Source organism: Macadamia integrifolia, unplaced genomic scaffold (assembly GCF_013358625.1).
Source record: "Macadamia integrifolia cultivar HAES 741 unplaced genomic scaffold, SCU_Mint_v3 scaffold960, whole genome shotgun sequence".
In the NCBI taxonomy this organism is placed as follows: Eukaryota; Viridiplantae; Streptophyta; class Magnoliopsida; order Proteales; family Proteaceae; genus Macadamia; species Macadamia integrifolia.
In genome coordinates, this window is record NW_024870602.1 from 140,013 (window position 1) to 212,101 (window position 72,089).

Below are 72,089 nucleotides of genomic sequence, written 5' to 3' on the forward strand. Positions count from 1 at the left end.
AAAGGGCCTTCCCTCGGTTGGGGGCTCAAGTCGGCACACCTGACCGAAGGCCTTCCCTCAATTGAGGACTTAGGCTAAGGCCAAGCAGACCTGACCAAAGGGCCTACCCTCAGTCGGGAGCATAAGCCAAGGCCAAGTACACTTGGCCAAAGGGCTTACCCTCGGTTGGGAATTTAGGCCAAAGCCGAGCACACGTGACCGAAGGGCCTACCCTTAGTTCGGAGCTTAGGCCAAACCCGAGCATATCTGATTGAAGGGCCTTCCCTTGATTGGGGCTCAGGCCAAGGCCTAGCACATCTGACCGTTGTTTGGGGGGCTCAGGCCAATGCCAAACACCTCAGATCGGGTCTACCCTCAGTTGGGAGCTCAAGTCAAATCCAAGCACACCTAACCAAATGGCCTACCCTTGGTTGAGAGTTCAGGAGAACGGAAAGCACACCAGACGGATGAACCTTCCCTTTGTTGGGAGCTCATGTCAAAGCCGAGCATATATGATCGAAAGGCTTTCGGTTGGGGGCTCAGGCCAAGGCCGAACACCTTAGATCGAAGGGCATACCCTCAGTTTGGATCTCAGACCAAATCTGAGCACACCTAATCGAAGGGCGTCCCCTCTGTTGGCAACTCATGTCAAACCCGAGCATATATGATCGGAAGGCCTTCCTTTGGTAGGGGGCTCAGGCTAAGGGTGAACACCTTAGATCGAAGGGCTTACCCTCGGTTGGGAGTTCAGGCTAAAGCCGAGCACACCGGATCGAAGGGCCTACCCTTGGGAGTTCAGGCCAATGACAAGCACACTAGACCGAAGGGCCTACCCTCTGTTAGGAGCTCAGGTCAAAGCTGAGCATACCTGATCGGATGGCCTTCCCTCGGTTAGGGGATTAGGCTAAGGTCGAGCAAAACTGATCGAAGGGCCTACCTCGGTTGAGGGCTTTGACCAAAGCTGACCACACCTTCCCGAAGGGCCTTCCCTCAGTTGAAACTTAGGCTAAGGCTGAGCAGAAGTGACCAAAGTGCCTACCCTTAGTTAGAGTTTAAGCTAAGGCCGAGCACACCTAACCGAAGGGCCTACCCTCAGTTAGGAGCTCCGGCTAAGGCCGTGCAAACCTGACCGAAGGGTCTATTCTTAGTTTAAAGTCAGGCCACGGCCGAGCACACCTGTCCGAAGGGCCTACCCTCGGTTGGGAGCTCTTGCCACGACTGAGTACACCTGACTAAAGGGCCTACTCTCGGTTGGGAGCCCAGGCAAAGGCTTAGCACACCTGATCGAAGGGCTTTCCTTTGGTTAAGGGCTCAGACTAAAGTTGAGCACACCTGAGTACCTGACCTTAGGCATACCCTCGATTGAGAGCTCAGGCTAAAGTCGAGCACACCAGACTGACGATCCTACCACGGTTGGGAGATCAGGCCCAAGCTGAGCACATCTGACCGAAAGGCCTTCCTTTGGTTAAGGTTTTAGGCCAAAGCCGAGCAGACCTGATCGAAGTGGCAACCTTCGGTTGGGAGTTAAAGCCAAGGCCAAACACACCTCATGGAAGGTATTACCCTTATTTGGGAGCTCAGGCTAAGACTGAGCAGACCTGACCATAGTTAGCAAATTCGGATTCGGGAATTATTCGGACGGAGAATTATTCGGAATAATTCGATTGATTAATTTAAGGATTCGGTCAAAAAAGCGGTCAAAAAAGCTTATTGGGTTTTTTTTTTGTTTTTGTTTTTGTTTTTTTAAAATACTGTTTAAGTGGACCGAATAATTCGGTTTAATTCGGATTCGGTCCGAATTATTCGCGTTTTATATTCACTTTCGAAAAAATCACGAATTTTACCGAATTTTATTTTTAATTCGGATTCGGTCAGAATTTTTGATAAAATTCAGAAAAATTCGGTTCGGCCGAATAATTCACGAATTATTCGGCCGAATTGATAACACTGGACCTGACCAAAGGGCTTACCCTTGGTTAGCGGCTCAAGCCAATGCCGAGCACACCTGACCAGAGGGCCGACCCTTGGTTGGGAACTCAGGCCAAAGCCGAGCATAGCTGACTGAAGGGCCTTACCTCGATTGGGAGATGAGGCTAAAGCCAAACACCCTGATTGAAGGGTCTAGCCTTGGTTGGGGCTGGGGCTGGGGCTGGGGCTGGGGCTGGGGCTAAAGCTTAAGCCGAGCACACCTGGCCAAAGTGCCTACCCTTAATTGGGAGTTCAAGCTAAAGCCGAGCCAAAGGACCTACCCTCGGTTGGGAGCTTAGGCCACGGTCGAGTACAGCCGACTGAAGGGCCTAATCTCCATTGGGAGCTCAGGCCACGATTGAGTACACTGGACTGAAGGGCATACTGTCGATTGGGAGCTCAGGCCAAGGCTGAGCACACTTGATCAAAGGGCTTTCCATTAGTTGAGGGCTCAGGATAAAGCTAAGCAAACTTGACCTGAGGGCCTACCCTCGGTTGAGAGCTCTAGCCAAAGCCAAGCACACCAGATTGAAAGTCCTATTGCAGTTGGAAGCTCAGGCCCAAGCAGAGCACACCTGACTGAAAGGCCTTCCCTTAGTTAAGGTCTCATACAAAGCCATGCAGACCTAATTGAGGTGCCAACCTTCGGTTCGGTTGGGAGTTAGAGCCAAGGCCAATCACACCTGACGGAACGTATTACCTTTGTTTGGGAGCTGAGACTAAGGCCAAGAAGATTAGACCAAAGGGCTTGCCCTCGGTTTGAGCACACCTGAACAAAGGGCCTAACCTCGGATGGGAGCTCAAGCCAAGGCTGAGCATAGCTGACCGAAGGGACTTGCCACTATTGGGGGATGAGGCTAAAGTCGAACACCTTGATTGAAGGTTCTAGCTTCTGTTGGGGGCTTAGGCCTAGGCCGAGCACACTTGACCAAAGTGCCTACCCTTAATTGGGAGTTCAAGCTATAAAGATGAGCACACCTGGCCAAAGGGCCTACCCTCGGTTAGGAGCTGAGGCCAAGGCCGTGAAAACCTAACCGAAGGGTCTACTCTCAGTTTGGGGTCAGGATAAGGCCGAGCACATATGATCGAAGGGCCAACCCTCGATTAGAGGCTCTGGTTAAGGCCAAACACACAAGACCAAGGGGCCTACCCTCGATTGGGGGCTCAGGCCAAGGCCAAACAGACTTTATCGAGGGGCCTACACTTGGTTGGGTGCACAGGCCAAGGTTGAGCACACCTGACGAAAGGGCTTACCCTCAGTTGGGAGCTCAGGCTAAAGCTGAGAATAGATGACCAAAGGGCTATGCCTCTGTTGGAGCCTTAGGCCAAAGCTGAGCACACCTGATCGAAGTGCCTACCCTCAGTTAGGAGTTCAGGCCAAAGCCGAGCAAACCTGACCGAAGGGCCTTCCCTCGTTTGGGAGCTCATGCCTATGCTGAGCACCCTGCTTGCTCAGAGAACCTTCTCCCATAAAATAGTCAAATGTGCCTGAGCATAGTTTACTTTGGAGAGTCAAATATGTTTTTCCCAAAAAAAAGGTGGGAATGATGGAATTTAAAAAATATATATATAAAAAAACTATAAAAAAGTATGTGATCACCCACTACGTGTTCACTGTCTAATTTTGACAGTAGGGCTTCTAATCTTAAAAAGAGTACCAAAGAAAAAAAGGGGGGACCAAGGGGGATACAAAATGTTGGGCAACATTCACTTTTGTTTGATTATTAGCACTCAGCCTGTAGCGCAAGCTTAGTTTTATTCACTGGTTTGATTTACAAGAACCAAGTTCTTGGTATCAGAAAATTTATTAATAATTTTTTTCTAATTATGCAAGAACTTGACTTGGGTAAGGACAAGGTAAGATTTATGTAATAGATTTATTTCCTAGAAACGAAATTATCTTGTTTATACCTATTCTCCAAATATGCAGTGCAACATGAACTTGGTTTTAGATGAGCGTTGCTTATATCAAAGATTCTAGAACTACAGATAAGTTTTTCCTTTGTCTTCTATTTTGTTTCTGAATATCATTCATGTTAATGAATTTAGAAATCAATATTTATTTGTAGGAGAAAGAGAAAAGGAGAACCTGTCAAAATACTAGCACCAAGGTATCCTAGCAATTCCAGTTGCTGTGTTATATGCTGCACATTTTCAGAACCGACACTTTGTTTTGTGGTCTTACTCTTGGAGGGAACCTCTAGGTGTGGGAAGGCGTCAGGGAACTCCTCACTGTTTAATCTTGACAATAGTACTTCTTATCTAAAAGGAGCACCAGAAGAAGGGGGGGGGGACTAATAAAGATACAAAGTCAGTGACAATATTCACCTTTTATTACTACCAATCATCTTGTAACATAAGTCTGGTTAAATTCACTGTATTGTTTTACGAGAACCAATTTTTTTGTTTCAGAAAATTTATTGATATTTTTTTTTTTCTAATTGTGCAGGAACTTGACTTGGATAACGATAAGGTAAGATTTATGTAGTAGATTTCTTTCCTAGAAACGATGTTATCTTGTTTATACATATTCTCCAAATATGTAGTTTTTTATTATTCCACAACCCCCTTCCAAAAAAAAAATATATATATATATATAAATTATGTACGTAGTCGGGATTTCTTTGTTTGCCACTAAAAGCTGTGTAGCATGAACTTGGTTGAAGATGATCCTTGCTTACATCAAAGGTTGTAGAACTACAGATAAGTTTTGCCTATGTTTTCTATTTGTTTCCGAATATCATTCATGTTGATGAATTTAGAAATCAATCTTTATTTGCAGGAGAAAGAGAAAAGGAGAATCTGTTAAAATACTAGCGCCAAGGTATCTTAGTAATTCCAGTTGCTATTTTATTTGCTGCACATTTTCAGAACTGATCTATCTCCTCCCTTCTTTATAACTTACACCTTGGTGTGGGAAGGCGTTAGGGGACTTCGCACTAATTAATCTTGACAGTAGTATGTCTTATCTAAAAAGGACTACGAAAGAGAAGGGGGGAGTAATGAGGATATAAAGTGAAGGACAATATTCACTTTTGTTTGATTACTACCACTCAGTCTGTAATGCATGTTTAGTTAAATTCACTATATTGTTTTACAAGAACTAATTTTTTGTTTTCAGAAAATTTATTGATAGTTTTTCACCAATTGTGCAGGAACTTGACTTGGGTATCGACGAGGTAGGATTTACGTAAAAGATTTCTCTCCTAGAAACGAAGTTATCTTATTTATTCTAGTTCTCTAAATATGTAGTTTTGTAATTATTCCACCCCCTATTATATATATATATATATAGTTTGGTTTTGTTTGTTTGCAGCTAAAAACACTCCTACATGAACGTGGATGTAGATGAGCCTTGCTTACAACAAAGATTGTATAATTGCAGATAAGTTATGCATATGTCATCTATTTGTTTCCTAGTATCATTCACAGTGATGCCTTAAAAAATAAATCATTCTTTGCAGGTGAAAGCACTACTGTATGAACTTGGAGCTCAGACCGAAAGGCTTTCCCTCGGTTGGGAGTTAAAGCCAAGGCCAAGTATGCCTCATGGATGATATTACCCTCATTTGGGAGCTCAGGCCAAGGCGGAGCAGACCTGATCAAAGGGCCTACCTTAGTTGGGTGCTTAGGCCAATGTCGAGCTCCACTGACCAAAGGGCCGACCCTCGGTTAGGAGCTTAGGCAAAAGCCGGGCATAGCTAACCAAAGGGTTTTGCCTCGATGTGGGGATGAGGCTAACGCCGAACACCCTGATTGAAGGGTCAAGCCTCAGTTAGGGCTTAAGCTTAGGCCGAGCACACCTGACCAAAGTGCACCTGACCAAAGTGCTAACCCTTAATGGGGAGTTCAAGCTAAAGCTGAGCACACCTAACCGAAGGGCCTTCCCTCGGTTAGGAGCCCAAGGCATGGCTGTGCAAACCTGACTGAAGGGTCTACTCTCGGTTTGGGGTCAAACTAAGGCCGGGCATACCTGACCGAAGGGCCTACCCTCGGTTTGGGGCTCTGGACAAGGCTAGACACACTGGACCGAAGGGCCTACCCTCGGTTGGGTGCTAAGGTCATGGCCAAGTACACTTGATCAAAGGGCCTATTCTTGATTGGGAGTTCAGGCTAAGGCTGAGTAGACTGAACAGAGGGGCCTACACTCGTTTGGGGGCTCAGGCCAAGGTTGAGCACACCTGACCAAAGGGCCTGCCCTCGATTGGGAGCTGAGGACAAAGTCGAGCATAGATGACCGAAAGGCCTTGCCTTTTTTTTAGGGCTTAGGCTAAAGCCGAGAAAGCCAAATTAAAGGGCCTAACCTTGGATAGGGTCTTAGGCCTAGGCCAAGCTCACCTAACCAAAGTGCCTACCCTCAGTTGGGAGTTCAAGCCTAGACCGAGCACAACTGACCGAAGGGCCTACCCTCGGTTAGGAGCTCAGGCCAAGGTCGAGCAAACTTGACTGATGGGCCTACCCTCGGTTTGGGGTCGCGCCAAAGCCGAGCACACCTGACCAAAGAGCCTAACTTCAGTAGGGGCTCAGGCAAAGGCTAAACACACCAGATCGAAGGGCTTACACGAGTTTGGGGGCTCAGGCCGAGGTCGAGTACACCTGACCAAAGGGCTTATCCTTAGTTGGGAGCTCAGGCTAAAGGCGAGCATAGATGACCGAAGGGCCTTGCCTCTGTTTAGGGCTTAGGCTAAAGCCAAACAAGCCAAATTGAAGGACCTAACCTCGGATGGGGGCTTAGGCCTAGGCTGAGCAGACCTAACCAAAGTTCCTACCCTCAGTTTGGAGTTCATGCCTAGGCAGAGCAAAATTGACTAAGGGGCCTACCCTCAGTTTGGGTCAGGCCAAATTCTAGAACACCTGATCGAAGGGCCTACCTTCGGTAAGGGATCAAGCTAAGGCCAAACATACCAAACCGAAGGGACTACCCTCGGTTGGGAGCTCAGCCACGACTGAGTACACCTGATTGAAGGGTGTACTCTAGGTTAGGAGATCAGGCTAAGGCAAAGCACACCTGACCGAAGGGTCTACCCTCGGTTGGGAGCTCAAACCAAATTCCAGCATACGATCGAAGGGCCTTACCTTTGTTAGGGGCTCAAGCTAAGGCTGTGAAACTTGACTGAAGGACATACCCTCTGTTGGGAGCTTAGGCCATGACCAAGTACAGTTGACTGAAGGGCCTACTCTCTATTAGGAGCTCTGGCCAAAGCCGAATATACCTGACTGAGGGGCCTATACTCGTTTGGGGGCTTAGGATAAGGTCGAGCACACCTGACCAAAGGGCTTACCCTTGGTTGGGAAATGGGAACTCAAGAGAAGGTCGAGTATAGATGACCCAAGGGCCTTACCTCTATTTGGGGCTCAAGCTAAAGCCGTGCAAGCCAAACCAAAGGACCTAACCTCGGACGGGGGCTTAGGCCTAGGCCAAGCACGCCTGACCAAAGTGCTTACCTTCAGTGGGGAGTTCAAGCTTAAGCCGAGCACAACTGACCGAAGGGCCTACCCTCGGTTGAGAGCTCTAGCCAAGAACCACAGACCGAAGGTAGGCCTAGAGAAGGGCCTACCTTAGGTTGGGAGCTCAACCATGGCTGAGTACACCTGACCGAAGGGCGTATTCTCTGTTAGGAGCTCAGGCCAAAGCCGAGCACACCTGACCGAAGGGTCTACCCCGGTTTGGAGCTTAAACCAGAGTCGAGGATACGTGCTAGAAGGGCCTTCCCTCGGTTGCGGGCTTAAGCCAAAGCTGAGCAAACCTGATTGAAGGGCCTACCCTTGATTGGGGGCTCAGGCCAAAGCCTAGAACACCTAACGGAAGGACTTACTCTCGATTGGGAGCTTAGGTCATAATCTAGTGCACTTGATCGAAGGGCCTACTCTCAGTTGGGAGCTTAGCTTAAGGTTGAGCACACTTGATCGAAGGGCATACCCTCAGTTGGGGGCTCTGGCCAAGGCCAAACACACCACACTGAAGGGTCTACCCTAGGTTGGAAGCTCAAGCTCGGGCCACGACCGAGTACACCGGACTGAAGGGCATACTGTCGGTTGGGAGCTCAGGCCAAGGCCGAGCACACTTGATCAAAGGGCTTTCTATTGGTTGAGGGCTCAGGATAAAGCTAAGCACACTTGACCTTAGGGCCTACCCTCGGTTGAGAGCTCAAGCCAAAGCCGAGCACATCAGACTAAAGGTCCTATCGCAGTTGGAAGCTCAGGCCCAAGTAGAGCACACCTGACTGAAAGGCCTTCCCTTGGTTAAGGTCTCAGGCAAAGCCGAGTAGACCGCAAAGCCTTGTAGACCTAATTGAGATGCCAACCTTCGGTTTGGTTGGGAGTTAGAGCCAAGGCCAAGCACACCTGACGGAAGGTATTCCCCTCATTGGGAGCTGAGGCCAAGGCCGAGATCCTCGGTTGGGGGCTCGAACCATGGTCGAGCACACCTAACCAAAGAGCCTAACCTCGGTTGGGAGCTCAAGCAAGGCCAAGCATAGCTGACCGAAGGGCCTTGCCTCGATTGGGGGATGAGGCTAAAGTCGAACACCTTGATTGAAGGTTTTAGCTTCTGTTGGGGGCTTAGGCCTAGGCCGAGCACACTTGACCAAAGTGCCAACTCTCAATTGGGAGTTTAAGCTAAGGCCGAGCGCACTTAGCCAAAGGGCCTACCCTCAGTTAGGAGCTCAGGCCAAGGCCGTGCAAACCTATCCGAAGGGCCTACTCTCAGTTTGGGGTTAGGACAAAGCCGAGCTCACATGATCGAAGGGTCTACCCTCGGTTAAGGGCTCTGGTTAAGGCCAAACACACAAGACCGAGGGGCCTACCCTCGATTGGGGGCTCAGGCCATGGCCGAGAAGACCTGACTGAGGGGCCTACACTCGGTTGGGTGCTTAGGCCAAGGTCGGGCACACCTGACGAAAGGGCTTACCCTTAGTTGGGAGCTCAAGCTAAAGCCGAGCATAGATGACCAAAGGTCTATGCCTCTGTTGGAGGCTCAAGCCAAAGCCGAGCACACCTGACTGAAGTGCCTACCTTCAGTTGGGAGTTCAGGCCCAAGCTGAGCAAACCTGACCGAAGGGCCTTCCCTCGATTGGGAGCTCACGCCAATGCCGAGCACCCTGCTTGCTCAGAGAACCTTCTCCCATAAAATAGTCAAATGTGCCTGAGCATAGTTTACTTTGGAGACTCAAATATGTTTTTCCCAAAAAAAAGGTGGGAATGATGGAATTTAAAAAATATATATATAAAAAAACTATAAAAAAGTTTGTGATCACCCACTCCGTGTTCACTGTCTAATTTTAACAATAGGGCTTCTAATCTTAAAAAGAGTACCAAAGAAAAAAAGGGGGGACCAAGGGGGATACAAAGTGAAAGACAACATTCACTTTTGTTTGATTACTAGCACTTAGCTTGTAGCGTAAGCTTAGTTTTATTCACTAGTTTGATTTACAAGAACCAAGTTCTTGCTATCATAAAATTTATTAATAATTTTTTTCTAATTATGCAAGAACTTGACTTGGGTAAGGACAAGGTAAGATTTATGTAATAGATTTATTTCCTAGAAACGAAATTATCTTGTTTATACCTATTCTCCAAATATGCAGTGCAACATGAACTTGGTTTTAGATGAGCGTTGCTTATATCAAAGATTCTAGAACTACAGATAAGTTTTTCCTTTGTCTTCTATTTTGTTTCTGAATATCATTCATGTTAATGAATTTAGAAATCAATATTTATTTGTAGGAGAAAGAGAAAAGGAGAACCTGTCAAAATACTAGCACCAAGGTATCCTAGCAATTCCAGTTGCTGTGTTATATGCTGCACATTTTCAGAACCGACACTTTGTTTTGTGGTCTTACTCTTGGAGGGAACCTCTAGGTGGGAAGGCGTCAGGGAACTCCTCACTGTTTAATCTTGACAATAGTACTTCTTATCTAAAAGGAGCACCAGAAGAAGGGGGGGGGACTAATAAAGATACAAAGTCAATGACAATATTCACCTTTTATTACTACCAATCATCTTGTGACATAAGTCTGGTTAAATTCACTGTATTGTTTTACGAGAACCAATTTTTTTGTTTCAGAAAATTTATTGATATTTTTTTTTTTCTAATTGTGCAGGAACTTGACTTGGATAACGATAAGGTAAGATTTATGTAGTAGATTTCTTTCCTAGAAACGATGTTATCTTGTTTATACATATTCTCCAAATATGTAGTTTTTTATTATTCCACAACCCCCTTCCAAAAAAAAATATATATATATATATATAAATTATGTACGTAGTCGGGATTTCTTTGTTTGCCACTAAAAGCTGTGTAGCATGAACTTGGTTGAAGATGAGCCTTGCTTACATCAAAGGTTGTAGAACTGCAGATAAGTTTTGCCTATGTTTTCTATTTGTTTCCGAATATCATTCATGTTGATGAATTTAGAAATCAATCTTTATTTGCAGGAGAAAGAGAAAAGGAGAATCTGTTAAAATACTAGCGCCAAGGTATCTTAGTAATTCCAGTTGCTATTTTATTTGCTGCACATTTTCAGAACTGATCTATCTCCTCCCTTCTTTATCACTTACACCTTGGTGTGGGAAGGCGTTAGGGGACTTCGCACTAATTAATCTTGACAGTAGTATGTCTTATCTAAAAAGGACTACGAAAGAGAAGGGGGGAGTAATGAGGATATAAAGTGAGGGACAATATTCACTTTTGTTTGATTACTACCACTCAGTCTGTAATGCATGTTTAGTTAAATTCACTATATTGTTTTACAAGAACTAATTTTTTGTTTTCATAAAATTTATTGATAGTTTTTCACCAATTGTGCAGGAACTTGACTTGGGTATCGTCGAGGTAGGATTTACGTAAAAGATTTCTCTCCTAGAAACGAAGTTATCTTATTTATTCTAGTTCTCTAAATATGTAGTTTTGTAATTATTCCACCCCCTATTATATATATATATAGTTTGGTTTTGTTTGTTTGCAGCTAAAAGCACTCCTACATGAACGTGGATGTAGATGAGCCTTGCTTACAACAAAGATTGTATAATTGCAGATAAGTTATGCATATGTCATCTATTTGTTTCCTAGTATCATTCACAGTGATGCCTTGAAAAATAAATCATTCTTTGCAGGTGAAAGCACTACTGTATGAACTTGGAGCTCAGACCGAAAGGCTTTCCCTCGGTTGGGAGTTAAAGCCAAGGCCAAGTATGCCTCATGGATGATATTACCCTCATTTGGGAGCTCAGGCCAAGGCGGAGCAGACCTGATCAAAGGGCCTACCTTAGTTGGGTGCTTAGGCCAATGTCGAGCTCCACTGACCAAAGGGCCGACCCTCGGTTAGGAGCTTAGGCAAAAGCCGGGCATAGCTAACCAAAGGGTTTTGCCTCGATGTGGGGATGAGGCTAACGCCGAACACCCTGATTGAAGGGTCAAGCCTCAGTTAGGGCTTAAGCCTAGGCCGAGCACACCTGACCAAAGTGCACCTGACCAAAGTGCTAACCCTTAATTGGGAGTTCAAGCTAAAGCTGAGCACACCTAACCGAAGGGCCTTCCCTCGGTTAGGAGCCCAAGGCAAGGCTGTGCAAACCTGACTGAAGGGTCTACTCTCGGTTTGGGGTCAAACTAAGGCCGGGCATACCTGACCGAAGGGCCTACCCTCGGTGTTGGCAGGCTACCTGACCGAAGGGCCTACCCTCGGTTGGGTGCTAAGGTCATGGCCAAGTACACCTGATCAAAGGGCCTATTCTTGATTGGGAGTTCAGGCTAAGGCTGAGTAGACTGAACAGAGGGGCCTACACTCGTTTGGGGGCTCAGGCCAAGGTTGAGCACACCTGACCAAAGGGCCTGCCCTCGATTGGGAGCTGAGGACAAAGTCGAGCATAGATGACCGAAAGGCCTTGCCTTTGGTTAGGGCTTAGGCTAAAGCCGAGAAAGCCAAATTAAAGGGCCTAACCTTGGATAGGGTCTTAGGCCTAGGCCAAGCTCACCTAACCAAAGTGCCTACCCTCAGTTGGGAGTTCAAGCCTAGACCGAGCACAACTGACCGAAGGGCCTACCCTCGGTTAGGAGCTCAGGCCAAGGTCGAGCAAACTTGACTGATGGGCCTACCCTCGGTTTGGGGTCGCGCCAAAGCCGAGCACACCTGACCAAAGAGCCTAACTTCAGTAGGGGCTCAGGCAAAGGCTAAACACACCAGATCGAAGGGCTTACACTCGTTTGGGGGCTCAGGTTGAGGTCGAGTACACCTGACCAAAGGGCTTATCCTTAGTTGGGAGCTCAGGCTAAAGGCGAGCATAGATGACCGAAGGGCCTTGCCTCTGTTTAGGGCTTAGGCTAAAGCCAAACAAGCCAAACTGAAGGACCTAACCTCGGATGGGGGCTTAGGCCTAGGCTGAGCAGACCTAACCAAAGTTCCTACCCTCAGTTTGGAGTTCATGCCTAGGCAGAGCAAAATTGACTAAGGGGCCTACCCTCAGTTTGGGTCAGGCCAAATTCTAGAACACCTGATCGAAGGGCCTACCTTCGGTAAGGGATCAAGCTAAGGCCAAACATACCAAACCGAAGGGACTACCCTCGGTTGGGAGCTCAGCCACGACTGAGTACACCTGATTGAAGGGTGTACTCTAGGTTAGGAGATCAGGCTAAGGCAAAGCACACCTGACCGAAGGGTCTACCCTCGGTTGGGAGCTCAAACCAAATTCCAGCATACGATCGAAGGGCCTTACCTTTGTTGGGGGCTCAAGCTAAGGCTGTCAAACTTGACTGAAGGACCTACCCTCTGTTGGGAGCTTAGGCCATGACCAAGTACAGTTGACTGAAGGGCCTACTCTCTATTGGGAGCTCAGGCCAAAGCCGAATATACCTGACTGAGGGGCCTATACTCGTTTGGGGGCTTAGGATAAGGTCGAGCACACCTGACCAAAGGGCTTACCCTTGGTTGGGAAATGGGAACTCAAGAGAAGGTCGAGTATAGATGACCCAAGGGCCTTACCTCTATTTGGGGCTCAAGCTAAAGCCGTGCAAGCCAAACCAAAGGACCTAACCTCGGACGGGGGCTTAGGCCTAGGCCAAGCACGCCTGACCAAAGTGCTTACCTTCAGTGGGGAGTTCAAGCTTAAGCCGAGCACAACTGACCGAAGGGCCTACCCTCGGTTGAGAGCTCTAGCCAAAAACCACAGACCGAAGGTAGGCCTAGAGAAGGGCCTACCTTAGGTTGGGAGCTCAACCATGGCTGAGTACACCTGACCGAAGGGCGTATTCTCTGTTAGGAGCTCAGGCCAAAGCTGAGCACACCTGACCGAAGGGTCTACCCCGGTTTGGAGCTTAAACCAGAGTCGAGGATACGTGATAGAAGGGCCTTCCCTCGGTTGCGGGCTTAAGCCAAAGCTGAGCAAACCTGATTGAAGGGCCTACCCTCGATTGGGGGCTCAGGCCAAAGCCGAGAACACCTAACGGAAGGACTTACTCTCGATTGGGAGCTTCGGTCATAATCTAGTGCACTTGATCGAAGGGCCTACTCTCAGTTGGGAGCTTAACTTAAGGTTGAGCACACTTGATCGAAGGGCATACCCTCAGTTGGGGGCTCTGGCCAAGGCCAAGTACACCTGACCGAAGGGCCTAGTTTTTATTGGGAGTTCAGGTTAAGGCTGAGTGGACCTGACCGGGGGGCTTGCACTCGTTTGGGGGCTCAAGCCAAGGTCGAGCAGACCTAACCGAAGGGCCTACCCTCGGTTGGGAGCTTAGCCACAGCTGAGTACACTTGATGGAAGGGCGTACTCTCGGTTAGGAGCTCAGGCCAAGGCCGAGCACATCTGACCGAAGGGTCTACCTTCTGTTGGGAGCTCAGATCAAAGTCGAGCATACGTGATCGATGGGCTTTCCCTCGGTTAAGGGCTTAAGTAAAGGTTGAGCAATCCTGACTGAAGGGCTTACCCTCGATTAGGGATTCTGGCCAAATCGGAGCACACCTAACCGAGGGGCCTACCCTTGGTTGGGAGCGTAGGCCATGACCGAGTACACCTGACTGATGGCCCTACTCTCGGTTGGGAGCTTAGCCTGAGGCCACGCAGACCTTATAGAAGGGCTTGCCCTCATTTGGGAGCTCAGGGCAAGGCCAAGCAGACTTGATCGAAGGGCCTTCCCTTGGTTGTGGACTCAAGCCAAGGCTGAGCAAACTTGATTGAAGGGCCTACACTTGATTAGGGGCTTTGGCCAAAGCCGAGCACACCAAACCGAAGGGCCTACCTTTGATTGGGGGCGTAGGCCATGGTTGAGTATACCTGACTGAAGGGCCTACTCTCAGTTGGGAGCTCAGTCTATGGCCGAACACACCTAATCAAAGGGCCAACCCTCGTTTAGGAGCTCAGGGCAACGTCGGGTAGACCTGATCGTAGGGCCTTCCCTCAGTTGGGGGCTCAAGCCAAGGCCGAGTAGACCTGACTGAAGCGCCTACCCTCGATGGGGGGCTCAGGCCAAAGCTAAACACACTTTTACAAATGCCTACCCTCGGGTGTGAGCTCAGGCCAAAGCTGAGCATATCTGACCGTAGGGCCTTCCCTCGATTGGTGGCTCTAGCCAGATCTGAGAAAATCAGACTGAAGGGCCTACCTTCGGTTGGGGCTTAACCCAATGCCGAGCACACCTGATCGAAGTGTCTACCCTAAATTGGGAGTCTAGGCCAAAGCCAAGCATGCCTGACCGAAGGACCTACCCTAGGTTTGGAGCTCAGGCTAAAATCAAGCAAAGCTGGTCGAAGGCCTACCCTCGATTGGGGGCTTAGGCTAAAGTCGAGCAGACCTGATAGAACGACTTACTCTCGGTTGGGAGTTCCGGCCAATAGCAAATACACCATACCAAAGGGCTTACTCTCTATTAGGTGGTCAAGTCAAAGCTGGGCATATCTGATCTAATAGCCTTCCCTTGGTTAGGAGATCAGGCTAAGGCCGAGCAGAGCTTACCAGATTGAAGGGCCTACCCTCGGTTTGAGGGCTTAGGCCAAAGCCAATCACACCTTCCCGGTGGGCCTTCCCTCAGTTGAAACATAGGCTAAGGCTGAGCAGACCTGACCAAATTGCCTACATTTAATTGGAAGTTTAAGCCAAGCCCGAGCACACCTAACCGAAGGGCCTACCATCGGTTAGGAGCTATGGCCATGGCCGTGCAAACCTGACCAAAGGGTTTACTCCCAGTTTAGGGTCAGACCAAAACCAAGCACACTTGACCGAATGGCCTACTCTCGGTTAGGAGCTCAGGCCATGACCGAGTACACCTAACCGAAGGGCCTACTCTCGATTGAGAGCTTAGGCTAAAGCTGAATAGACCTGATCGAGGGGCCTACACTCGTTTGGGGGCTCAGGCCAAGGTCGAGCACACCTGACCAAAGAGCCTACCCTAAGTAGGGAGCTCAGGCCAAAGGCGAGCATAGACGACCAAAGGGCCTTGCCTCTGTTTGGGGCTCAGGCCAAAGCCTAGCAAGCTAAACCAAAGGGCCTAACCTTGGATGGGGCTTAGGCCTAGGCTGAGTAGACCTGACCAAAGTGTCTACCCTCAGTTGGGAGTTCAAGCCTAGGTCGAGCACAACTGACTGAAGGGCCTACCCTTGGTTTGGGGTCAGGCCAAATTCAAGCACACCTGACCGAAGGGTCTACCTTCGGTAGGGGATCAGGCCAAGGCCCAACACACCAACCGAAGGGACTACCCTCTATTGGGAGCTCAGCCACAGCTGAGTACACCTGATTGAAGGGTGTACTCTCGCTTAAGAGATCAGGCCAAGGAAGAGCACAATTGACCGAAGGGTCTACCCTCGGTTGGGTGCTCAAATAAAAGTCGAGCATATATGCTCGACGGGTCCTACCTTTGTTGGGGGCTCAAACCAAGGTTATGCAAACCTGACTGAAGGGTTTACCCTCAATTGGGGGCTCAAGCCAAAACCGAGCATACATAACCGAAAGGCCTACCCTCGGTTGGGAACTTAGGCTATGGCCGAGTACACCTGACCAAAGGGCCTAGTCTCAGTTGGGAGCTTATTGTAAGGCCATGCACACCTGATCGAAGGGCATATTATCGGTTGGGGGCTCTGGCTAATGCCAAACACACTACTCTGAAGGGCCTACCCTCTATTGGGATCTCAGGCCATGGCCGAGTACTCTGACTGATGGGACTACTCTTGGTTGGGAGCTCAGGCCAAGGCCGAGCACACCTGATCGAAGGGCTTTCCTTTGGTTTAGGGCTCACAATAAAGCTAAGCACACTTAATCTTAGGGCCTACCCTCGGTTGAGAGCTTAGGCCAAAGCCGAGCAGACCTAATTGAGGTGCCAACCTTCGGTTCAGTTGGGAGTTAAAGCCAATGCCAAGCACACCAGATGGAAGGTATTAACCCTCGTATAGGAGCTGAGGCCAATGCTGAGAAGACTTAACCAAAGGGCCTACCCTAACCGTGGGGCTCAGGCCATGGTCGAGCACACCTGACCAAAGGGCCTACCCTTGGTTGGAAACTCAAGCCAAGGCCGAGTATAGTTGGCCGAAGGGATCTCCCTTCTTTAACACTTATACCTTGTTTCATGGTGTTACTCTAGGAGGGAACCTCTAGGTGTGGGAAGGCGTCAGGGGACTTCTCATTGTTTAATCTTGACAATAGTACTTATCTAAAAGGTGCACCAAAAGAAAGGGGGGACAAATAAGGATACAAAGTGAATGACAATATTCATCTTTGATTACTACCACTCAGCTTGTAACGCAAGTTTCGTTAAATTCACTATATTGTTTTACAAGAACTAATTTTTTGGTTTCAGAAAATTTATTGATAGTTTTTTTTCCAATTGTGCAGGAAATTGGTTTGGACAACGACAAGGTAAGATTTATGTAATAAAATCGATGTTATCTTGTTTATAAATATTCTCTAAATATGTAGTTTTTTATTATTCCACAACCCTCTTCTAAAATATATATATATATATTATATACATGGTCGGGCTTTCTTTGTATGTAGGAAAAAGCTGTGCAACATTAACTTGGTTAAAAATGAGCCTTGCTTACATCAAAGGTTGTAGAATTGCAAATAAGTTTTGCTTGTCTTTTATTTGTTTCCAAATATCATTCATATTGATGAATTTAGAAATCAATCTTTATTTGCAGGAGAAAGATAAAAGGAGAACCTGTTAAAATACTAGTGCCAAGGTATCCTAGTAATTCCAATTGTTATTTTTTATACTGCACATTTTCAGTACTGATCTATCTCCTTCCTTCTTTATCACTTACACCTTGTTTTGTGGTATTACTTTAGGAGATAACCACTAGGTGTGGGAAGGCATCAGGGGACTCCTCATTGTCTAATCATGACAGTAGTACATCTTATCTAAAACGTAGTACGAAAGAGAAGGGGGGACTAATGAGGATACAAAGTGAAGGACAACAGTCACCTTTTTTTTATTACTACCACTTAGTCTGTAACACAAGTTTAGTTAGATTCACTATATTGTTTTACAAGAACTAGTTTTTTGCTTTCAAAAAGTTTATTGATAGTTTTTTTCCAATTGTGCAGGAACTTGACTTGGGTAACAACAAAGTAGGATTTACGTAACAGATTTCCCTTCTAGAAACGAAGTTACATGTAGTTTTGTAATTATTCGACCCCCTCCAATATATATATATATATATATGTCGTTTGGTTTTGTTTGTTTGCAGCTAAAAGCACCCCTGCTTGAATATAGATGTAGATGAGCCTTGCGTACAACAAAGATTGTATAATTGCTGATAAGTTATGCCTATATCATTTATTTGTTTTCTAGTATCATTCACGGTGATGCCTTTAGAAATAAATCCTTTTTTGCAGGTGAAAGCACTGCTGTGTGATCTTGGAGCTCAAGCCAAGGCCGTGCAAACCTGACCGAAGGGTCTACTCTTAGTTTAGGGTCAGGCCAAGGCTGAGAACACATGATCGAAGGGCTTACCCTCGGTTGGGGGCTCTAGCCAAAGCCAAACACACTATACTGAAGGGCCTACCCTCTGTTGGGAGCTCTGGCCACAATCGAGTACACTTGACGGAAGGGTTTACTCTCGGTTGGGAGCTCAGGCCAAAGTTGAGCACACGTGATTGAAGGGATTTCCTTTGGTTAAGGGCTCAGAGTAAAGCTGAGCACACCTGACCTTAGGGCCTACCCTCGGTTGAGAGCTCAAACCAAAGCCGAGCACAGCTGACCGAAAGGCCTTCCCTTGGTTGGGAGTTAAATCCAAGGCCATGTATGCCTCATGGATGATATTACCCTCATTTGGGAGCTCAGGCCGAGCAGCCTGATCAAAGGGCCTACCTTAGTTGGGTGCTTAGGCTAATATCGAGCTCCACTGACCAAAGAGCCGACCCTCGGTTGGGAGCTCAGGCAAAAGTTGAGCATAGCTGACCGAAGGGTCTTGCCTCGATGAGGGTTTTACCTCTGTTTGGGGCTCAGGCTAAAGCTAAGAAAGCCAAACCGAAAGGCCTAACCTCAGATGGGGGCTTAGGCCTAAGCCAAGCACACTTGAACAAAGTGCCTACCCTCAATTGGCAGTTTATGCCTAGGCCGAGAACAACTGATCGAAGGGCCTACCCTCGATTAGGAGCTCAGGCCAAGGTCGACCAAACTTGACCAAAGGGCCTACCCTTGGTTTGGGGTCAGGCCAAAGCCGAGCACACCTGATCGAAGGGCCGACCTTCGGTAGGGGCTCAATCCAAGGCCAAACACACCAGACCGAAGGGACAACCTTCGGTTGGGAGCTCAGCCACAACTGAGTACACCTGACTGAAGGGTGTACTCTCGGTTAGGTGATCAAGCCAAAGCAGAGCATACCTAACCGAAGGGTCTACCCTTCGTCGGGAGCTCAAACCAAAGTCGAGCATATGTAATCAAAGGGCCTTACCTTTGTTGGGGGCTCAAGCCAAGGCTGTGCAAACCTGACTGAAGGGCCTACCCTCGATTGGGGGCTTAAGCTAAAGTTGAGCACACCTAACCGAAAGGCCTACCCTCGGTTGGGAGCTTAGGCCATGGCCGAGTACACCTGACCAAAGGGCCTATTCTTGGTTGGGAGCTCAGCCTAAGGCCAAGCACACCTGATCGAAGGGCATACCGTTAGTTGGGGGCTCTGACCAAGGCCAAACACACCACACCACACCGAAGGGGCTACCCTCGGTTGGGAGCGCAAGCCACCACCGAGTACTTTGACTGAAGGGACTACTCTCGGTTGGGAGCTTAGGCCAAGGCCGAGCACACCTGATCGAAGGGCTTTCCTTTGGTTGAGGGCTCAGGATAAATCTAAGCACACAAGACCGAGGGGTTTACCCACGATTAGGAGCTGATGCCACGGCCAAGTAGACCTGACTAAGGGGCCTACACTTGGTTGGGTGCTCATTATGCGTTCATCCCTAAGTAGATTAGGTCCTCAAAACCAATGGCACTTTACTAATAAACGGTAACTGGAAATGGTTGTTCTCGGTATACCCGGATCTCCGAAAGTGTTTTCCCGGATCAAGGGCCCTTCGTCGAGCCTTTCCTTTAGTGGTTGGGGGAAGCATGTTGAGGGTTTCAGTCCAGAATTGGCAGTTGTGACTATTGGAGGAGGAAAAGAACTTGAAGAAAAGCTTGTGGTAAATTCTCTTGTTTATTTTATTTAATTTTTTTTTCCTTATAGCTTTTACCTTTTAACCAAGTCTGTGAAAAGATTCTGCCTGAAATTTGGCTTTGATATCTTTCTGTTGCACATTTGAGATACTGTCGACCTACTAGTGAAACCATTGTGAATTACAAGTTTACTCAATGGATCCATAGCTACCGCGATCTTCCACTCATGATTAATCAGGTGCCTTGTTTTGGTCAATATTCTACCTATACTCTTATTCTAAATGTGAATTTTGCCTTACGGTTTTCCCCTTGTTAATTTCTCAGTGGGCAAATGTCACAAGATGGGAATTGAGGACAAAACCTTTCATTAGGACCCTTGAATTTTTGTGGCAAGAGGGTCATACAGCGCATGCAACCCTTGAAGTGGCAGAAGAAGAGGTCTGCACCATCTTTACTCAAAGATTTCCCCACTTAATTTAAAATATGCTTTATATTTAATTGATTGATGTTGTTTTATTAGCCGATCCCATTTAGTTGGGAAAAGGCTGTTCTATTGTTGTATTGATGTTGTTTTATTGCAGGCATTAAAAATGGTCGATGTCTATAAAAACTTTGCTTATGAGCAAGCAGCAATACCTGTCATTGCAGGTCGAAAATCTAGGCTTGAGACATTTGCTGGTGCTCTGAGGACATATACAATTGAAGCCATGATGGGTGATCGAAGAGCTCTACAGGCTGGAACTAGCCACAACCTTGGACAGAATTTCTTCCGTGCCTTCGAAACACAGGTGCTAATACTGCATTTATGGAGTTTATTTTAACCATGTTTCTAAAAACACTTTAAGCATTGATGGGTAGATGAGTTACATGTGCTATTCTTGTTTGTTTTGGGACGTTTACATCCATTGTGGTTTGAGTAACAAGGTCCAAAGCGTTAACAATATCTTCTTGTTAAAATCATTTCATTAGTTTCGGAGTGGACTTATTTCTTGATTAGTGAAATGACTTATTTGGAGAAAGCTGTAGTGAACTTAACATAAATTTTTTAATACCATGCTTGTTGATGCACTCATAGCCCACAGGCTTCTCCCTTTTTGAATTTCCCCAGTCTATTCGAATTTGCACTCCACTCCACCTTTTTGTCAATTCGCCAGCTAGAACACACATATGGACTCACATCACATACTGGCATGTTCCCCTAGGAACTACCTGAGTTATAAATTTTGATAAATTTCTTGAAATTTTGGATGTTTGCTAGTTTGAGAGTATTCTCATTCAGATATGCAAAAATAAATTAGAATTGAAACATATGAATTTTGATTTTTGAATGAAATAGGAAAGATAGAGAAACCATAGGAAGTTAATAGATATAAGAAATCAGAGTAGGGATATAGATAAAGAAACTTTTGTCTGAATTTTTTTCTGATATTTAATCTGAAATCTCAAAGTTTGTATTGGATATGGATGTATATATATATATATATATAGACTAATGCTTAAAAACTCAGTACAAACTTGTCAGGAGGGCTGTAAATGGATTGGATTAGAATTCGATCTAGGTGGTATATGCTCCAAATTTTCTTTAGGGTCTATTACATCTGAATATATGGTATCAGGTCCATATCCAATCAGATTTTTTTTTTTTTTGGATGAGTAAATAAATTTATACCCAAAGAGAAGAGAAAATACAAAGGGAAAAGGGGGGGGGGAGGGGAGGCTTAAGCCAACAAGGAAAAGCCAGCCCCTGGGGGGAACAAAGCAAAAAGCAAAAAGCAACAAAGAGACAAACAACAACATTAGCAGTAGCCAACAACCAACAGCAGCAAGCAACAACCAACAACCAACAGCCAAGGAGCAGGGGGGTGAGGGAGGGGGGAAGGGGGAAGGGGGAAGGGGGAGGGGCAAGAGAGGGGGGATGGGTGGGTGAGGGACGAGGGACGAGGGACGAGGGACGAGGGATGAGGGGAGAGGGGGTCATGGAGGAGGGGGAGGGGCAAGCAAAGGCTCCAGGAAGAGATTATGTGGTCATTTCTGAGAGACAAGGGGATTGGCCGGGATCGGAAGGAGTTCAGAGAGTGGATTTCTGAGGCAACATCAAAGAAGATGACTTTCCAAATCCTATCCGGGGAGCGGGAGTTGGAGGACCATCTACGAGGGTTACACTCCATCCAGAGGTGAGTAATTGTAGTAGAGAAGGCAAGCTTGCCAATCGTGTCATAGATGGAGGAGCCAGCAAAAGTCATATCAACCCAAATACATTCCCTATCAAAGGGAAGAATTAACCTAGGGGAAGGCCAGCAACGAGCTAGGACAGTTTTCCAGACCAAGGAAGAAAGAGGACAAGAGAAGAAGAGGTGGGGGATATCCTCTTGACCATCAGGGCAGAGGCAACAGGCAGGGTCGACATGACTGTGCCGACGAAGAAGGAAGGATTGCGTGGGGAGGTAGCTGGATAGACATCTCCAGGTAGTGAAGTTGTGCCAAGGAATATGACCTTTGAACCCTGCGAGATTACGCCATGGAACAACAGGACCCGAGGATCTGACAAAGGACCAAGTAGAGGTAGAGGAGAACAACCTATTGGAAGAGGGAAGCCAGACACATTTGTCATCCCTTCCACGATGCCCAGGGAGAATGGGGGGCGGGAGTCCCACAGATCCGCAAGGGGGGAGGAGAGAGAGGAGGGGTCTAGCCCAGAGGGAAGAGAATAGAGGAGACAGGAGAGGATTTGGAAAGACCAGAAGAATAGATGATTCTAGGGGTGACTAGAGAAGAAAGGATACCCGAGGGGTGCCAAGGGTCCATCCAAAGGGAGGTCGAATGCCCATTGCCAATGATGTTGGAGCAAGTAGTAAGGGTAAGGGATCTGAGGCTAAAGATTTTTCGCCAAATCCACGAGGCATCAGAGGGGGAGGGACAAGTCCAAAGGGAGTTATGGGCAAGCAAAGAAGAGTATACTCAGTCCACCCAGATGCTTCGATGCTTGGAGGCAATCTTCTAAATAAGCTTGAGAATGCCTACAACATTGACCTCCTTGATCCTTCTGATACCGAGACCTCCTTCAGACTTGGGCAAGCAGACCTTTGCCCAAGGCAATGGATGGAGAAACTTGGAGGTGTTGGAACCTTTCCAGAGAAAGGAACAGAAGAGACTTTCCAGAAAGGATAAAGATCCTAGACTAGAAGAGATGGAGAGATTGGAGGACAGATCTAATAAGGACAAGCTAACCAGCATAGGAGAGGAGCTTGCCTTTCCAGAGCTGGAGCCTCTTCCGGATCAAGTCAAGCATAGGGGGCAATGGTGGGCAGAGAGCCTAGAGGAAATGAGGGGAAGGCCTAGATATTTCACTGGCAAGGAACCCAAGGAAAAGCCCGTGATACGAAGGAGAAGGGATTGAGTATCAGAAGAGAAACCAGAGAGGAGGAGATTAGATTTGAGGAGGTTGATGGAGAGCCCAGAAAGGGATTCAAAGGACTGAAGGGGAGACATAATGGAAGAGATGGAGAGGGAATCAGCTTTAGAGAAGACCATGGTGTCATCTGCAAAAGCAAGGTGAGTGAGGGAAAGAGGCTTACACTTGGGAATATGGGAAATGAGATGAATATCAAAGGCCAACTGAATGGAACGGGAGAGCACCTCGAGAGATGGAGAGAAAAGAAAGGGGGAGAGAGGGCAGCCTTGGCGGATACCTCGCCCAGAAGGGAAGTATCCAGCAGGGCTACCATTGACTAAAACTGAGAACCGGGGAGTGGATATGCAGCAGAAAATCCAGTGGACAAAGGAAGGGGGGGGGAAGGACATTTGGAGCAAGACTTTAGAGATGTAATCCCAACTGATAGAGTCAAAAGCCTTGTGGATGTCAATTTTGAGAGGGGGAGTGATTTTTCCGATCAAATCCTCCGACAATCTCATGGCAGAGGATGATATTGTCAGCAATGCTCCTCCCAGCAATGAAGGCAAATTGGTTGGGGCTCACAAGAGAATCAATGAATTTCCCAATCCTATTAGCCAGAATTTTGGCTATGAACTTATAGAGCAGATTACAGAGAAATAGGCATGAAGTCATTCATCATTTCAGCACCTTCCTTCTTAGGAATGAGGTAGAGGAAGGTGTGATTGAGACCCCTTTGATCTGAGAGGGGTTGAGGAAGAAGCTCCTCACCTCTAGGATGAGATCCTTACGAATAATGTTCCAGCAAGAGGAAAAGAATCCCATATTGAAGCCGTCAGGGCTAGGGGCTTTATTGGCCTTATGGGAGAGGATGATAGAGAGGATTTCCTTGTCGGAGGGGATGGAAAGAAGAGAAGGAAGAAGATCATTTGGGACGAATTTGTTGAGAAGGGGGGGACGAATTTGTTGAGGAGAAGGGGGGAATAGGAGGAGGAGAAGGAAGAAGGGGCTTGGAGAAGATTCCCTCGAAATGAGAGATAGCTTCAGACTTGATTTCCTCGGGGAGGAGGAGCTCAGTACCAATGGAGGAGAGGAGCTTGGGGATGGTATTCACATTGTTTCTAGCTTTGAGAGAGAGATGGAAGAAGGCGGAGTTGGAGTCTCCAAGATCAAGCCACTTGATATGAGCTTTCTGGCGAAAGAAGCTCTCTTCTTGGGCAAGAAGCAAGGCAAGCTCAGAAGCAGTGGCCTTCTCATCAGAGGCAAGGACAGGGTTAAGCAAATCAAGCTGAATTTGGGATTGAATGAGAAGAAGCTTGTCTCGACAAGAGGAGACACGCGAGGAGATGTTGCCAAAGGTGGAGGAATTCCAGAGCTTAAGGGTAGCTTTGACAGATTTGAGCTTTTTGGCAAAAGCAACAAGGGGAGGGAGGGAGCGGGGAATGGGAATGGACTAGGCATTTTGGACAATGAGAAGAAATTCCTGGTGGGAGGTCCACATGTCAGAATTTGAACGGCTTGGGACCGAATGAGGAGAAAGGAAGAACATGAAGATCCATGGGACAGTGATCAGAGATACCAGGGAGATCGAAATAGGCGTGGGAGGAGGGAAAGGACTCTAGCCAAGGCTCATTGACCAGAGCACGGTCAAGCTTATAGGCAACCCTTGAAGAACTGGCTCTGCGGTTGTCACGTAAGCTTGGTGCCGGACCACCTTGGATCATTGAGACCAAGATCATCAATGCAATCATTGAAGGAGTTGACCGCAAGGGGGTCAACGGGGTTACCTCCATGCTTCTCGTGGCTGAAACGGATGACATTGAAGTCACCCCCAATCCCCCAGGGATGAGAGTCGAAGGAGGGGGTAAAGAGAGAAGGTCAGACCAAAGGGGGAGCCTACGAGAGGCAAGGTTATGGGCATAGATGACCGAGAAGAAGCAGATGAAGGAACCAGAAGCATGGGAGATGGAGAGGTGGATGACTTGGTCCGAAGAGGAGAGGGGAGAGATGGAGAGGTATGAGGGGTTCCAAAGAATCCAGATTCTGCCGATAGGACTATGGAGGTAGTTATTGGCAAAGGACCAGGAGGGCGCAATGGAAGCGGCGATATGGGCAGCATTAGACTCTAAAACACGAGTCTTAAGAAGGCAACAGAGATTGGACTTGGAGGAGCGAATCGGGGAACGGATCTCCGCTTGCTTAGCGAATGAATTGAGACTGCAGACATTCCAGATGGTCCAAGGAGTCATGTAGAGCTGGGGTGGGAGGGCAGCGAATGCTCAGAAGAGTTAGCAAGAGGACCAGGAGATGGGAATTTGGAAGAAGGGGGCTTGGTAGGAGGGCTAGATCTGGGATTAAAGGTGGCGAATTTATAATTGTTGGAGGATTTAGAGCGCAAGGAGGATCTGGTAGCAGAGGAGGAAGATTTTTTCTTCTTGGAGCCCTAAGAGACAGGGGGAGGGAGGGAGAAGAAATGCTGATGGGGTGAATGATGGATGGTGGGTTAAGGCTAGTGTGGGTTGTGGGGGAGACAAGAGTAGGGGAAGAAGACGGCAAGGAGGTAGGGTCATGGCTGAAGGTAGCAGCAAGACATGTGGGACAGGAATTCTCTGATGGGGTGAATGATGGATGGTGGGTTAAGGCTAGTGTGGGTTGTGGGGGAGACAAGAGTAGGGGAAGAAGACGGCAAGGAGGTAGGGTCATGGCTGAAGGTAGCAGCAAGACATGTGGGACAGGAATTCTCAATGGTACAAGGAGGGTCTAAATGAGAGCCAGTAAGGGAGTAGTCCGGCAGAGGCATAGTGATAGCAGCAGCATCAGCGTGGGCAATTCCAAGCATAGGCACGGTAGCGACGAGCTCGGCAGCGGCTTCCAAGGCTAAGGCATGCGCCTCTGTAATTTGATAAGAGCCAATAGAGGTGAAGGAGTAAGGGCAGCAGCATCAGGATTGATCGTGGGATCAATAGTTGTGCTGGACGGCGTCAAGTTGCCATCATGATCAGTCGAAGCATAGGAGAGGGGATCGCAGGGCATTGTAAGAGAGACCAACCAGCATCGAGATGGGCAACATCGGCGCGACGGCATCAAAGAGAACTCTATCAATAGACGAGGGGCTCGAGGGAGCGACAGCATCGGCGGCGGGGGGGAGAACAGCAATAGTCTTGGAGCTCAGGGGAGCGGCGATGAACTGAGGCGAAGAGCAGGCAGAGGGGCTCACGACGACGGCGGAGGGTAGAGGCATCGGAGGCGAGATTTGCAGGATGTCAGTAGCCAGGAAAGGGATATCCTGGGGTCGTCGGAGACCACTGTTGACTGCGCGGAGCTCAGGGGAGCGTCTGGAGCCAAAGGCCAGATTGAGGCAGCAGGCTCGGGCGAGCATGGAGATTGAATCGGGTCCAAGGAGCAGGGTCGGGTCAAAGAGAAGGTGTTGGCATGGTTGATGGATGTGGGGCAGGTAGCTGGGTCATGGATTGGGTTGTCAAGGTTTCCTGTGTACAAGGGATGATCCGTTGAAAATTTGGAAAAGGTATTTAGAAGTTGAGCCGGTATGAAGTTGTTAAGGGGGTAAAAAATTGGTTCAGGCTGAATAGGCAGTTCAACCAGCTCAGCACTAGGTAGGGTTTTGGTGGAGTTAAAAGGCGAAGGATGCAAATGGAGTGAGGGCATGATAGCCGTAGAGGCAGCCAGTGGGAGAATGCCTAGCCGAAGAGGGAGCAAAGGGGGAAGGGATTCAGTCGCATCAGTCGAAGACACAAAGAGAGAAGAGCTTAAAATAGGATTGTCAGGACCGACAGAAGAGGAGGACAGGGGTTCAGAGGTGGGAAAGGGGCTTAGATCATCAATTCCATCAAAGGATTCAGCCGACATCAAGACCGAGAACGGATTGAGACCAGCGGGCAAAGGATCGATGATCGTTGAGAGACTAGCGGTCCGAGGATGAGTCAAGGCATCGGCAGGAGCGGCGGCAAAATTTACCGGCGTAAAAGCATTGGCAGTAGAAGCAGCAAGATTTACTGGCGTCTGGTTGTGGCCAAGCTCCAAGATATTGTTACTTTTTTTTTTCCCTTCTGTATGTTTGCACTGTGAATCGAGAATTGTTGGGGGCAGTATTGGAAGGCCTGATGGGTTCTCTTGTAGGCTTGGAGATATTGCATAGAGTTGTGGTATGGCCAAAACATTTGCAAAGAGTGCAGGTAGGCGGCAACCAGTTGTATTTCACCTCTTGTTCAAGGGAGAAACCTTCTCCATCAATGATAGTGATCTTAGAGGGGAGAATCTGTTCAGCTTGAACTTCGATCTAGACTCGAGCGTAAGACAGGCGGTCCATAGTCTTCGTTCTTTTATCGGAATGCAGGGGCTTCCCTATGATGGAACTAATGAGGCTAAGCCCTTTGACACAACAGAAATGGAGTGGTTGGTTGGGGAAGATAACCCACAAGGGTATGGACTTTGGTTAAGATTTGGAAAAAGATAAGTGCTCGTCCCATTGACGGAGGAAGATGGGTTTTTTCCCAACATACCACGGACCTCCTTCAATGGCGGCAGAGCGGTCAGTGGTGGCAGAGAAGTAGATCGAGAGAGTGCCAGAAGGCCTCCATTGGTTTAGAAGGGAAGTCTTAACCACCGAGAAGGGAGGCCGGCTACCAAGGAAAGAGCCAACAACACAATTGCTCCGCTTGGAGATTTCAGAGGCGAGGAGACCCGGCGGACAGAGTCCAACAGGGCTAGAGTTATGGATGGAAGGAGGATAAAAGTAGAGGGAGTGCCCAGCCGAAGGAGGGAGAGGAGAGGAGGAGGGAGAGGGAGGGGAAGCGGAGGAGGAAACAATGGAAGTCCAGGCTGGAGATCGGTAGGTTCAATAGGAGGAGGAAGGGAAGCGGAGGCAGAGGGAGGCAGAGGTTGGGGAGAGGAAGCAGGAACAAGGCAGATTCCGGCGGCAGGGGCCGCCGGAGAAGGGGTGGGTGCCATACGGATAGGTCAGAGGAGGGGTTTCATGGATGAACTCATCATGGTGGAATTATCTTGATGGGGAGAAAATACATTCCAATCAGATTTTGATATCTAAATTTTGTTTAAATTCAAAATATGACGCTTCTGTTCAACTGAACATTCAAACCAAGTAGGCCAAGAGCAATCTTTGGTTATCACACATATATGTTCTAAGACATATCAGTTGAAAAAACTTCATTACCATGAAACCCTGTTTGAAACTGAGACTTTTGTGGAAGGTACTGATTTTTAACAGATTTTTGGACTGGGCAGTTAAAACATCCAGGCTGTCAATTGCAAAGTGCATCTGCTTGACCATTCAAAGCACTGTGGCCACTGAAAAGTCCAACTGATCATCCTATCCTGGTGGTTGGACTTTCAAACCTTTTGAACTGGACTATTTGGACTGTCGAAAGCAAGGTGTCAAGTATCAGTATTGAGCAGCATATCGGAAAGCTGGCTTTAAGAGATGTATTGGAGAGACGTTGGATACACTTTGATATGCATGGATATGCTTATGATACATGAAAAACTTGAGTTTTTAAGCATTGTACACCATAAGCAAGCATAGTTAATGATATCCAACCAATATTGAGTTCATCTATGTGATTCAAATCTTCATTGGAAAGTGCAATATCAGACCTACTAAAAGGAGGAAATTAAGCAAGAGGACTTGAATAAGAAAAATCAATGCAAGTCAAATCTTCATTGGTGTTTTTTTAGTGTAGTTGGCATTCAGTTAGGTTTTGGCTAAAAAGTCATAGTAGGAAGAGGTCTCTTTTTTTTCTTCTCTTTTTTTTGGGGGGGTGGGGGGGTGGGGTGTTTGTCAACATGTGTATCTGTTAGAACAAACACCAACAAATACGAAGAAAATAAACGCAGATTGACACAAGATGAAACAGATTTAACGAGGTTCATACACCAATGTGGTATCCTACATCCTCAGGGGAAGAAGAAGATGATTCACAATATAAAAAGAGGTTACAATGGAGATCGCTCAAGAGCACCCAAACCGCGAAAATCTTGCCCAGAAACCCTAACACGAAAAACCCCCAAATCTTACAACGCTTGCTTAACAAGATGATACTACATATATATACTCCTCCAAGTTAGGTCGCTCCATATTGGCCCAACCCCTCTGCTACCATCACAGATCTCAGAAAAAAAAATCTCATTCGGCTCGCCACTAAAATATGTCAGAGCGGGTCATTTTTCAAAACGAGTCAAGAATTCGAGGCAAACATAATAGTATCGACTATCGAGTGTATTGGACTATATCAGTACCGTATCGTACTTTATCAGTGCCTTATTGTACTGTATCGGTTTGATACTGTATTGACATACTTTTTTTGTATGTATCAGACCGTATCAGTCGTATCATATTGAGACTTGACAAATTGTACCAGGGGCTGGCAAAAATTGAAGTCAACTGCTCCTAGGAAAAAATCTTGCCACTGCATGCAATGCTTGGTGTTTTAAAATTAATGTGGTCATTTTATTAATAATCATTTGGCAAATTTCTTCTAGAAGAACATGTGGCAGTGCTAATTATGAAACAGTGAGATCCAGTGAAAGATCAGCTTGCGACATGATCGCAGGTGAGGAATGAAACCAGATACCTAAAGAATTTTATGATAGAATTTAGGGATCAGGTTCAGCCAAAATTCTGATCAAAGGCTCTAATTGAATGGGAAATGTAATATTAGAAACCAGGTTTGATCCAATGGTCAAATTCTTTGGACCTGAAAATTCCTAGTTGAAGAAGGAACTCCCAAATCCGAGAATCGATAAAGTACACAAATCAGATTAGAGATTGATTTCAGTACCAAATAACAAGCCTAATGATGGTCATAAATCTGAGATCAAACTTAGACAACAGAACTTGAAATTTGATTAAACTGAAATCAGACTTGTAGGAGGAAGACAGGAAATCAATTTCAAGTTGCTGGGGTAATTCAGAAACAGGGTTAGTGGTGATTCTAACATTAATCTTTGGTGGTGATGCCATTGATCATATCCTCTTTCTCCTGCCTTTCTTCTTTATTTTCTGGTTGCTGAAATACTGGTCAAAGCTTTTTCTCTCCTGCATATATTCCCCTTTCAATTTCAGTTTCTGTTTTGGATGTTTGAATACTTATATCCTGTAGGTTATCAATATTGATTACCTCTTTTAATCTCCTAGTGATATCAGACCAATCTGGGCAACGCATGTTCTTATTTTGAAGTTCCTTATAAGACTGAAACTCTTCCATGTCTCCCAATCTGTCCGTCAGATTTGTCTGAGATTTTTAGAGGTGATTTCCCTTGTTTGTTAAGCCCAATGATCATACTTTGAAGATCATCTGACTTATATTGAAAGAGATCTTTGATTTATCCCTCTGCTGTTCAGGAGGTCTGATTTCTGATATAGTCAAGTTTGGATTCTGCTTCACTTTTATCTTTACCGGTTTCCTGTTATACTGTGACTACTGGTTTGATTTATAAATTAGGTCCATTACATCAATAAAACCAAAAATAAAAGCCCAAGGCCCATAGAACCCAACTACGGACCAAAATAAAGTCTTCTGAAGGCCCAATTGGTCCAATTGGACACCCTTAACTGCATCAATGTCCTCTGTTATTTGGACATGATGTGGCAGTTTCAACTTTTTAGGGAATGATCTGGAATGGTCTTTTGTCCAATTTCAAACTGAAATTCAGACATATACACTCCTATGTTTGTCATCTTCCTTCATAATTTTCAGCCATCCATGTATTGGCCTTCACCCTTCCTATAGTCCTTGATTTTTCATTACTCTGATTTGCATGTGTGCAAGAGACCTTGGGCTCTATCTGTTAACAAATTTCATTCCCATCTAATGTACCATGTGGCTGAACCAGGTGACCACCTAGAAATTCCACTCCCTAATAATTTTATCATCTTTCTCATTAATTGTACCTTGATCTGATCCTTCCTCACTGGATGGGAAGACCATTGGCTGCTGACTATTGGTCTGGAAGTCTCCAGCCTCTGGTCTGTTTTTAAGTACTTTGGCATATCTGTGTCGGTAGGCATAGACTGCAAAGGAATTTGATTTGGGCTGGAACTAAGCGTATCTGAATTTTATTTGATTACATATCTACAACATTCCAAATTTGACCCAAGATACAATGGATCCGGATATGTCATATCCAGGTTGTGTTCTGATTGGATTTAATATCTTTATCCTTAGTTCAAATCAAAGTAAAGTTCCGTTGGTGGGTTTGAAACTTGTGATGTTCCAGTTGCTGATTTCGCGTTCAAACCAACTATGCTAATTAGCAATCACTGATTATTATGCTCCCTGTTATAGTAGAATTGTCTTTATGGAATTTTATTAGTTTATTGCAGAATGATGAACTCTTGTGAATCCCCTAATCATAAAATCTACAGAACAATTTTTACTTTTAGCTCTGAAATGTATAATATAGGGGGTTTTCCACTCTTCTTCTTCTTATTTTTATTTTTTTTTGCATTAATGCTTCGATTATATTTCTATTCATATTTTACTGATTTCATTCAACATTTAATATTTGTCTGAAACATGTCGATCTGAACAGTTCACTGATGAAAATGGACAAAGGCAATATGTGTGGCAGACGTCATGGGCTATCAGCACCCGTTTTGTTGGTGGTATTATCATGACTCATGGAGATGATGCAGGTTTAATGCTTCCTCCCAAAATTGCACCAATTCAAGTAAGCCTTAAAAGTATGGTGGGGAGAAAGGGGTGGGAAGGTGGAATAATTTTCAATATTATCTGCGTGACTGTATCTATGGCACATCAGTATATTGAAGTTATGCAGCAAATAAGCATAATAAACAACTTATCTCTATGCTGGATTGTCATGAATGATATTCATCTGTGTATCTTCTACTTCACTGTGTCTCCACACCCTAAAGGTTGAATAATTCATCCGTACTACCATTTACCCTTCATATATTTGTGGTTCATGCTCCCAAAAATTCCATGATTTTTGAGTAATCCTCTTGATGGCAATAATAATTTGACAGTCTGAACAAGACTTAAATATACTTGGCCAGAGTTGGCCTCCTTTTCCATGCTTTCTGAGTTAATTGATTTTCAATTTTGATTGTGGAAACATGTTATTAGGTGGTAATTGTACCAATATGGAAAAAGGTGTGAGAAAACAGTTCTCAATGCTGCATATTCTGTAGAGAAAGCATTGAAAACAGCAGGGATCAGAGTTGAATTGGATGCCTCAGAACAGAGAACCCCTGGATGGAAATTTAATTTTTGGGAGATGAAGGTACACTGTCATTGTTTATGTTCAAAATATAAAATCAGTATCACCATGTAGCTTCATCATTGGTAGCAAGTTTGCTTTTGTTCTGCTCATCTTGAATTGTGTGTAAATCCAATCGGCTGTCAATGTCGATGTTAGATACAGAAATTCGGAGTATGCTTTTTATTCAGCTCACCATGAATTGGATATTAATAGCATTTCTGTTTTATTTCATGATAGTTAAGTCTCACTAGTGCTGATGCCCAAATCTGTTTGAAGATAGATCAACATTTCAGATTGTTGGTTTTTTTTTATTAGCCATCATCCTAATGATTTAACTTTCAACAGGGTGTCCCTTTAAGGATCGAGATTGGACCTCGTGATGTTTCAAGTGGGACACTAGTTATATCTAGGAGAGATGTTCCTGGAAAGCAAGGGAAAGTTTTTGGAGTTTCGATGGACCCTTCCATTTTGGAAGCCTATGTGAAGGATAAGTTGGATGACATCCAGTCATCACTTTTGGAAAAGGCTATTTCATTCCGAAATAGGTACACCCATATGCCTTCATGTCTCACTATTTATCAATGGATATGTATCTCTGGGTTAACTGAAATGCTTAATGCACATGGGCTGCGTGCCTGGGTCCTCCCAGCCATTGGATGTGCGTTGGGCCTCCAATGGCACTGGAGAAATGGTATTATAAGTATTTGAAGCCATCTTCAATTCTTCATATTGATATTGATCATTATTTTAGGTCTTGAAAATGGGGCTGAGGCACCAAATTGACATCTGGATATCTAATTTACCACTTCGTATTTTCTCGAGTTTGCTTTACTAGGTAGAGTTGTAATATGGCAAAAGGTTTCATGTACGGCCATGCATGGTGCATGGTCGCTCATGAAACCCTTTGATGTTTATAAAGTCACTTTAAATATCAAAAAAACCCCACCCTAGTTACGAAGCTTTCGGTTTCTGAAAGCGGTCGTACACAAAACCCCTCCCCATGAAACTTTAGGGGAATAGTTGGGTGGGAGAGAAATTATCCCAAAAAAAAAGTCTAAAAGAATTCAATTCTAACATTTATATATATCATTTATGTTTTTCTTTAACTTGGTGCAAGTTTTGATTGAAAAACCAAAATTATGAAACTCCTGCCAGAAAAATTTGTTCAATTTACTGTCTTTGACTCATTTTAAAAACTAATTTATGGGGTTTCTTGCTGCAAGCCTTAGATGATGAATTTGGCTGTCAGGTGCTCTTATGCTTTCCACAGTTTTTTAACTACTATTTGAGTGTGGGGCCTGGATGGGTTATAATCACATTGGGAACTTCTATGCTTGGCATGCATTAGTCTAGGGTTGCGATAACTACATGAAAGTCACTAGTTTGTTCTTTATAGGGATTTCTTTGTCACTTTTATTTGCAGGGATAGTTTTGCTGTTTTCCAGAAGTAGGGTTATGGGCTGGATGACATGGTGGTTTTTGTTTTTTGGTGGGATTTATTGGCTCCATTTAGCTGGTACACCTTACTTTGTGCTTTCTACCCTCCAGTGGTTTCTATTTTTGAGTCTTGCTGGATACTGGAAAACTTGTAGTTCTATTAGAAGCTATGGCATCTATATAAAAGAGTGTATGTCCCACCTTTTAAAGGAAACTTGTGAGTCTTTTTTTGTCTTTGAGCTTGCTGCTGCATAGGTTACCATGAAGGTGGTACAACTTTAGTAGTAGGTGGTATTCCTAGTTTTTTTCCCCTACCCCCTCCTCCCCCCAAAAAAAAAAACTTTTTGTTCCACAACCTTTGCAATGCAAGAACCCTTTGATCTACTTGTTTTGTCTACTTTTTCTACCACCATTAGACCATTCCATGTAATGTACCTCTTCAAGCATCCATCAACTCAACTCAAATTAGCCTTATCCTAAGGGGTTGGCTACATGTATTCTTTTTTTTCTGATCAGCTCTTTTTAAAGCCATACTTGTTACTAGTTCAAAGCTACGCATGTATTTCCTCACTTCTCCTGGAGTTGTTATTTTAGGCTTATCTCTGGCTCTTTTAGCTCCTTTGATCTTAATTAAATAACCCTTCCATACTGGAGCATTCAAAGGCCTCCATTACACATGTCCATGTTGCCTCGGCTCAAACAACTTTCTCACAACTTATTATTTATTGAACGTACTTTTAAATTAGCTCTAGTTTGTCCATTTGTTATTTTATCTTTTCTATTACACTAAGTTTGTTTATATGTTATTTCTTCACTGCCCAAAATTCAGCTCTATACATCATTGTTGATTGTATAATTGTCCTTAAAATTTTCCTTCAAGTTTTAAAGGAATATGTCGATCACACAGCACTCCGGACACACCCCTCCACTTCATCTCCTGATTCTTATTCTTTATGCAACATCATCTCTATTTATCTTTCTTTACTTGTGATTGAACTTTGGTACCTAAAAAATTTTCACTTTGCAGCTCCCTACCATCATTTTAACCACACTTTCAATTCTATTGTTACTAAAGTTACACACTATATACTCTTTTTTTGTTCTCCCTATCATCAATATCCAAGCATCCATCATTCCCACTAGTTAATTCAAATACTGTAGCCAATATGCTTGCATAAAGACATGGGTTCAAGTCTGGGAGCAGCACGTAATGCAGCAATGCAAAAGGCTAGGATCCTCCTCTGGATATTGTGAAAGCGGGACTTGCACTGGGTTACCCCCTTGGTGAGGCCAAGGCACCTAAGCCATATATTATGTCCAAGTTCATACTTTCCCTGTGTTTGTCATCTTATAAATATTAATATATGGATAGTATAGGATTATAAAGGTCAAAATATAGGATACGATGGTAAAATGAGATTATGTTAACATACAAGAGTAGAAATGATTGAAATTTATAACACATGGAGAGCAAGATCATCTGGCTTTTGGTCTGGATGCCTTGGCACATAAGGACTGGTTGCTAGCCTTGGACACTAAGGGGTGCTTCCTCACCTAGGCATCGCCCAGGACAACTATCGTGTGGTCCTTGGCCGGTCTGTCTTGTTCTTGCCTTGTCTGAGTTCTGCATTAGGCACTTTATGTTAGTATGGTTCCACTCCTTTGGTGATTGATTTGTGTTGTGGGATCTAGCTTCTACATTTCTAACCCAATAAGTTGGTAAAAGTTGGACTGCATATGCATTGATCCTCGCAACAAGAAGTGCCTTTTAGTTGATATTTTCAAACTTAATACCTGTATAATACAATAATAGCAAATTGCATAATTTATTAGGATAGCCCTCTGCAGGTAATGCTTGTGTGTTACATGCACATATTCTTATGCAAAGAGTTGATGCATTGATAACCAATTCAACGAAATAAATGAATGTTGACTGTAAAGTACATTGGTGTAATATCCTTTGTGCTCAGAAAATGGCCATTATAAGTCATAGTAGAATCAATATATTGACATCTTCTGGATTGTATTGTATTGTTATACCCTAATTCCCTGTGCTGCAGCATGAAGGAAAAGTAATTCAGTTCAAGCTGTGCATGGGTTGTATATTTGCTCTAACTAAGCTATAAAGCCCCCTCTGTGGGTTCAGTCCACTAGGGGTCCCCTCCCCCCCCCCTCTTTTCTTTTGCTTTCTCTTTTCCCCCCTTTTGTATCTCCTTGGTTTAAATTAAATTATTTATTCATCCAAAAAAAAAGAAGCTATAAAGCTCCTAAAAGAATCAATAAATTGTTTAAACTTACCTTTAAAGCTCCTACAAAGATCAATAATTATTTCTGTATGATTGGGATGTGACATGACAGTCATCTAATAACCATTAGCTATGTGGGTTTGTTGGTCAAGTTTCCATAATCCAAGTTTTGAGTTTTTTCTGCTTTATTAAGATAGTCATTTTTTTGGGTTATTGGTTGCTGATGCTGAACTTGTCTTTTTACACTAATATTTTGGATATAGGTTCATATGATGAGCTCAAGGAAGCAATTTCCCAAGGAAAATGGGCGAGAGGTCCTTGGTCAGGAAGGTATTTTGTCGTTCTTGTACCCCTCTCCCTCTCTCTCATATTTTTTCCTATATGTGAACTCGTTCTTTTGTTGGCACAGTGATGTGGAAGAGTTACGGGTGAAGGAAGAGACAGGTGCAACAATTAGGTGTTTTCCTTTTGAGCAGCCCGAAGGGACAAAAACATGCTTCATGACTGGTACTCCAGCAGAGGAAGTTGCAATATTTGCGAAATCATAATGATTGTTGAGGCATGATTTCCTTTTTTGCAGTTCATTCGTTCATCTGGGAAGCATTCACACATTTTTGTCGACTTATGTTGTCTCAAATATGTAGTTTATTGGTCCATAGGAATATAAATTAAAGGAATAATCCTATTTAATCATTGCTGGTGAAAAATTTGTAATTGTAATTTTACTTTTTCATTTTGCCCTTTATTTTTTATTATTATTTGACACACGTCTTTCAAGATAAAGTAATGTCTCGAAAATGTGCAAGACAACCTGCTTTTGAGAATGACATAATGGTATGTAACTTTTAAATTATTCTGAAAACTCTTTTTTGTTTCCTTCTTAACTTTGGGAGCGTAACAAGTAACATTAAAAATGGAATTTCCCTCCAAGTTTCAGATTTGAGGCCAAATGGGAAAGACATCCAGATTTGGGCCAACTTATTGCTAAGGCATGGCAATTAAAAATCCAATTGGTTCATATTTATACAAACTACACCAGAATATTAAGGAGTGTGGAGGTATTCAGGTAATGCTAGTTTAGAAATTTGTAAAACTAGGAGGTCCTTGAAAATATTCAAACAATCCCACAATATGCCTCCTTGTGTGATCAAGAGCTTGAACTTTGTAATGGCTTGAAACCCACATACATCAAGAAGAATTTTACTAAGCTCAACTCTCGAAATATTAAATAGTTACAAGGAGGGAGAGGGGTGGGGTTCCTATACTACGCAATAGAGGCGGTAGCTCCAATCTAACACCTTGGAATGTCTCGAGGTATGTGCCTGTATGTTGGGTTCCAGGTCAGGGCGCTCCAAGGTGTTGGATCTGAGTTGCCGCCTCTATTGCGCAATAGAGGAGTCGATCCTTGCAACACAGCACTTCCTGCAAAGGGCACATTAGTTGAATCATAAAGTTAAGGGACTGCTCTGGTAAGTGGGTTGCTGAACACTTAGGTTTAACTTCTAATATTCTCTCTTATTTTGATCGTTTGTATACTATTTCTCATTTGTTCGGGATAAAACTATTTTTAAGTTCTCTCTACAAAAATTATTAGGGATGAAATGATGCTTTGTGTAGTTCGTTTATTGTTGCTGAAAATTAAACAAGCAGTGTTCCATATTGGGGCTTATAGTTTAGGATAGCCTTCCAGGGAAGTTCTTTTAATCTTGTTGGATTGTTGGCCATACTGTAATTGATCCAGTTCAACGATTCTTCTCCAATAGCTATATGCTTAAGGAATTTAATAAGACAATCATTGTTTTAGTTCCTAAGAAAAGCTATCTAGTGGAGATGAGCCATTTCCTGCCTATAAGTCTTTGCTCGATCATTTATAAAGCTAGAAGAAGTGTTTTCTGTGGGGAGCATGCCCTTGGGCATGTGTGGGAGCCCATAGGAGAGCACACTGTCACAGCCTTAGACCTTTCTAAGCAACTGCATCGGCACTTAGCACTCCCACTAGCACTAAGTCAGCCTAACCACACTCCTTAAGGGACTTGAGAAGAGAAGAAGTGAACACAAGAGTGAGTTTGAAAAGAATGAACTTTTATTGCACTAGAGAACTCTTGAGTACAAGGCTTGAGAACTCACTTGCTTGGTTGAACACTCTTGGTTGGTCCTTAGTGAGTGCCTTTGCCAAATGAGGCAACACCTATTTATAGGCACCCCAAGTTACAATGGATGACTAAGATATTTACAAATGTCCTCCATCCAATGGTTGGGGAGGAAACTAGAAGCTTCCCACCTCCTTAGAACTGCCATAACGAGTCAGCGGGTTCCCAACTTGCCTCACTCTCTGGTAGCCCCTTCCACTTGACTAAGTACTCCCTACTAGGTGGTACTCCTCGTCTTCGGATGACTCGATTAGCGATCATGTATTCAACCTCCTTGTCGTAGGAAGTAGTGATAGTCATTGGTGCTCTTGTGTGAGGCTCCATGACTTGGGTCTTCCTTGTCTCCATGGTATGGCTTTAATAGGCTTGCATAGAAGACCAGATGGATCTTAAGCTTAGGAGGTAGGCTCACCTCATAGGACACCTTGCCCACCTTCTTGGTGATCTCAAACGGGCCTTTATACCGGTGTACCAGCCTTTTGTGTACCTGCCTGAGGGACTTGAATTGTTGGGGTAGAAGCTTCACAAGTACCAAGTCCCCGACCTTGAATTTTTCTGGTCTCCTCCCTTTGTCAGCCCATTTCTTCATCTTTTTAATGGCTTTGTCCAAGTATGACTTAGCCATATCTAGCTTTGCTTGCCACTCCTTGGCAACCTTAAACGCCGAAGGGCTCTTCCCTGTGTGGCTGGTCATCACCATGTTTGGCGTCAAGGATTGTTGTCCCGTGGCAATCTTATATGGACTTTGGTTCGTAGCCTCACTTTGCTGGAGATTGTAAGAGAACTGAGCCACATCCAGCAACTTGGCCCAATCTTGCTGATTAGCACTCACAAAGTGCCTTAGTGCCTCCCCCTTAGACATGTCATGAGAGGTAGTGGCTTCTCTCGCCGCTGCCCTCCTACTCGTAGCCCAACCTTCCCATACTTCTTCTCTAATACGAGCTTTCACCTTGTCCAACGCCTTACACACTTGAGCCTTGAAGGTGGCAACCATCTCCACTTGGTCACTTATTATGATGTTGAGAGTACCTTGTAGGGACCCTTTGAGCTCCCCCATCTGGCCATCAAGCTCCTCCCTGAGCTCCACATGGCCTTTGAGCTCCTCCCCAATTTGCATCGCAACATCGAGGCACCCCTTTGCCTCGGCCAATACTTGCTCCCCTCAAGCTAAATGAGACTCCATAGCAACGCCAACGTCGACGGACTTGCCTTTGCTCCTTCTTTGCTTACTTGTGTGGGTGTTGGTCTCTATTCCACAATTTTAGCTCGCCTATCTCCTATCCCACAAGCTTGGCTCCCTCGCAACCGAAGCTCTGATACCACAACTGTCACGGCATTAGACCTTTCTAAGCAACCGCGCCGGCACTTAGCACTCCCACTAGCACTAAGGAATTCTAACCACACTCCTTAAGGGACTTGGGAAGAGAAGAAGTGAACACAAGAGTGAGTTTGAGAAGAATGAACTTATATTGCACTAGAGAACTCTTGAGTACAAGGCTTGTGAACTCACTTGCTTGGTTGAACACTCTTGGTTGGTCCTTGGTGAGTGCCTTTGCCAAATGAGGCAACACCTATTTGTAGGCACACCAAGTTAAAATGGATGGTTAAGATATTTACATATGTCCTCTATCCAACGGTTGGGGAGGAAACTAGAAGCTTCCCACCTCCTTAGTAGAGAACTCTAGAAATCTCCCTAAAAAATATCTTCTTACAAAATATCTACTACAAAATATCTAGAGTTCCACACTTTGGTAGAAATCTCTAGAAACTGTGTCTTACTAAGCCCAATGGCCTAAGTCCATGGGCTTAATGGGCTTGGCATATGGACCTTTAGTGGGCGGGCTGTGACAACACGGAAGCATCAGGCTAGGGATTATCATTGCATTTCGTGGGCCAAGAGGGGGGGGAATCATTTCGCACTCATGTTTTTTGGGCACAACCCCTACGCTTCCCCACAAAAACCATTTTCTCATAAAACATAGCAAAGTGTTTGGTGAATAAGCTTCGACTACTTAACATTCTTATTAGCCCTTACCAAAATGTTCTTGTTCCCTCTCAAGCAATTTTTGATAATATATATGCGGCAAATGGAATTTTACATCAAATGCGTTACGTTAGAACGTAATGAGTGTGTGCTGATGGCTTTAAAACTTGATATTTGAAAGGTTATGATAAAATTGAGTGAAATGGAATTTTACATCAAATGCGTTACGTTAGAACGTAACGAGAATGTGTGTTGATGACTTTAAAACTTGATATTTGAAAGGCTATGATAAAATTGAGTGGTTCTATCTTGAGCAATTGTTAATACAGATGAGTTCTTTAGGAATTTGGTTAGACTGGATTACGCAATGTGCCACCACTGTGTAATATCATGTTAAATTTAATGGTGGAATTATTGTCCAAGTTAACCCCATCTTGGGTTTAGACAAGGTTACTCTCTTAGCCCTACCTGCTCATTCTATGTTAGAGGCCCATTCTTACAAATTCCTCCAAGCTGAAGCTTCTCTTCTTATTTTAGTTATGTATACCGATAGGAATGGTCTTTCCCATTTGTTTTTTCGCTGATGAATGCTTATTAACGACAAACTTATTCATCGGATGAAATATCTGTAGCTAAAAAAAGAATATTGATAACTGAAATAAAAATCCACCGTTTAAAATATTTTTCCATGACAATACATGGATTAGTCCATATGATAAAAGACAATGTACGCATCTCATTGGTATAATTTCATCTTAAAATGAATAAAGAAAGTAGCTAGAATTACAAAAGATGCCCATTTATATTTTATATGCATCTCCATTTGCTGGAATTTCGGTAATTTTACTAAAACTTTGAATAAGAGTTGAGCATCTTCATCATGGATACGCAAGATCATATGCTTTTCAATAAAGGGAAAAATGCCATAAAATAGAATACAATACTATTGCACACTTGTCAAAAATGCCTCCATGGTAAAACACAATGTTTCCAAAGACAAATGCCCCAAGGATCTCCATCCAATACCGTGCTCTAAAACCATGGATAGACCCCACTGAGCTCCATATGCCACTAGAGGCGATCAGGCAATGCCATAGATCCTATTCTCATTGCAGAACTCCCTTAGCTTCCTCTGGTGCCATGTAGGATTCAGTTCTACCTAGTTCAATATTTTAATTTCATTCAAGTCACCACCTCACCACAGGTTCTATTTTGTCATCCAAAAAACCTTCTCTATGATTATCATAGATAGTTTATTACCTGATTCATGGCTGGAAGGATGGATAGCATAGGTTAGAAGTTGTGAGAGCTTCTTGCTGGAGAAGTTGCTCTCACCTGATGCATAACCACAATTTTTTCCCCTCTCCCTTACTCCAGCAATCTTGCATAAAACCATCTCACCAAAGATGATTAGATAAGAGAAATAATAAGAAAAGAGGAAAAATATTTGAACATACAATATCTGGTTGAGTGGTTGACTTCTAATATGTCAACTAAGAGCTAGGGGATACATTTAGTTGACAAACTTCAACTCAAAAGGACATGTGGCCAAAAAGTCATACAGATATGTTCAGAACAAAATAAATTACTCATCTTGCGGAGAACTGATTTCTCCTGAAGAAGTGTGATCTCTCCTCCTGTACTTCTTCTTCTTACTTCTTAGTTCTTATTCCTCCTAGTACAGGTGGACCACCTGTGTTCTCAGCCAGAGTCAGCTTGCTTTAATTTGTTACATTTCATCAATTACTAATCAGCTTAAACTGAAACTTTGTTGTCAGCATTCTATTTATGTTTCCTCTTGAATTCTTTCATTATTTTCTAGTTTGTCATCCTTCTTGCGACACCTGCGGGCTCTTATGACAACTGAGAGTAAGTTTTGAGACTCATGGATAGGATAGAAATTGTTGCTTAATCCAATGAAAAAAGTGTCAGTGATGTTACAGCTTGCTGGAACAAAAATTTTAGTTGAGATGACTAATGGAAGTGTTTTCACTCACTGGGTTTGCTAGGAAAAGTAATATCTGGGGGTAACTCAGGGTGCAAGAAATATATAATTGCATGAAGTAATCGAATAAAAAATCTACCATAAGAATTTCCAATCTGGCTCTGATTTTTGAATCCTACACTAACAGCAACACAAGGAATCATAGGACCCAATTAATATCAGGTATATATGCCAGGCCATGGAAATTCTTTTACCTATGAACCACCTTTTTACTCTGGGAAAGCAGCCAAGTGCTTGGGTCTGACTAGCAACAATAGCAGCTACTGTTGCAACAACAAACATGGGCCAGTACAGGCTCTCCTCAAATAAGCAATCACCAACTACCTGCTAGTGGATAATTTACTTGAGCGGGTAAATGTTAAGCCAAGTGAGAGATCAGAACAGACCTAGAATGGAACGAGGGAAGGCATCTATCACATGAACCTGATGTTTCAGAAAGTAGATATCTTGTTCCGGAATATGCTAAAAGTAGGCAATGGAACACAAGATGGATTTTCCAACAAGCTAAAACTTCTACTTAAGAGAATAGGTCAAAAATTCATCTCTACATGAGAAGCCATAACTCTCCCTTTAATCCTCTGCAGACCACAATGGAACTGTGCTAATTGGAAAACATAATGCTGGCTGCATTAGAACTGATCTCTCTAAATGCTCACCTTTCTCTATAGTTCCAACTTTTAACTTAGAATCAGAATGTATTTGTTGTACATCAGGCTCTTCCAAGGTTGACCAACAAAGAGTCATGAAATGGTCAATCCAGCTCTCCAAGGATAGTATTCAAAGAAGGAAAAATCCAGGTTAATTGGTCGATGAACTGTCACCAATTCTATTACCACAACCACATAAATTGTGAATTGGGAGGCTTATTATAACACTTAAACTTATCAACAACCATTTTTTTTTATTCTTGCCTAACCAAATTTACCCACCTGGTAAAAGGAATTTTTTTCTCCTAACCCTTAGCTTCTAAGGGTTTTGGAAGGTAGATAAGCGCAAAAGGCAGTTCAACCTTTAAGGCTCTTACGTGATCCTATCTTCCCCCTTGTGAGCCCTGGGAGGGGATTGATTGATCCTAGACACAGTTTCACTATTAATAGAACATTATTAGATGCATAGATTCTCATCACACTAAGAGAGCAGGATAACAAACCCAACATTTTCCCCAAGGCCATCCTTAATTTTCAATGGTGTGGTTAATCATCTGCAGTTCAACAAAGTAGCCTCGCACAAACACCCCTCTCCCCGAAAAGAATGCACATTTGTGTTACTGGCCTAGGTGATTCATTGGGTTGCAGAAGAAGAGACTAACCAAAAACAGTAGAGAATGATAGAAGAACTAGTGGTTCATGGAAAGGGGGAAATGGCTTCACACTATGGCATAAAGGTGATTTTTTTGCAATGTTAACTTTAGTCCATTGAAAATATTGTTAACATGGCGACGGAAAAGAGATATCATATTATAAACTTTTATCACGACAGTAATAAGTATACTCTAATATATGATATTATTTATGACAAGCAATTAAATCCATCGAAAATATTTATCATATTGAAACATCACAAACAGTTGCGAGGGGAGCTTATATTCCGTCATAACAAGTTACATTAATTACCTTGGTAGCGAATTTTAGAGAATAAGGAGGCTTTGTGGGTAAGGGTATTGAAAGAGAAGTATTTTCCTACTTCCTATTTCCTGGAACTCCCTGCTAAGAAATGTTGTTCTTGGACATGGTATAACATTTTGAAGGTATAGATCATCTTATAACATTTTGAAGGGTATAGATCATCTTCTTAAGGCACTAAAAAGGAAAGTTGGTGATGGTTCTTCAATTGACATACATAGAGATGCTTGGGTTCCCACTCTTCCTAATGGAAGAATCTTAAGTCCTTAATTGGGAATAGTGCAGAAAGTGGCGCTAATCAACCATAAATATTTACATTGGGATGTGCCTTAGTTGTCTCTAATTTTTTTAGCAGTGCAAGCTCAAGCCGTTCTTAGGATTCTCCTCAGCATTTCAATTAAATCTGATTCTTGAGTTTGGGGTCCATCTACTGATGATAATTTTTCTGTCAAGTCAGCTTATCATTTAGCTTTATCAAGTCATCCATAGCTTTTCTCAAGGATCTAGCCCTTCTGGTGATCTATATTGGTCCAATTTGTGGAAATTCCAATTGTTGCCGCAATTCACACACTTTCTTCGCCGTTGTTGCTCCAACTTCTTAGTTGTTAAAGCAATCGTTCTTTAGTAGGCATATTTCACAGGACCCCTTATGTCCACCTTGTTTTAATGCCGAGGAATCTGATGTCCATGCTTTATTTCATTGTGATTTTGCCACTTCTTGTTGGTTGGCTTTTGCTTTTAGGTTAAACAAAAGGGACATTCATGGTAACATTGTGAAGGATAAATTTTTCTCTTTCTTGAATATTTCCTCTACTTATATAGATCAACCTGATGTCATTATCCAATCGGTTCTCTTATTGGAAAATCCGGAAAGCCCGTAATCATTATGTTTTTAGTCACTCTAACCCATCTTTAATTCACACTATACATTCACTTCATAACTCAATTGAAGAGGGGCAAATGGACTTCAATGGGGAAAGGGCTAAGTATCATAATGGTCATGTTGCTTTATCTGCTATATTATGAAACCCTTATTTAAATCACTATCATTCATACTGATGGTTCTTGGAAAGCTAATACATTTCTTGGTGGTAGGGGTGTTATTACAAGGGATAATAGGGGTACCTTTGTGGCTACCAAATGCAAGCATGTAGGGGTTTCTTTGTTGCATCCATAGAAGCAGAGGCGATTCGAGATGTCATTATTGATGGCTAGGAGTCTACAGGTTGGGCAATTGACTATATCCTCAGACTCTAAAGCATTAGTATTTTTCTTAAATCACACCTCATATTCAATAAAATGGGTTGTTTGAGTCATTGTATTTTTTCATGTTTCGTTCTTGTTTGTTCCTCGTTTACTCAATGTTGAAGTCCTTATATTGGCTAAGGGTGCTTCCATTCTTAAATTGTCTAAAGTGTGGTGGTCACAGCCACCTCTCTTCATTGTAAATCCTGACCTTCTTTCTCAGATAGGAGATTCTCTTCTTCTTTTTTTACCTTCTTCTTCTTCTTCTTCTTCTTCTTTTTTTTTTTTTTTCACAATAGTTCTATTTTGACCCCACACACACACCCAAAAAAAATTTTAACAGTAAGTGGTGGAGGGGATCGCTCAAAAGCATGGCACATTCTTTTTTTAAGTTGTCAACAAGAGAAATCAAACCATCATTGAAAGAGAGAAGAGAAGATCCTGCCCAAAAGGAAGTCATGATTTACAATGAAAATGGGTGGATTTAGCCAGCAAACTGTAGACAATTTCAAGAGAGAAGCCCTTTTAGCTAGAATATGTGAGCTTCCACATTAAGGGAACAGGGTAAAAACTGAAACACACATACACAACATGGTAAAATGCATGATTAAGAGAGTATGTCTTTATCTATTACACGAGCAGCCCAATCTAAGGAGGCTGAAGAGTGATATACGAAAGACACTAGAGATTTAGAATCTGAAACGATGGTGAGTTTCTTAATCAGTAGACTTCGAGCCATCAATAATCCATCTTGGATTGCCTCCGCTTCCATGGACGGAGCAAAGAAGTTCCTAAAAAGGTTTTCATTTTGCTACACAAAACCCCTTATGATCCTTAACAAGGACGCCCCTGCCACCAAGTGATTTATTATATTTTAAAGCACCATCCATATATTTGGTATAATGATCGAGAGGAAACTTGGAAGGGTAGGGTTTAAAGCAACAAAGATATGATGATACTTAGCCTTTTCGTTGCTAAAGTTCATTCTGCCATCTTCAACTAAATGATTGAAGGCTTGTATTATGCCAAGAAGAGAGTAATTAGAATGATTAAATATAGAATAATTATGGGCCTTCCAAATTTTCCAAAAAAGAGCAACCAATTGGATGATGACATCATTTTGATATGGGAAAAAAAAGGGAGAGATGCAAGAACTAGATAAGGAGTTCTTTTACAGTAGTACCTTTTGTCTCCTTGTATTGAACCTAAAAGGGAAGCCAACCAGCAGCTAGAAGCAAAGTCACATTGATATAAAGCATGCATAATATAGACTCCTCAGTATTAGGGTATAGAGGGCATACAAGGTCTTGTGAAATATGTCTTTTGAACAGTTATAGTTTAACAGCTAATGCATCAGTACAACACCTCCAAAGAAAATGTTTAAGCTTTGGCAGCAAGGGAAATTTCCATAGATTGGACCGGAAGGGATCTCCAGATGGCCTCAGGTCCCCAAAAGAGCTGTGATGGAAATAAGATAGGGCTAAGTGGTAAGCAGTCTTAACAGAGAAGAGTGCATCAATGGAAGGGCCCCAAAACCAATAATCAGATTTACAAGAGATACTAAAGGGTGATGTAGATCAGGCTTGCACAAGGAAGGGGCTGCTGGCCCCCATCAAACCAAGTCCAGCCTCGGTCCAGCCAGGCTATTCCAGCCCCATCGAGCAGCAGCTTCTCAGCCCATATTTGGGTAGTTATTTGGTTCCCTTTTTGGTAAGTCAGGCCAGCTCAGCAACAGCCCATCTACCCATCAAATGAGTCCCATTGCAACCCCAACTGGAGCCTCTAGGAGTTTCCCTGTTAGCACCATCAAACCATCTGTCCAGCATTCCAATTTACAGCTTTAGTTTCCATTCTGGGAACCCTCCACAGCAAAGCAACCTCCTCCATCGATAGCATCTTTTCTCAGCCAGTTTTGTCTTAAAAAAGGATCTTCTAGAAGCCCCTTACGGCTCTCCCTTATTGTTGAAAAAACAGCTTCAAGAGAAGAGCTCCAGCTGCCATCGAATTGGCCAAGATAGCCTTGGATTAGTTTCAATTTTGGATTGTCAAGTTAGTCAAGTTAGTTTCCTATTTTGTAACTTAGGCTAGTTCCTTTTTATGTTCAGTTATTAGTAACTAAATTACTCCTACTTGGTTAGCAAGTCAAAAGTAAGGAAGTTTATTTCTAGCTCTTAGTTTCCTATTTTAGTGTCCTTTTTTATTTCACTCATGTGAGCCTATAAAAGAGGCATTCATCAATTGTACTCAGTTAGAGAATTGATTAATGAAAATTGTGAATGCAAACTCTTGACTGAAACAGCTGCTATTGAGAGGTGAGATGCCTAACCCATTGAGGGGTGTGATACCCAAAACCTAGGGGGTGAGAATTCCATCACTCTTCTTCCACCCTTCTCCACCTCTCCATCGACTCTCTTTATTTTCTTATTTTCCATTTTATTTGTTTGCTGTGAGAGAGTGATTGAGTTTTCATTCGAAGTCTAATTGAAGTCCAAAACGTCAGCTATCAACAAAGATCAAAAGAGGCCAAACTAACTAGATCCATCTCCAAATTTTCAGGGGTTTTGAGGGTGGATCGACCAAGGCCAGATCTCCATCCCCTGAACCCTAATCAGCCACCTCTTTTGGGGGTTTCTTCCTGATCCTAGGAGGCCCACTCGACCCAAGTTTGGTGGCCAACTGAGCTCCCTATCATCTGTTTCTAAAGACCATCCCTAGTTTCCTAACTGGGAACTTCTCTTAGATCTCCCAAACCTGAGATCAGATTACAAAACCCTTTGGAGTGTTTGATTAGCATCACAAGAGGAGCAATTGACCAGAAGTTGAACCTCCACAGGCCTCCTACTTCCAGCCGCAAGTTTCTCCAATTCTTCCTAGGTTTGGACTTTTGTTCCATGTCCGATTTTAGATTTCCCTAAGGATTAGTGATTTATTAATTGGAGTTTTGGGATCCTAACTGGGTTGGGTAGTTCCTACCTAGCCACATCAAAGGGGAAAGTGAAAAATGGCTTGAGCTTCTATAGTACAAAAATTTGATACAATATGGGAACATTCTAATGTATTAAATCATGATTAATTAACTCAGATACTTTGTGAACTCTCCCTAAGGGATTGAAATTCTCCCAAGTTGGAAGAGTAGGAAACCAAGCATCACACTAAATGTCAATTGAGAACCCATCCCCAAATTTCCTTCTAAGAACCTTAAGGAGGAGATCTCTACCTCTTAGAATGTTATGCCATACCAAGAACAACATTTTTAGTGGGGGCTTCAAGAAAATTTGAAGGGAAATAAACCTTCACTCACAAAGCCTCCCTCTTCTCTAAGAGCCACCAGCATTGTCTAGCTAAAAGTTCTATATTGAAACATTTAAAATCCTACAACCCTAAGCCCCCAAACTGTTTGCTCTTACATAAATGAGCCCATATAGCCCAAAAAATTCCTTTATCCAAACTGTCCTTCCACCAGAAGTGATGGACAGCCTTACTTAAAGCACTACAAACAGATACAGGTAAGAAAAACACAGACTTGGCATATGGGGGGAGACAGGTTACTACTACTTTAATTAGAAGTTTAGAACCTCTTTCCCAGCTTGGAATAAAAGGCTACTCTTCCAACTAGAGATTTTTTTTTTGGATGAATAAATAATTAATTACCAAGGAGAGGAGAGAATATACAAGGGAGAAGGGGGGAGGGAGGGCTTAAGCCAATAAGGAGAAGCCAACCCAGGGGGAAAAAGAAAATAACAAAAACAAACTAATGCAGAGCCAAGACAGACCAGGGGGGAAGGCTAACACCATCAAGGGGGCTGGAAGAGATCAACCTGAAGGTTCTAGGAGTTGATGAGAGAGTTTTTTGGGGAGATGGGGACCGGCCGGGGGGTGGCGGTTAAGAAGGGCTTGGGCTTTGGAAGTAACATCAAAGTAGATAGTTTTCCAAATCTGGTCCTGAGAACGGAATTTGGGAGTCCATCTACGGATGTTGCGTTCCATCCAAAGATGGTTGATTGTAGCACAAAAAGCCAGTTTTCCAATCGTATCACAAATGGAGGAACCTGAGAAAGTCATATCCACCTACACCCATTCTCAGTCAAGGGAGAGAATAGTCCTGCGGGATGGCCAACATTTAGACAAGACATTCTTCCAGACAAGGGAGGAGAATGGGCAAAAGAAGAAGAGATGAGGGTTTATTATAGCCAAGTTCCACTATAATTGAAAATAACAATTTCTTTGATTTACAAAAGTTAGTGGGTATCCTAAACATCGTTGGATATCTCATTAAGTCCCAAAATGTCACATCTCTCTTTCTTGAGAGTGAACAAGTGTTAGGACCAAAGCTAATGACAGATTTGCTATTATTTATTTCCTGTCCTGACCACATACAGTAATCATGAAGGAGTTTAGAAATAAGCCTACATTCCTTGGTCTTTGCTTTAAGAAGAAAAGACAATCATTAGCGAAGAATAGATGAGAGACACTAGGGCCAGATCTACTAGTTTTAATACCCAAAATGAGATGGCAAGTTTCAGCTGGGAGAGAAACTAACATGAAAGGCCATCCTGACAGAGGATAAACAGGTACTGGCTAAGGAGATAGCTTTGCCTTAGTCCACGATGAGGAGTGACTTTGCCTATGAATCCACCACTGAATTTGATATGATACTCCACAGTAGATATGCATTACATAATCCAATTTACCCAGGCATCTGCAAAACCCATCGGTATTAATAGTTTCTCAAGATAACACCACTCAATTTTGTCATATGCCTTGCTAAGCTCAAATTTTAAAGCCATCATCCCACATTTCCTTCTGGTGTGGTACATTCAATCTAATATCTCATGAGCCACAAAGATATTATCAGAAATTGCACAAGAGGCGAAACAAAATCACTTTGGTAAGGGGCTAATAAGACTATTAATTTTAGGTTTAAGCCATACTGGAGAAACATAAGAACTGTCAAAACATATATGATCGATGGTCGCAATGCTTGTATCACAAAGTCGACAATTCAGGTACATAATTATATGTTAGTCATGGAGAAATGAAACAGTAGGTAATCTCTGAAGATTCTACTGCCAAAATTCTTTGCAAAACAGGCACTTTCCAGATTAACTTTCAAATCTTATTTGTAGCAGCTGGTTATGCTAAAATAGTATTGCTTAGATGATAAGTTTCCAGATTTTGAACAAAATCAGAATATATTACCCTTGACATCCACAAACTTTCGGCAAGGAATTACTTCTATTTCCCCCTCCCCCCCAAATTTGTTCCTCTAAATACCCAATTAACATGCCAAGATTCCCACCCAAATGTAAATCCTTACTTAAAAAATGGTTTCACAAATGTCCACCAGATCTATGAACTTTCTGCCCTTTTAACATGCTTCCACTAAAATCTGCAGAACTTTTTTGTCCATGTGGATCAAAACATACACCAATAATGACATTTTTAAAGCCATAGGCTCAAATTGGGGATCTAAATACTTTTATGACTAGCAACATTACTCAATTGCCATAGATCGTTACTTAGGTTCGACAGATCAAACACAATACTTCCTGCATAAACTCATTGATTAGCATGGTGAATTCCCAGCACACTGGATATTCACATCCATCTCTCTATTGGAACAACCAGCTCTGCTGGAAGGTACAATCTTGTGAAAGTCTAATGCCAAACCTTCAAACCAAACTCAATTTGAAAAAGCTTAAAATTGTTATCATTTCATCCATTCCTTTTTTTAAGAAAATCATGGCTAGAAAGATTATGGCATAACTACATAGAAAAATGTTGCACAATGCCCTATTTCGACTTTGAGTATTGTATCGTAACCCTAATAAATTACAGGTTTTCACATGTCTCAATTGGAGCAGACTGTAATAACCTGAAGATGGCCTGATCTTAAATTAAAGATGTGAATTATCTCAGTTCTCCATTTAAATTTACTGGCAAGCTGTTAGCAAAATCATTAGAATCTTTCATGGTATTTATATTACCAATTGCATAAGCAACAATACAGCAACCTTAGTAGGGAAAAAAAATAGTACACAGATATATCCATCATTTCCCCTCGATGAAAGCATGAATGGATCTAAGACCCTGAAAGAACTTTGGTTAGGGAGCTCTGCAATGATGCAGCAGAGTCTATGGCAGATTTCATTAGCCAACTTATTCCAACTTTAAGTCGATGTTCATCGGTTGGTAATCTGATCAATTATGCTATCTTCCTTGCTGAAATGTTAAGAAGGAAACATGGCTAGGAGGCAAATCAGACAAGAATGCCAAAGATCAGCGCAAAGATATGCAGACTTTACCTGTATGACCAATAGGACCCTCCAAGGTTAACCCATCAATGAAACTTGGAGAAAGTGCTGCATCATTCCTGCCAAGAACCATCATCTCACCCAGATTCTGAAACTTGGCATTTAAATGAAGTTAATTACTGGTTACGAGAAACCATTTGCAAAAAAAATTTCTTAAGAGTCTGGTAGTTCAATCCCATTGAGCTTAGATAAAACTATGTCGCACTAAAGCTTTTATATGAGATAACAGTTAAAAAGCCTCTCAATACTAGAAGTATCAACTCGAGGTTAGATAAGTTGCATAAGCAACATAACCCCTTGAGTCAGATGTCCCATGGTACATTTTCCCAGGACAACTAGCTGTTTTCCTATGTCACCTGGATGCTAGGATACTTCATCCCCAAGGGAAAAAAAATAGAGGAAAAACGTATTAGGTCCCCCCCCCACCCCCACAGTTTTGGATTCAACCTGGGCACAACCATGGTTGTCAAGGAGACCCAAGGTGGTGGAGGGGTGCCTAAGCGCTTAGGTGACCAAGGCGCCCAAGTGCTATTTCTTTTCCCCTCTATCTAACATTATTCAGTACACCACAATGTATCTTATATCATAAAAATTAACATTAAGCCACATCAAATCATAAAAAATCAATATTAAGTCCTAAGAAATCAACAAGATTTTATTTTTATAAGAGACTTTTGTATTAGGTAAAGAAAAAAAGCAGCTTTTCAACAAATCTAAGATTACTTAAGTCTGAGTTGTAATGAAAAAGTTATATTCCAGTCAAACTTATTTTAAAGTACGCAAATGCTGTTAAAATCGCCTAAATAAAAAAAATTTGAAGACATCAAAACAAAATATTATTTTACTGCACTTCTGGCTCTTAGCAATGTTTTACCATGATAAAATTTATGAAATTTTCAGAATTGAGAAAAAACCCATATTTGAAGTTGCAAATCGCTCTGACAACCAAAAATCTGGATTTTGTTCTTAGACTAGGGGTTAACCTTTTATCTTTTTGGAATTTGATATCAAAATTGTTGTTATTGGATTCAAATAGGGGGGTATTTTGCTTATTTATGAATAATATCTTAAATAAATGATATTTGGCATAATAAGTGTCAAACTAGGTAAGGTGACATGCGGCCTAAGCCTTAGACACACCGCTTAAAGGCTGGATTCCAAACTTTTCTTCAATCCCTCTAAGATTCAAGGGGTCAACTAACTTATCCCCGAGAAAGAAGGGGCTAATTCCATGGGGGATTTCAGGCCGATTTCCCTTTATAATCTTCTCTACAGTTTATTGCCAAAATCCTTGCCAATAGGATCTAGCAGGTGGTTGACTCCCTAGTCGGCCCCAATCAATCTACTTTCATGCCGGCAAAAGCATCTTTGATAATATCATTCTCTACCAAGAGAATGTCAGAGGTTGACAAAAAATCTCATTCCCTAGTTGCCCTCCTTAATATCCATACAACCTTTGACTTCATCAGATGGGACTTCGTCTCCAATGTCCTCTTCAGCATGTCCGTCCCCCTTATCTTCATTCATTGGATTCACTCTTGTATTTCCTCCCACGTTTCTCTGTCCTTGTAAATGGTTCTTCTGCCGGCTTCTTTCCCTCGTCTGTTGATATCTAAAAACACTGCCTGCTCTCCCCTTTCCTCTTTGCCCTCTCCCTAGAAGTCCTCTCTAGTTCAATTCAATCCTCCACTGACCTCCATCTCATCTCCCCGTTCTAACCTTCAACACTAAACACTAAATCATAAACCCTAAATCCTAAACTTTAAAACCTAAACCCTAAACCATACACCCTATACCCTAAACCCCTAATACCTAAACCATAAACCCTAAACCCTAAACCCTAAACCCTAAACCCTAAACCTTAAACCCTAAACCCTAAACCTTAAAACCAAAACCTTAAACCCTAAATCCTATACCCAATACCCAAAACCCTATACCATAAAATCCTAAAACCTAAACCATAAACCCTAAACCCTAAACCTTTAACCATAAACCTTAACCCCAAAACATAAAACCTAAAGAACCCTAATACCTAAACCCTAAAACCTAAACCCTAAAACCCTAATCCCTAAACCCCAAACCCTAAACCCTAAACCCTAAACCCTAAACCCTAAAACTAAAACCCAAAAACCTACACCCTAAACCCTAATTCTTAAACCCTAAACCATGTTAAACCCCAAAACCCTAAACCCTAAACCAAAATCCTAAGCCCTAAACCCTTAACCCTAAACCCTACACCCCAATCCCTAAACCCTAAACCCTAAATCCTTATCCTTAAAACCTAAAACCCTTTCCCTAAAACCCAAACCCTAAAGGCCTATTCCCTAAAACCTAAACCCAAAACCCTAAACACTAAACCCAAAAACCATTAAGCCTAAACCCCAAACCCAAAATCCCAAACCTTAAACCCTAATCCCTAAACCTTACCTTAAATACTAAACCCTAAACCTTAAACCCTTAACCCAAAACCTTAAAACCTAAACCCTAAACCCTAAAACCAATCTTAAACCTTAAACCCTGAACGCTAAACCCTAAACCCAAAACCCTAAACACAAAACTCTAAAGCCTAAACCCAAAACTCTAAACCCCTATCGCTAAACCCTAAACCTTCAACACTAAACCCAAAACCTTAAACCCTAAACCCTAAATTTTAAAGCCCAAACCCTAAACCCCACACCCTACACCGTAAACCCAATACCCTAAACCCCTAATACCTAAACCCTAAACCCTTAATACCTAAACCCTAAACCTTAAACCTTAAACCGTAAACCCTAAACCTTAAAACCTAAACCCTAAACCATAAACCTTAAACCCTAAATCCTACACCCAATACCCAAAACCCTATACCCTAAAATCCTAAAACCTAAACCCTAAACCCTAAACCCTAAACCCTAAACCTTAAACATTAAACCCTAAACCTTTTAAAAAAAAACCCTAAAACTTAAAACCTAAAACCCTAATACCTAAACCCTAAACCCTAAACCTTAAACATTAAACCCTAAACCTTAAAACAAAACCCTAAAACTTAAAACCTAAAACCCTAATACCTGAACCCTAAACCCTAAACCCTAAAACCCTACTCCCTAAACCATAAACCCTAAACCCTAAAACCAAAACCCAAAAACCTACACCCTAAACCAAAAACCTAAAAACCCTAATCCTAAAACTCTAGGCCCAAAACCCTAAACCCTAAACCCTAAACCCTAAACCCAAAGCCCTAAACCCCGAACCATAAACCCTAAGACCTAAACCCCAAACCCCGAACCCTAAACCCTAAACCCAAATCCCTAAATCCAAAACCTTAAACCCTAAACCCAAAAACCATAAACGCTAAAACCTAAACCCTAAACACAAAACCCTAAAGCCTAAACCACAAACTTTATAACCCAAACCCCAAACCTTAGACCCTAAACCTTACACACCTAATCCATAAACCGTAAACCTTAAAAATTAAACCCTAAACCTTAAATCCTAAATCCGAAACACTACACACTATACCCTAAACCCTAAACCCTAAAATCCAAATACCTAAACCCTAAACCCACAACCTTAAACCCTAGCCCCTAAACCTAATAACGTAAATCCTAAACCCTACACCCTACACCTTAAAGCCTAAACACTAAAACACTAATCCTTAAACCCTAAACTCTAAACCCTAAAAAAAACCCTAAAACCAGCACAATAAACCTAAAATCCCAAAACCTTAATCCTTAAACTGTATGCCCAAAACCCTAAACCCTAAACCATAAACCTAAACCCAAAACCCTAAGCCCTAAGCCCAAAACTCTAAACCCAAAACCCTAAACCCTAAACCATTAACCCAAAACACTAAACCCTAAATCCAAATCCCTAAAGCCTAAACTCAAACCCTAAACCCCAAACCCTAAACCCTAAACCCTAAACCCTAAACCATTAAACCTAAACCCTATACCCTAAACCCTAAACCCTAAACCCTAAACCCCCTCAAGCATATACCCTAAACCTACAAACCTAAGCCCTACACTACAAACCCTAAACACTAAAACCCTAAATCCTGAACCCTTATCCATAGACCCTCAAACCCTAACCCTAAAACCTAAACCCTAAAGCACTATACCCTACAACGTAAACCCAAAACCCCAAACCCTAAACCCAGAACCCTAAACCCCAATCCCTAAACCTAATCCTTAAACACTAAACCCTAAACCTTAAAACCTAATCCCTAAACCCTACACCCTATACGCTGAACCCTAAACACTAAATCCCTAATCCATAAACCCTAACCTCTAAAACCAAAAGCCTAAAACCTACACCCTAAACCCTAAACCCTAAACCCTAAACCCTAAACCCTAAACCATAAAGCCAAAACCCTAAACCTTATACCCCAAACCCAAAACCCTAAACCCTAAACCCTAAACCCTAAACCGAAAACCCTAGGCCCTAATCCCCAAACCCCAGACCCTAAACCCAAAATACTAAACCCTAAACCCTAAATCCTAAGCCCTAAACCCTAAAACCTAAAGCCTATACCATAAACCCTAAACCCTAAACCCAAAAACCTAATCCCTAAACCCTAAACCCTAAACCCTAAACCCTATACCCTAAACCCTAAACCCTAAACCCTAAAGCCTATACCCTAAACCCTGAACCCTTATCCCTAAAACCTAAGCTCCTTACCCTAAAACCTAAACCCAAAAGCCCTATACCCTAAAACCTAAACCCAAAAGCCCTATACCCTAAAACCTAAACTCAAAACACTAAACCCAAAACCCTAAACACTAAACAGTTAACCTAAAACCCAAAACACTAAACCCAAATCCCTAAAGCCTAAAACCCAAACCCTAAATCCGAAACCTTAAAACCTAAACGATAAACCCTAATCCCTAAACCCTAAACCTTAAACCTTAAATACTAAACCCTAAACCTTTAACCCTAAACCCAAAACCTTAAAACCTAAACCCTAAACCCTATACCCTAAAACCTAAAACCAGAAACCCTAAAACCCAAACCCTAAACTCTATACCTAAAACCCTAAACCCCAAACCTTAAACACAAAACCCTAAAGCCTAAACCCCAAACTCTAAACCCCAAACCCTAACCCCAAAACCCTAATCCCCAAACCCTAAACCTCTAAACCTTAAACCTAAACCCTAAACCCTAAACCTTAAAACCTAAACCCTATACCTGAAACCCCTAATACCGAAACCCTAAACTCTAAACCTTAAACACTAAACCCTAAACCTTAAAACCTAAACCCTAAAACTTAAACCTTAAACCCTATATCCTACACACTATACCCAAAACCCTAAACCCTAAAACCTTAATACTACTGAGATACTGCAAACTGTGTAAATATTCTCCTTTTGTAAGGTATGTAACTCTCACCTGGACAATTGTATATATATCTTATCACTTAGTTGGCGCTGGAGCTTATGTAAAATATCTTATTGTTGGACTGTGCATGTATATATGAACTCTGATATTTGGTAGTGTAATGGTGGTGTTATGATCTGCCTTAGTCTAAATCCTGAGGAAACATGCTAACCAGATACGGTGAGGTGTCCAGTGCCGCATGCCTTGGTCTATTGAAGCAAGGTTGTGACATTTGATCTACCTCATCATTCAGAAGACCACTCTCTCTCTCTCTCTCTCTCTCTCTCTCTCTAAACATTATCAATGGGCATTGAGATCAAAGCCCTATACTAAAACTTTAATTATAATTTTTTAGGAGAGAGCATAATAAGTTTATTATTTTGTTTAGTTTTTTTTTTGCTAACGACAGGTATCCAGGCCTTCGGTCTGACTAGTCCCGGTGGCCCGTATTGACCCCACAACCACATGGACAAGATCATATCAAGGTTGAATGAGAACCATTCAACTTTCACTAAAAGCAATGAAGAGCACTAAACAACCCCATGTGAGTGGCCCAAGATATGCCTAGTGGAAGTCCAACTTAGGTTGTCCAAGTTTATGGCTCGTACCAAGTTCGTTGCTCACCAACTGTACTACCCCCTTGGGTAATAGAATGTTAAGATTAAAACTAAGGAAGAAGCAGATAAACAGATAGAAAAAAAATAGATACTTACTCTAGTTAGAGAGACAATAAGATCAACGCTGTTACCGTGTGGTTTGTGGTTTCCCCCCTAGCTATGTAGTTTTCTTCTCCTTTCTACCTTTCTTATAGTGGCAGAGCCAATGACATGATCATGTAAGGAATGAAATTAAAAAAAAAATCTTCTTTGTTTGGGAAAGATCAAAAACTTAACGTATTTCTTGTGACATGTGGTGAGATATCACAAAGAGTATGCCCGGAGATTTGGCTGTGGCGCATGTCAAAGTAAGTAGATAATCAGAAGAAACCATATCTAAAGGAAAATGTTTGTTACCCACACATTGTAGGAACCTTTCTCACCATACAATTTCTCTTTCTTACATGTATAGGCTAAATCTCAAATTTTGAGGTCATCAAATCCTTTGATTTTCAGAAGTTCCTTTTATTCAAATAATTTTTTTTTATCAATGTTCAAGACATTATGATAGTATATGTTTAGATGATTATATAGATAAAATATTCATTGAATTTGATCAAACAACCATATTTACCGGAACGAAAAATATATTATCATATTAATGTGGCTGTTATATATGGTGTCTACGCTTAACCTCCAATGTCTACTGTCTAAAAAATAAAAGGAGAAAATGATTAGTACCTAGTTGTGTTATCTACACCCAGAAACAGGCATCATGAAAAGACGCTCCAACCCTAATTGGATGTTCGTGCATGTGTTCCCACAGTTAAGGGTGTCAATCGGCTCAGTTTTAGTTCGGTTCAAAGGGATGATGAGTTAAACAAAATTGAATCGAGGACCGAGTCGGTTCCATAGTTGAATACACAATCCAATTTAATTCAGTTTGGCTCGATTTTGATTCTGATTCAGTTCTGTAATACTGTTTTATAACTCTGTTTTAATTCGGTTATGTAAACGGTTCCACTCTTGGACCATGATTGTGATGGACTAAAGGCCATAATGGGCTCAAATTATGGATATTATGGTCATTGTCAACTCTAAAATTATCTTAGCATGTGAATATGTGTAATAAATTGCAAGAAACACTTACCACCAAGGAAAAAAAAACAAAGGCGAATATTCATATACTTAAACCAGTACTAATTCGGTTTGTTTTGAACCGATGGTTCTTATACCCTGAACTATAACCAAGCTGAACCGAGGGAATAATCATATGCTCAAACCGAATTGATTCGGTTCGGTTAATTTGGCTCAGTGTAGACACCCAATTTTGTCGCCCTCCCTAGACTATGATGACTTCCGGATTGTGGACGCGACCAATAGCTTCCGATCGATAGAGATGACAACTGACTGAGGTAACCCAAACCTGAAACATTCCGTACTCAACCGAAAACCCTAGAAGCCCCGTGCGAGAGAAAAAAGGGTCCAATTATGAATTCCCATAGACGAAGAAATCTGGTCCAAAGCGACTGTACGAATGGATAGTACTCGGAATCACGATTCCTATATATGGTATTTCAAAATCGGACCATCATATCTCCCGTAATCATTCCCAGAAGATAGAACTTGCACATCCACACCTCGCCCATGCACACCCACACCTAGCCATGAGCACCCAAACCTAGGGGTGTCAATTGGTCAGTTTTGGTCTCATAATGTGTGAATCCGAAACCAACCCATTAAGCAATTTTGGTTTTTGGTCGGTTTTGGTTTCGGTTTGGTTTGGTTTTAGGTTGATTTGGCCTTTTAGTCTCGGGCCATTACCAGGTTGAATCGATTTTTTTCCCTTGGAGTTGAAACACAATGTATTCTTCTTCGAAGAAATGTTCCAAGGATAAATATCTACAGAGGAGATAACCAAAGGAGAAAGATAATGGCCAACAATTTTTATCCATTCCTTAGTCCCAAGTGCTCTTCAATATTTTTTAGTATATATGATATTTTCCTCTATTTTTCATTAAAAAAATACCTTTTATTTATGCAACACAACACTTGCTGAACAAATAATATGCAGAGAAGATACAAAAGCAGCAGTACTGTCACCCAGTGAATGCAACATGAGAGGAAGATTCCAGAGAAAGAGGACCGCAAAATATAAGCTGTAGTAGGGTTGCAGGGAGATTGTAGGCAGTAGAAAGGGGGTGCAATCACAATCTTAGGGCTATTTTCCTTTCACGAAATCGCAGAGTGAGAGAGAGACTAACTTGAACGATGTTGTGGCTTGCGAGGACTTCAAGCAAAGGCAATGAAGAGTAGCAGGTAGCGAGCAACAGGAGGTAGACGAGCAACAGGTGGCGAGCAGCGATCAGAGAGCTTTAATTTGCATTCTGCGATTTCTCTTACTCCATTAGGTTCAAAGTTCAGCCGCTGGGCTAAAAAATGGAAACAGTAGAACGGTCAAACCTCAAAAGAAGCCGATATACCATAGGGTTTAAACTATTGGGCTGAACGTTCGGTCCCATCGGGCTTGCCCGATCCAAACCAAAACCGATAATTAATAAGCCCCTTGATCCGAAACCCGAAAACCTGAACCCTAAACACTAAACCCCAAATCCAAAAACCATAAACCTTAAAAACTAAACCCTAAACCCTAAACCCTAAACCATAAAACCTAAACCCTAAACACTACACCCTATACCCCAAACCCTAAACTCTAAAATCCTAGTACCTAAACTCTAAACCCTCAACCTTAAACCCTAAACCCTAAACCCTAAACCTTATAACCTAAACTCTAAACCCTACACCCTACACCATATACCCTAAACCTCAAAACACTAAACCCTAAACCCTAAACCCTAAACCCTAAACCCTAAACCCTAAACCGTAAAACCAAAACCCTAAAACCCTAATCCTTAAACCCTAAGCCCAAAACCTTAAACTCTAAACCCTAAACCCTAAACCCTAAACGATAAACCTAAACCCAAAACCCTAATCCTTAAACCTCGAACCCCAAACACTAAACCCTAAACCCTAAACCCTAAACCGTAATCCCTACACCCTAAACCGTAAACCCTAAACACTAAACCCAAAATCGTAAATTGTAAACCCAAATCCCTAATGCCTAAACCCCAAACCCTAAAACCAAAACTCTAAACCCTAAACCCTAAACCCTAAAGCTTAATCCCTAAAGCTTAATCCCTAAGCCCTAAACCTTAAACACTACAACCAAAACTGTAAACCCTAAACCCTATTCCCTAAATCATAAATCCTAAAGCCCACACCCTATACACTATACCCTAAACACTAAACCCTAAAACCCTAATCCCCTAAACCCAAAAACCCAAACCCATAAACCCTAAGCCCAAAACTCTAAACCCTAAACCATAAACCCTGAACCCTAAACCTTAAACCCTAAACCCTAAACCCTAAACAAAAAATCCTAAACCCAAAACCCTAAACTCTAAACTCTAAACCCTAAACACTAAACCCTAAACCTTATATCCCATGCCCTAAACCCTAAACCTTAAACCCAAAATGCTAAACCCAAAACCCTTAACCCAAAACCCTGAACCCTAAAGCTAAAACCCGAAACCCTAAACACCAAACCCCAAACCCCAAACCCCAAACCCCAAACCATACACCCAAAACTCTAAACCCAAAACTCTACTCCCTAAACCCTAAACCTTAAACCCTAAACCAAAAAACCTAAACTCAAAACACTAAACCCAAAACCGTAAACCCTAAACCCTAAACCCTAAACCCTAAACCCTAAACCCTAAACCCTAAACCCTAAACCCTAAACCCTAGATCCTAAACTCTAATCCCTTAACCCTGAACCCTGAACCCTAAACCCTAAACCCTAAAGCCTATACCCTAAGCCCTACTCCCAAACCCTAACCCCTAATCCCTTAAACCCTAAACCCTAATCCCTATACCCTCAAACCAAAACCTAAAACACTAAACCCGAAACCCTAAACCATTAACCAAAACCCTACACCCTAAACCTAAAACCAAACGCCGAAACCCCAAATCCTAATCCCCAAAACCTAAACCCAAAACCTTAAACCCTAATAGACCCTAAACCCTAGACCTTAAACCCTAAACCCTAAACCTTGAAACCTAATCCCTAAACCCAACACCCTATATGCTAAACCTTAAACCCTAAAACCCTAATCCCTAAACCCTAAACCCTAAACCAAAAACCTTAATCCTTAAACACTAAGCCAAAACCCTAAAACCAAAACCCTAAACCCTAAACCCTAAACCCTAAAAAAAACCCTAAAACCCTAATCCCTAAACACTAAATCCTAAACCCTAATCCCTAAATCCTAAACCCTAAACCCTAAACCCTAAATCAAAAACCCTAAATCAAAAACCCTAATCCTTAAACCCTAAGCCAAAACCCTAAAACCAAAACCCTAATCCCTATACCCTAAACCATAAACATTAAACCCTAAAACCCTAATCCCTAAACACTAAACCCTAAACCCTAATCCTTAAACCCTAAACCCAAAACACTAAACACTAAACCTTAAGCTGAAAACCTAAACCCTAAAACCCTAAACCTAAGACACAAAACCCTAAACCTCACAGCCTAAAGCCTATACCTTAAGCCCTAAACCCAAAACCCTAAAACATAAACCCAAAACCCTAAACCCTAAACCCCAAACCCTGAACCCTAATCCCTACACACTAAACCCTCTGCTGTAAACCGTAAACCGTAAATCGTAAGCCCAAACCCCAAACTCTAAACCCAAAACCCTAAATCCTAAACCCCAAACCCTAAACCCTAAACACTGAACCCAAAACAATTAAACTAAACCCAAAACCCTGAATCAAAGACCGTACATCCTAAATCATAAACCCTAAACTCTAAACCCAAAACCCCAAAGCCTAATCCTTAAATCCTAAACCCTAAACCCAAAGCCTAAAGCCTATGCCCTAGACCCTACGCCCTAATCCCAACACCCTACCCAACGAACCCTAAACCCTAAACCCAAACCCTAAACCCTAAACCCTAAACCCTAATACCTAAACCCTATACACTAAACCCTAAACCCTAAAGCCTATACCCTAAACCCACAACCCTAAGCCCTACACCCTAAAACCCTAAACCCTAAATCCTTATCCCTGGACCTTAAAACCCTAACCCTAAAACCTAAACCCTAAGCCCTGTACCCTACAACCTAAACCCAAAACCCTGAACCCTTATCCCTAAACCTAATCCTTAAACACTAAACCCTCAACCTTGAAACCTAATCCCTAAACCCTACACCCTAGCTGCTAAATCCAAAATATTAAATCCCTAATCCCTAAACCCTAAACCCTAAAACCCAAAACCTAGAAACCTACACCCAAAACCCTAATTCTTAAACCCTAAGCCCAAAACCCAAAACCACAAACAGTAAACTTTAAACCCTAAACCTTATACCCCAAACCCAAAACCCTAAACCTTAAACCTAAAACCCTAAGCCCTAAACCCCAAACCCCAGACCCTAAACCATAAACCCTAAACCCTAATCCCTAAACCCAAAACCTTAAACTCAAAACCCAAAGACCTAAACGGTAAACCCTAAATCCTAAGCCCAAAACCCAAAACCCTAAACACTAAACCCAAAACCATAAAGCCTAAACCCCAAACCTCAAACCCAAAATCCCAAACCTTAAACCCTAATCCCTAAACCCAAAACCCTAAACCTTAAACCCTTAACCCAAAACCTTAAGATCTAAACACTGAACCCTACACCCTAAACCCTAAAACCAACCCTAAACCCTAAACCCTAAACCCAAAACCCAAAACCCAAAACCCAAAACCATAAAGCCTAAACCCCAAACCCCAAACCCCAAACCCCAAACCCAAAATCCCAAACCTTAAACCCGAAACCATAAACCCTAATCCCTAAACTCAAAACCCTAAACTTTAAACCCTTAACCCAAAACCTTAAGATCTAAACACTAAACCCTACAGCCTAAACCCTAAACGCTAAACCCTAAACCCTAACCCTAAAACTTAAAACCTAAAACCCTAATACCTAAACCCTAAACCCTAAACCCTAAAACCCTACTTCCCAAATCATAAACCCTAAACCCTTGACCCTAAACCCTAAACCCAAAGCCCTAAACCCTAAACCCTAAACCCAAAACCCTAAGACCTAAACCCCAAACCCCGAACCCTAAACCCTAAACCCTAAACCCTAAAGCCAAATCCCTAAACCCTAAACCTTAAACCCTAAACCCAAAAACGATAAACGCTAAACCCTATACCCTAAACACAAAACCCTAATGCCTAAACCACAAACTTTATATCCCAAACCCTAAACCCTAGACACTAAACCCTACACCCCTAAACCGTAATACCTAAACCGTAAACACTACACCCTATATTGTAAACCCTAAACCCAAAAATCCTAATACCTAAACCCTAAACCCACAACCTTAAACCCTAAACCCTCAACCTAATAACCTCAACACAAAACCCTACACCCTACACCTTACACCTTAAAGCCTAAACACTAAAACACTAATCCTTAAACCCTAAACTCTAAACCCTAAAACAAAAACTCTAAAACCTACACAACAAACCTAAAACCCCAAAACCCTAATCCTAAAACCAAAACCCTAAACCCTAAACCCTAAACCATAAACCTAAACCCAAAACCCTAAGCCCTAAACCCAAAACTCTAAACCCAAAACCCTAAACCCTAAACCGTTAACCCAAAACGCTAAACCCTAAACCCAAACCCCTAAAGCCTAAACCCAAACCCTAAACCCCAAACCCTAAACCCCCTAAAGCATATAACCTAAACCCACAACCCCAAGCCCTAGACCGCAAACCTTAAACACTAAAACCCTAAATCCTGAACCCTTATCCCTAGACCCACAAACCCTAACCCTAAAACCTAAACCCTAAAGCCCTATACCCTACAGCATAAACCTAAAACCCCAAACCCTAAACCCTAATCCCTAAACCTAATCTTTAAACACTAAACCCTAAACCTTAAAACCTAATCCCTAAACCCTACACCCTATACGCTGAACTCTAAACACTAAATCCCTAATCCGTAAACCCTAAACCCTAAAACCTATACCCTAAACTCTAAACCCAAAGAATGTAACATATGATAATCACCATCATCATGTGAGCAATATAATTAAGCATATTACATCTACGCATGTGAACAATTCTATATAATTAAACAATCCAAAATAAAACAACCATCCCTCACCTTGTTCTTTGCTTGTGTTAGGGTTCAGATAAGGCCACCGATCAATCCACTCAGTTTCGGTCTCGGGGCTCGTGTGCATCACTGTCCTAGACATAAGGACAATCGTACATGAGTACGTATCGGAAATATCAGGAGGGACCCACTTGGATCACCCCCAAAGGGTACAGACAAAATCCATCAGTGATAGTAATGTCACCGGAAACACCCACTGGAAACAGGGAATTTTCACCAAAAATATCAGTCTTGTTTCCAGTGGAACTGACAGAGAGCTCCTAAGGCTCAGTGGTCCACTGGAAATATGCCACCGAAAGCAGACCCAGTGGATCCAGTGGGCTGTTTCCGGTGGTGGTTCAGGACAGTCCATCCATTCTGGGGCTTTCTGGCTCAGGCCCGATCACCGAGATTTACTTTGTGGAGTTTGTAGGAGATGTTCTCAGCATCATTTTAAGCCAATAAAATCCTGATTCCACTGAGCCATTTAGGAGATACGTCGATCGAACCATCAAAACCCTAATTGGTCTTTTGGCAATACATATTATCGGAGCTCACCAGGCTTGGTTCGAGCTCGGCAACAACACCGGGAGGGTAGAACAAGCATTCTACGACCTTAACATGGTTTGTACACTAAGATTCCATCCATACCTAGCTTTGTCTAGGTAGAAATGAAGAACGAGTGGTGGAAGTGAGTGTACTTACCTCCGGCAACTTGGCGACAGCCAGCACCAAGGTAAGCCTTTTCCTTCTTCCCCTTCTTCTTCCTTTTTCTGCTTTTTCTCTCCTACCTTACGTTGGACACAATAGAAATGAGGAAATAAATTCCTCATTTCTAACTTATAAGTTAAAATGGACCTTAGGGTCTATTTGGTTGGACCTTATTCGGACCAATCGGGTTATTATGACTTTCAGAGCCTGAGAACCCATCCACTTAGGTTAAAAATGGGTTCACGTCATGAGTAAAGTGTGGGGGATGATTTGAGATCATCCGAGACTATTTACGATCAGAGTGGTGGGACTCACGGGCATCGACACTATGACAGCAGCCTATTATGTTCATTGGAAATAGTCCACCAGATTCAGGCCCAGTGGATCTGGTGGTATATTTCAGGTGGTCAAGACAGTTTGTTGTCTTGACTGCTTGCTATCCCATGGCTGGTCTTGTGCCATGCTCAAGGCCTTTCGATAACTTTGATATGTGCCTAGACTTGTGTGAGTAGTCAGGTCACTTACCGTCTGGGATCGGAAGGTACAAATCCCCTCCAATTAGACAGACACGCGATGCACGAACACTTGGGGTCATCTCTCCCCCTTTGGCAATGGGCGGCCACGAGCCAAAACCTGACCGTGCTTCCGATCTCCGGTCCGAGACCTATCACAACAGTTCAAATTAGATCGAGTCAGGGCACGGGTGTAATCTAAATAATTCTGGGACATTTTTAGCAAGGAAGTTCAACCCTACTTCAGAAGCTACAGTACATGCCATGAGGGTTTTGCTGCAACCAGGAGGATCAAACAACAGCACCCCTGTTGGTGGACGAGTTCCCATACACTTGAAAGCATCTTGATGCTTTTGTGGCCATTCTACCGCTTGAAAGCATCATTTGTTGCTTAACCTCATTCTGGCCACCAATATTATCCCAGCAAACCTTCGAAACCTCAAGTAGAACCTGACAATAGAAAACATGTGTCAATTTAGAATTTCTAGCGTGTCCCTTCAAAGTAACATTGGATGCTAAGTGCCAACATGAAACAACAGGTCTCTTAAATGCAAAGCCCCAATATGAAAGAACATGTTTTCTTAAAGAATTATTGACAAGGTACAAGGCAACATAGAGGGGAATTACACACTATGGACCCAACAACCCACACCACCTTTCTTTTGGCTAGTGGCTACCACTTCTTAATCAGCAGACCAATGTAAGATAGGGTCAGGCAGGTACAAGTAGATCAATTTTCACCTTCTAGCTTAGAGCCAGAACTTGCAACAGAAGTTGAACTTGGGAAGATGTGAGTTTAATAGTGTTCAGCCCGGCTTGCTTAATGTACTGCATTCAAAATGTTCAAAGTAAAACCACAACTGAAAAAAAATGTCTACTAGCTAAAGTAACTTTTTCTCTTTAAGTGGCACATTATTGCTCAACGAAAAAAGAATATGAAGAGAGGCTTAGGGGAGAAGAGAAACAATAGAAAATACAATCCAGGGAAAACCCAGCACCTCAGCCATGATTATCGCCCGCCACAATGATCCTATTCCAATCCACAAAAAATCTGCTGTAATAAACCTGCTGAACATAGGAGAACCAGATGTCCACGCTGAGATTGAACCCTTCAAGTCTACGCTCCAGTACTAAAATTTTCTGTTGGATTGTTTTTCTATTTTGCTTTTCTCACATTGATCACCCTACATAAATGGGCAATAAGTCCTAAACAACCTTTTCCTTAGGAGGAATTCGAGTTCTGTCACACGGCAACAAAAGATCTTCCACTCCACGCATAGCTGAACTAATCTGAAAGCAAGCATGCATCAACCCAAATATCTTCTATTGAGCAATGCATGATCAAGTCACTAGCTGTTTCTCCAACCCCAAACAAAAACAAAAACAAAAACAAAAAACAAAACAAAAGAGGCACAAACTGATTCTAGACTAATCTCCTAGGGTAGATGAGGAAAGGTTTTACAGAAAAGACCTCTCACTTAGTTCTACAACCCACCCACTTATCATTCCCTCCATCACTACCCTATTTAAACAATCAAGCAGTCATACCAAATTACCTACCACACCAATCATAGATATGAAAAAAATTGGCACCCAGATAACACCATTATCCTGCACCTCCAAATAGCTAGCCATCCCCAACTCCTTACCAGCTGCAATCTGGAAAATGATTGGAAGTTTTAATTTAAGGTTTGAAGCAGCATGCCAAATATCTGACCTGAAACTAATTCCATCTCCCATTCCCGTGTCATATCAATTGTAAGAATATTCATATATGTCGCTATACCATGTCAGTAAGCTATGCTAATTTGGGTGAGTATTTGGAAGGCTTTGTGATGTATGCCTACATCTCTACCAGCAAACCACCTTTAATGAGCTTCTCTAGAATCACCTCTTGAAGCACAAATTAGATTTTGATCTTTAAGAAGAATTCTGAGATATCAATAGGGTGGGCCACACGGGAGCACCGTCTGCCCCATCCCTGCTGTTTAAAATTTAGTATAACGGGGAGGAGCAGCCAAGGTTGAACAGTATCTAATAGTGTCAGATTCTGTATGAGTAAAACTGACCCAACCTATTGAGATCCTTAATGGACACAGGCTAGCTCTATTTATAATATGGAGGAGAACAATCTAGAATGAAGTACAAGACTAAAAAATCCTCCTAAAATACTATTCTACCTTGTACCCATTTACAGCACTCCCCCTCCAGCTGGTGCATGCATATCACATATGCCCAACTTGCAGATAATAGGATGAAATATCTTACTACTAAAACCCTTAGTATACCCTTAGTAAACACACCATCCAGTTGTTCAATGCTGGGAACAAAAGGCACACTGATAAGACTTGCATCCAGTTTTTCTTTGATAAGGCGAAGATCAATCTCCAAGTCTTTTGTTCGATCATGTTGAACTGGATTGTGAACAATGCTGATGGCAGATTTGCTATCACAAAATAGTTTAATAGGAAGAGTAGCAGGGATAGCCAAATATTTGAGAAGACCATGAAGCCATAAAAGCTCACAAATGCCATCGGCCATAGCATGGAACTCTTATTTAGCACTAGCTGAGCAACAACAGCTTGGTTCTTGCTTCTCCAAGTAACAAGGTTACCGCCAACAAAGGTGCCATAACCAATGGTGGATCTGCGGTCATCAGGTGAGCCTACCCAATCAGTAATTGTGAAGGCCTCGACCCGGAGGTGATTATGAGCAGAAAAGATGATGCCATGTCCTCAAGCAGATTTTAAGTAACGGAGAATGCGCAACACGGCTTCAATGTGTGATGAGTACAGATCATGCATGTACTGGCTAACCAAGTTGACAGCACATGCTATGTCAGGGTGTGCATGAGAAAGATACTCAAATGCCCAACTATCTCTGATATCTCACCTTATCCATAGGATCATCTTCCATGCACCCTAACATATATGTCTCAGAAAGAAGGTCATGCACATACTTTTGCAGAGACAAGTAGATTCCATGAGAAGACCTAACAACTTCAATGCCAAGAAAATAGCGAAGCTATTTAAGATCTTTAATCTCGAATTCCTCACCTAGGTATTTCTTAAGGGGAAAAATTTCTGCAAGGTCATCACCTGTGATAACAATATAATCTACATAAACGATAAAAATAACAATCTTTCGACTAGATTTCTTGATGAATAGAGTGAGGTTATCATTGCTTTAATAGTAGCCTATAGCAACCATAGCCCTGTGAAAACCCCCAACCAAGCACAAGGAGGATTGCTTTAACCCATATAATGAACACTTCAGCTTGCACACCTTCCTTCAGGTTTTAGAGCAAGTGAAAGTAGAAGGAATGGACTAGCAAATTATAGGAGCTATTGGCCCATCATCTTCCTCGGGGTTGGCTATCCAACCTTTTGTTTAGGTTTCGGGGGAGAGAGCAGGTGATTGAGCTAAGTCACTTAATGGGCTTATTTTATTAAAAATAAGCCTTGGGTTGGGTTATATGTGTTGGGCCTTTGATCCCATGGGTTTTCTTTGTAATGGGCCTAAATTATGGGTAGAAAGTAGGAACACAGGATTTAATTCATTAGTTTAGTTAGAGTCCTATTTTGAGTCTATTTCCTTTGTTATTTCAGTTTCCTAGTCAGTTTAGGTCTCCCAGTTAGTTAGGGATTGGGTTAGGCCTTTCATTTTTAGGAAAATAATGTAATAATCACAAGTGATCCAATCCCAGGCAGGATCTTTACTAAATCAATATAAACCAAATTCAGGGACCGAAAGAATGAATAAACAAAAAATAAGAGAATAAATAAAAGAAAAGAAAATTTGATGGAGGGTTGAGAAGGGGGAAGAAGAACACAATAGCATAAGCCATTTATTTTTTAATCAATAATATCTTTTTTTTTTTGTAGCCACTTACAAACTTATATAGAAGACTCAAAACTGACTCAAACCCTAAGAAGGAAACGCCTAACCCAATCCCTAACTAACTGGGAAACCTAAACTAACTAGATAATTGAAATAACAAAGGAAATAGACTCAAACCAAGACTCTGACTAAACTAATGAATTCAATCTCGTTTTCCTACTTTCTAGTTTTTACCCATAATTTAGGCCTATTAAAGTGGCCCATTACAAAGAAAACCCATGGGATCAAAGGCCCAACACATACATTACCCACCAACTCAAGGCGTATTTGCAATAAAATAAGCACATTAAGTGACTTATCTGCATCAATTCTCTCTCTTAGAAAAAATTCATCCTCGAATTTTGTAGAGTATGAGGGTGATTATATCATGATGTACGTCCCTCTTCAAGCCATAGAAAAATTCAGGTAGCTCTTTGATAATAAGGATGTAGTCTAGAATATGAGGAGCTTGATCTTCAAGATACTTTAATGGGATGACGAACTCCACATGCTCAGCTTTAACAACCTCAAATGTATCCATAGGATCATCCACATGAACGCCTTCAACCACTATGTTCTTGACCTCCATGACTTCAATCTCAAGCTCCTTAGGATCTCTTCCTCTTGGTTGTTTATAGTCATCACAGTTGTTGTCGTGTCAAGTTCCTCAGTCTCAACCTCATTGTCCATTGTGGCAACCTTGTTGCTTTCAAATTCTTCCACATGAGTCCCGTTGATGGGAACAGCAATGACTAGCTCTTCCTTGACAATAGGAATTGCTGGAATTTCTTCAACACTAACCTCAACTTTTGACTCTGGTTCATTGGTGGGAGGGGTCTTATCTTGTTGCTCTTTTACAATTTGTTGCAACATAATGGTCACATGGTCATGGTTTAAGAATAGGTCGAAACTTGCGAAATTTTACAGGTTTCAACCATATCCTCAAGGGTCAAAACGATATGTCCTAAAGGTTACGACCATGTTTCAACATGTTCCGACAAAATTTCCCATGTTTCAACGAACGAAACATGGGAAATTTCAACCAAACTGACTAGTTCAACTTGAACCAGGTCCTATATAAGTTGGTTTGAAAAGAAATCCAAGTCTTCTTTAGCAGAATTCGACCCTCTCTTCTTAGTTTTTTCTCCTAGAAGTGAGAAACTTGGGAAAACAGTGGAGATTTTCATTTTTTGCCTAACAAAGTTGAATCTAAGGGTGGTTCTTGCTTCATACATAAGAAAGACAACTTGAACCAAAAAACTAAGTCCCAACTTCTCCCAAAAATCATTTTTTTTAATAGAATATACTTGTAAATAGAGTATAATTATGTAAATTTTTTATATTACTTAGGAGGACCCGATCTACGCATTCATGATGGCCGAATTTTTTTTGCATGTTAATGCTTTTTTCTGTTTTTGAAAAGGCATTTACCTATAACATATTTCAGTTAACAAATCAGCGTAATAATTACCGAACCTTTGGTTTACCACACAAGTATGACTTTATGTGTTTTTTTCATGAAACTAAAGATGTGAATATGTTATAAATGTCTAAAATAGGATGTAGACAAAAAATCAAGGAAAAAAAAACTGTTTGGGGGGTTAAAACTTAAGTTTCCACCAAACTAGAAAAAATTCCCTGATTTCCTCAAAATTTCCCAGGTTTCGACCGAAATTTCGGTCTCCCCAAGGTCGAAACCCAATATCTTGAACCTTGCACGTGGTTAAAAAATTCTTTCATGCTCTTGTCACCTACGGGTGGCTTTTGGGGACCTGTAGATGTATTCTGATGGGATTTCTATAGAGGGAAGAGCCTTCTTTGGATATATGCAGAGAGGTATTGTGTTGCTAACTCGTACTTCATCTATTCCCAAGTCCTAGGCTCATGTCCTCGAACTCGGAGTCCTTTTTCATAAACTCTCTGCCAGTCTCTAGCACAACCAATCAACCGGAAGCAAACAAATTGAAGCTTTCTTGTCTCTGTCAAGTTATAGTAGTCAAAATATTCCTTCAGAGAATCTAGCCAATTAAGGATGTAGCATGTATCCCTTTGTCCAGCAAAGTAACGAACTTCTGGAACCATCTTCGATTACGCTCTGATACCAAATAATGTAAGATCGAATCATCAGTGATCCAATCCCAGGCAGGTTCTTTACTAAATTCAATATAAACCAAATTCAGGGACTGAAAGAATGAATAAACAAAAAATAAGAGAATAAAGAAAAGAAAGAGAATTCGATGGAGGGTTGAGAAGGGGCAAGAAGAACTAGTGAATAGGCATCTCACCCTCTAATTTAGGCATCTCACCCACAACAGCATAAGCCATCTTTTTTTCCATCAATAAATTCATTTTTTTTAGCCACTTACAAACTTATATAGAAGACTCAAAAATGTCTCAAACCCTAAAAAGGAAAGGCCTAACCCAATCCCTAACTAACTGGGAAACCTAAACTGACTAGGAAACTGGAATAACAAAGGAAATAGACTCAAAACATGACTCTAACTAAACTAATGAATTAAATCCCACTTTTCTACTTTCTACCCATAATTTAGGCCCATTAAAGCGGCTCATTACAAAGAAAACTCATGGGATCAAAGGCCCAACACATACATAACCCAACCCAAGGCTTATTTGCAATAAAATAAGTC

At 42.5% G+C, this 72,089-nt stretch overlaps 2 protein-coding genes and 1 long non-coding RNA gene across 7 annotated transcripts; 2 read left to right on the forward strand and 1 right to left on the reverse strand.

The window, feature by feature from the left end:
• Positions 1-3,727: 3,727 nt before the first annotated feature.
• On the forward strand, positions 3,728-10,993 carry LOC122070648. Of its 5 annotated transcripts, none has more exons than XM_042634838.1 (8): positions 3,728-4,058; positions 4,152-4,635; positions 4,730-4,771; positions 5,103-5,126; positions 9,673-9,714; positions 10,050-10,073; positions 10,384-10,780; positions 10,914-10,993. In XM_042634838.1, exons 2-7 carry the CDS (start codon positions 4,598-4,600, stop codon positions 10,613-10,615), a joined length of 402 nt encoding a protein of 133 aa, XP_042490772.1. In that variant the 5' UTR covers positions 3,728-4,058; positions 4,152-4,597; the 3' UTR covers positions 10,616-10,780; positions 10,914-10,993. The 5 variants fall into 5 exon arrangements, 3 of the variants coding, with proteins under 3 accessions (XP_042490772.1, XP_042490770.1, XP_042490771.1); XM_042634836.1 differs by having other exon boundaries at positions 4,397-4,635; XM_042634837.1 differs by having other exon boundaries at positions 3,728-4,635.
• A 627-nt stretch (positions 10,994-11,620) lies between these two features.
• LOC122070645 (proline--tRNA ligase, chloroplastic/mitochondrial-like) lies at positions 11,621-36,716 on the forward strand. The gene is given in 13 exon segments (XM_042634831.1): positions 11,621-16,782; positions 16,921-16,974; positions 17,067-17,108; positions 17,215-19,550; positions 19,676-19,760; positions 19,847-19,960; positions 20,104-20,310; positions 31,482-31,619; positions 32,036-32,064; positions 32,066-32,192; positions 32,517-32,716; positions 36,101-36,184; positions 36,264-36,716. Coding segments are annotated over 10 exon segments (1,290 nt in total). The 5' UTR covers positions 11,621-16,782; positions 16,921-16,974; positions 17,067-17,108; positions 17,215-19,383; the 3' UTR covers positions 36,403-36,716.
• Positions 36,717-50,762: 14,046 nt separating this feature from the next.
• LOC122070642 lies at positions 50,763-51,538 on the reverse strand. Its single transcript, XR_006137883.1, has 2 exons — positions 51,166-51,538; positions 50,763-51,082 (listed from the first exon to the last, which is right to left on the reverse strand). It is a non-coding gene; the product is annotated as an uncharacterized LOC122070642 (long non-coding RNA).
• Between the last annotated feature and the right edge of the window lie 20,551 nt (positions 51,539-72,089).

What these genes read in the sequence shown, in the direction of transcription:
- LOC122070648 (XM_042634837.1), top strand. Translation starts at nt 4,598, where the DNA reads ATGAACTTGGTTGAAGATGATCCTTGCTTACATCAAAG. An exon ending in GATCCTTGCTTACATCAAAG is followed by an intron (nt 4,636 to 4,729) that starts GTTGTAGAACTA and finishes CTTTATTTGCAG; the next exon opens with GAGAAAGAGAAAAGGAGAAT. An exon ending in GTTAAAATACTAGCGCCAAG is followed by an intron (nt 4,772 to 5,102) that starts GTATCTTAGTAA and finishes CCAATTGTGCAG; the next exon opens with GAACTTGACTTGGGTATCGA.